Source organism: Pyrus communis, chromosome 17 (genome assembly GCF_963583255.1).
Source record: "Pyrus communis chromosome 17, drPyrComm1.1, whole genome shotgun sequence".
NCBI lineage: Eukaryota > Viridiplantae > Streptophyta > Magnoliopsida > Rosales > Rosaceae > Pyrus > Pyrus communis.
The window spans coordinates 2,007,080-2,079,168 of NC_084819.1; the positions used below are offsets into that span (position 1 = coordinate 2,007,080).

Sequence of the window (72,089 nt, forward strand, 5' to 3'; positions counted from 1 at the left end):
CATACCTTTTATTAAAGCTAGCTGACTACTCACAAGTCAGAGTGAATGGTAGTGGCAAACACACAGTAAACCAATAGGCTCCCCTTCCGGGCCTTACGCGTTTTACGTGCCAACTTTGTTGCTCGATTTCGTCTTCAGCAGAGCATCTAATGTAATCTGATCTCAACAAGAACTACTGTAGCATTTGAATGACGTACTTGCTGGTGCGTTAGATGAGGATCCGTTTCGGATTCTCTTTGTGGGAATCTAGATGATCAATCAATCGTGTCCGTTTATCATATATGGTATTCTAATTTTCTTTAGGTATTATTTGTGTTCAATTTTAAATAAAAAATTCAAAATAATTTATAACTGCACAATGTACGATGAACGGACAAAATTGATTGATCATCTGGATCCCCACAAAAATGATCCAGATAAGATCCTAATCCGTGCATTATTAGTCTAGGATGCCACGATGGATTGATGAAACATTGATGGACATCATATTATTCAATTTGTATTGAGAAATTATATAGCAGCTTCATGCTCCAACTTGTAACAATCACCAACATCACTGACAAGGTGGCCAGGATGCAACAAACAATCACCAAAACTTGCAACAAACCACAAAATTATTTTCGATACATCATACACACGACTTTCTTGTTTTCTCAGAAGTGATACATACGACTTTAATATCTCTACAAATTCAATAATCGCCAAAATGTGCCAATAGCCAGCAACAGATTTCATAGATCATGTGTTGATTTTTTTTTTTTTCTTCCAGAGATAGTATCTACATAGTGATGCATACTATATAGGATCTCGATAATAAGCATTGAATTTTGTGTATCATTCACGCACTGTTTGAAGAAGGGTGTTGGTTCATACTCATGCGTCCCGGGTTCGAATTTCTTCTCTTTTAAATTATTGTAATAATTTCAAACATACGATCTAATGATATTCATCTTGACTTGTAAGTGACAGGTCTTAGATTCGATTCTCGCTAAAGGCAAATTGAACCATATTATTGGTAACTCATTGTGAGGTTTGACCCATTCCTCTCCTTCTTTTTATGATAGATAATATTGTTTGTTAAAAAAAAGAAAAAAAATAATTACACTAACACCCCTTCAGGTTTATTATGTTTCAGAAAACCCCCTCACGTTTGAAACATAACACTAATACCCCTTAGGGTTTTAGTTCACTTTCACATAACTCCTTATGGTCAAATTTGCTCTCATTATAATTAAAAAATAAATAAAAAGAAAATTAATGAAATATAGTTATCTTTCTTCTTCTACCATGGGCTTGGATCTTCTCTAGAATTCAGCATAAAAAAATTCAAGGTTTCCAACGACAACTTGCATTTCGTGAGGAAGATTCTTGGGAATTTGGTGGTTTTCATATTTTTTTATGACGGAGAGTGAGGCCAAGCTTGTGAAGAGGCTGATTGATCCAAAAACCAAGACGAAGGAGTAGCTTCATGGGAGGACGGCTAGGGAGGAGGTGAAACATGTTAAGAGGTGAATGCGGAGGGGAGGCCCTAACCCCAATATTGATTTTTAAAAAAGTTGTTTTTATTTTTAAAGTAATTAAAAATCAAGGCAAATTTGTCTTTAAGAAAATGTTTTAAGGTGATGTCAGCCCTAAAGGGGTTATGTGAAAGCCAGCTAGAATCTCAATGGGTGTTAGTGTTATAATTCAAATATTAAGAGGTTTTGTGAAAACATGATAAACCTGAAAAGGTGTTAGTTTAATTAATTGACAGATGAAATGATTGTTAAGGCCGAACAACATTTTGACAAATTAATTGATGTACTAAGCACTAAGGATTATAAAATAATATTAATCATTTCTTTCATGACAAAAATAATAGTATCCAACTATTTATTGATGTAATCATGAATTTATGTTTTAGGTGACTTGTGGGGCATCTATCTATAGACTAGACGACGACTAGAGGCGAAGAAAATGCGGTGGAGTTGGTCTCTGGCTGGCTGTGGTCCGAAGTGGGGAGAAATTGCGTAAGAGCAGCTCCAGCGGGAGCTCCTGCTCGAGGGACGGGCTCCGGAACAGGGCTGGATTGCCCGAGGGAGGAAGTCCAGCGTTGGCTGGCGAGGGAGCCCGAGCAGGCTCGAGTGCCAGGCCCGTCGATTCGTGCCAGCCCGAGCGCCCGAAGGCAATCTGACGTCAGGACGACGTCTCCACGCTTTTTGAAGGCCACGGAGGTTGCTGCTGCTGTTATGGGTAGCCATGGCACTGGTGAGCCTGAGCTCGCTTCAAGGCGGCCATGAGAGCATTAGAGATGGGGGGCTCCATGCCGGGACTCATGTTTTGGGCAGTGAGCAACCGCTCCAGAGCCACACTGAAGCAGAGCTCCATAGCTCGGCACTGCAGAGGGTGGGAGGAATTGGGGTGAGATTGGATGCATGCTTGGCGGAGGAAGCCAGTGGGGGAGGACAAAAGGGTTCCGTCGACCCACTTCGGCAGAGACAAAGGCAGCAGCAGCAAATGAAATCAACGGTGGAGATGCAACTGTTAAGACAAGTTTTGTGAAAAAAAAATACTATTATTTTATAAATAAAAAAATACTATAATTTTTTAAATAAAAAAAATACTATTATTTTATTGCCTAGTGCCAGGGCTATTCAAGTGCAACGGTGGAGATACAAAAGGCAGTTACTGTTCATTAAGGGCAGTTACTGTTCACTAGGTGGATTAAATAGTGAATAGCCTGGGGGGAGGGCTCCCACGCTGGAGTTGCTCTAAAGGAAAAAATAGGGCCCAAGCGTGTTGCATAAAGTGACAGTGTTTAAATGCACCTTTAGCCCCATTGCTTACCTTGTGTTTTCGGCTTTTTGTTCTACTTGTAGGGACTTGTGTTTGTGGCTCGGATTTGTTGGCTATTCTTTGGTGTGGTGGTTTTTGCTGCACGTTGAACTGTTTTGCACCAGAATACCTTCATTGAATACAACGCGGAATTAATTTTTTTTTTTTTTGGGTGGCTACCCTTGTGGTCATTGGCGAGGTGAAGGAGGCAGAGGCGACAACGGTCAGCCTTTGTGGTTGAAGATTAGGATTTTTTTGTTTTTTTTTGCCTTTTTGTTGAATGGGCTTCAGTTATCCCCATCTTACTGGGCTAGTTTAATGTAATTGTATTCGGCTTTTCTCATCAATGAAATTTCTTGTTTTTCGACAAAAGAAAAAAAAAAAAAAGCTCGGCATATAAAAGAAATCATTCTTTATTCTTGATTTAGACACATATTTCTTTTATTTCGAGATAATTTGTATTGAACTTGTTATTTACGAGAGTAAAAATTAAGATCTTTCATTTACTACTAAAAAAAGCATCGCTACATCGTAATATTAAATGGCGGAGATATGTTAAATTGTGATTGACTGGTAAATAGCAATGAACAATGACTATTTTCAAAGGAAGGAGACAAATAAACTTCTCTTTCAGAAATAATCGGTTTTTTCTTCTAAAAGGAAAGGAAATAGTTGGTTGTTTGGCACTCATTTTCATTCTCTTTGAACACCACCAACCGTTGTTGGATCCAGTACTATCCGGGGGTCCTAATTTAAGGGATCTCGAGTGTTGCTGAGATATGCGATACAAGTATTTTATATAATACTTGTGAACACAAAAGAGTCTCGTACCATGCGTTCAAAAGATTCTTAGAAGACCTTCAATGGAATTTTTCGGACCTCTGGTGACACGCTTGACCCTGATATCCTCCAAACACCAAGATAGGTACGTGCTGGCCGACACCTGAATGTGACGAATCCATACTAACATGCATGAGAAGTAACGAACCTAATTAAAACTTATAAATTTAAATACAATGATTATGCACTTGAGGAATGTGTTCAGAGCATACAACTAATCCAAGACACTAAAAATAAATAATATCAAAATTGAATGAACAAATGAATAGGCCCTACACCGAGAAGACTCGAATATGCCGAGGCAAGAGTGTCTTGACACCGAGATTGTACGCCTCGATTCTAAGTCCTGAAAGGGGCACAAAACAAAACATGAGTGGACCAAGTTGATATATAAGTAGTACTAACATAGTTATTCAACAACGTACTAACCCCCAAGGTTTATTAAAAGTCATGTAGCATAATAAGTAATAGGTTTTCCGAAAACCCTAGCATGCCATAAAACCATCGTAAAACTTATATCATATATAGTGTGCTTAGTAGTGGTATCAAAATCGCCCGAAGGCCTTTATTCGCCTGTAGGCATATAGAACTCTTCATTCCCCCATAGGCCTTCATTCGACCCGTAGGCCCCTACATCACCTGGCGAAGCCACGTATAGATATCATTTGACCCGTAGACCCCTACATCACCCAACCGAAGCCACATATAAATATCATTTACCCGTAGTCAGGACCATTGTATAAGCACATAAAAACATTAACATACTATTTCTAATAAATAAATATATATATATATATATATCAATCTCAGATTGAAACTCAATAACTGAAACGTAATATCGTAAAACCACGTTCATAAGTGAGTATATAGTCATCTATCATATATACCACAAAGAATGTAGAATCGATAAAGCATAATAATTCATAAAGAGTGAAACCAATTTACTAAAAAACGTAGCCATAAAATCATGCTTTTCATGTATGCATTTCTAATAGTGAAATCATGCATTTTAAAAGGGGTTCATTCACCTTACACCTTTGGCGCAGAGTCGTGCAAGCAAGGGTGGATGGAAACGCCACTAACAAACGCACCTAAGCACATAATGGACCAATTAATAAAACTATACTATAACCATTGAATTTGGGAAAATGGACGTCGTAAACAGACTCGGGATGTCGAAATTAGTCTAGGAGGGGTCCCAATCGAAACCCGAGAAGTCAACGGTCAACAGTCAACGGGTTGGGTCATCAGTCAACGGGTCAGGTCAACAGTCAACGGGTCAGATCCAGTCCTAGGTTTATGGCCCGGGTTTGGTTTTTAGGTTGGGCTTGGGTAATTGGTTTATGGGTTTGGGCCTGGGCTTATGGGTCGGACCCTTGGGTCACGGGTCCGGTTTTAGGGTTATTGGGTCGGGTCGACCTAGTTTCAGGCCAAGGGTTGGCCGGTTTTTGGGTAGGGCTTCAAACGCTCATAACTTCTTCGATACTCAACCAAATCAAGTGATTCAAAACCAAAGTTGTAGCACTCAACAAAATGAAGAGAATGCCTTGCACGATAGCTAACTCACCGTGGTTTGGTTGGAAAAACGCCTCAAAAGTGACGGTGCTCGCCGGAAAACTGGGAAAACTTTAAACGTTCATAACTTCTTCAATACTCGACGAAATCAAGTGATTCGGAAAAAAAAAATCATACTTCTCGACAAGACGAAGAGAATGGTACTTTTCTCAACAGCTAATGACACGCCCCGACCCCGAGGTCCTAGGGACATCGAGATGGTCACGTGTTGGCCGACACCCGAGGGTGACGAAAGCCATTTAATTTAAACAAAAGCTAAGAAATAAACTAAAGTACGCAATAAAGGCTAAAAACACAAATAAAAGTTCAACTTCTAAATATTGAAATTAGGTAAACACACAGCACGTCCAGAGCATAAGTCTAATACAGAGTACAAGCAGAACTAAGATCAAGAAGTGCTATTACAATATATGGCGAAGCGGAGCGAATATGACACAAATCACTGGTAGGGGAACGCCTCGTAGCTCAAGTCGTAATCCTCGTTCCTAGGTCCTGAAGGGGGCACAAAACAAAGGTGAGTGGACCAAGTTTATATATACAATAATAGTAAAACAGTTATCAACGTACTAACCCCCAGGTTTTATGAAAACACAAGTATAATGAGAAACATAGGTTTTCCGAAATCTAGCATGTCGTGCAATGTCTCAAATCATAATTCGCATAAAATAGTAATCACTAGTGAATGTCCAATATAACACTTCAGACCCCATGCCGGCTCTCCGTCTCTGAGCAGACAATCAGAGGAAAATACACTTCAGGCCCCTTGCCGGCTCCCCGTCTCTGAGCAGACAGTCAGAGGAAAACACACTCCAGGCTTTATGCCAACACCAAACCGTCGCCCGGGACGGACCGGATCTATCCCTACGTCCCGTAGCGGAAAGGACCACTAGGTAAGTACAAAACCAGTGAACATACATATACTGAAAATCAACTTCATAGTATAAAGTCATCCATCATCTATACTATAAAGAGGTGTTCTAAACATGTTCTAAATATCATATCGTCATCCATCAGATATTCTATAAGAACATGGGTTATAGGAAAAATAGTAATAATTCAAACTAGCCTCAGTAAGCATGTTATCTCGTAAAACGTTTCATAAAACATAATCATCAAATCATGTTTTTCATGTATGCATTTCTACTATCAAAACATGCATTTTTAGAAGGGGTCCACTCACCGTACACCGAGGGTGCAAGCCATACCAAATAGGAATAACGGAATCGCTGCTAAGAATCGCACCTAAACACACAATTGATACATTCAGTCAAACTCTACTCAAACGATTGAATTTGAGAAAACGGACATCGGAAACGGGTTTAGAACGTCGAAATTAGCCTAGGAGGGTCCCCGCACGAAAACTCAAAAAGTCAACAGTCAAAGTCAACGTTGACCGTTGACTGGTCAAAGTCAAAAGTCAACGCTGACCGTTGACCCAGTCAACGTTCAAACGGGTCAACAGGTCAACGGGTCACGGGTCACAGGTCACAGGTCACGGGTTTGGGCTTTAGGGTTTTGGGTTTAGGTTTTAAGTGGGTTGGGTTTGGGTAAAAAGGAAAATGGGTTTGGGTTTTTGAACCTCACGGCCCAAGGCCTAATTAAAAAAGGGAAATGGGTTTGGGCTGCAACCAAGGCCCTAAGGCCTTTGGGTTTTTAAGTAAACAAAATAAAAATAAAAACAGAAAGGGTGAGGGTTTTGGGCCAGAAACCAAACAGGCCTAAGGCCCGTGTGAGGGTGGAGATCGGCCCGAAGGCCTGGGTGCGCCGGAGAAGAACACCGGAGCTTCCATAGCTCTGGCCAACTTCAAACACTCAAACGAGACCCCAATCTAGGTACCAAAATGAAGCACTAGCCGAGAGGAGTAGTTTTATACCTTGGGTTCCCCGTGAAACGGCCTGTGGTGGCCGGAAATTCCCTTAGAAAACACAACTCGCCAGAAATTTGGGTGAGCCTTCACCCGTGCCAAAAACACTACAAAACCTTGGAAATTCATGAACCCAACTCAGTAACCACACTTAACCAACATCTAACAAGACTAAAAAGGAAGAAACCATGCTTACCCAACCGGAAAACAACTAAATTCGCCGGAGGTGCTCGTGTCCTCCCGGCGCCGCGAGCAGGGGAGAGAGAGAGAGAGATGCAGTTGAGTGGCAACGATAATGACTCTCCTTGAGCTGGTGCAACTGTGGGTGTGTGTGTGTGTCTTTCACGAGGAAGAAGAAGAAGAAGGAGAGAAATGAGAGAGTTTTCGAAAGAGAGAGAGGAAAAGGTGCAGACAAAACAAGACAAAAGAAAGGAAAAGAAGAAAAAGAAAAAGAAGGAAGAAAGAAAGAAGGGTCACGGCAGGGGGGGACAAAAGAGAAAAAGGGAAGTGGGTTGGGGTGCTGCCACGTGGCAGCCTAGGGATAGGGTAGTAGACTAAATTTTCAGATCTTGATTGTGTGACAAAATGAGGACTAAAGTGATAATTCTATAAATTTTAGGGAGAATTACAGAATTATCCTTATAAGCAGGGGCGGGTGTAACAGTTAACTCCCTATGGTTTGGCCAAAAAATGGCCTACAAGCTTCGGGTTCCTCACCGGAAAACTGGGGAGTGTCTTCCTCAAGGGTTCTTCATCCATAAACCACAAACACTACTTAGAAACATCACAAACTCACTCCTAAACACGATCTAAGCGTGTGTGGGTGGGTGTTGCTCATGGTAGGGAAGGAGTGAAAGGAAATGAGAGAGAAGCGAGAGAGTTAATATATTTTGAGAGAGAGTGAGAGAGGAACCGGGTACATTGAGAGAAGAGAAGGAAAGTGGAATTGGGCCGGAGACAAAGTCAAAAAGTGTGGGCCCCTTGGCATACCAATTAAGACCAAAAAGCAACAAAACCAAATATCTAGCCCAACAAAATAAAGTTACCAAAATGCCCTTCCGTTCCTTAAATTCCGGAACGGGTTGTTACATCTGGTGAGCCATGGTACCACCCTAGTCCCTATGTGCATCCACCATTACCACCAAGTATAGTTGTATTCTGTTCCTCTTTTTATCACCACGAAAAATAAGGCAACAAAATAACGTGCCCAAAAAAGACAATTGTAGTGGATAAGAAACACACAAACTATAAATTCCTTTGAAAAAAAAAAAAAAAAAAAACTACTAAGTCCTTGGCACTAAAGTCAATTTTATCACCATGAAAAAATAAGTCAACAAAAGGACAATTGTAGTGGAACAAGAAACACACAAACTATAGAAAAAAAAAAAAATAAATAAAAGAAAAAAAAAAGCTACCAAGTTCATGGCACTATAGTCAATTTGTATTTCAGAGGATTTTAAAGGATTTTAATAGGCTTTACAATTCTATATGGATTTTGGCAGATTTGCAAGTAGGTTTATTAAAGATTTCTATGAATTTGTAAGGATTTCTTTCATAGATTTCTTAAGATTTCTTTCGGTGCACAATCTAAAAAGAATTTTTTCAGTGCATAATTTTTTAGTGACAACATAAAACGGATTTGTTTCGATGCACAATCTGGCATACCAATTGGCATCCTCAATGTTCCCATGCTTTTCGAAATAATCAGCAAAGGCCATTACAGTATTGTCCGATGGTCTCCAATGACAATCTTGCAACATACTAAACCCCTTTTTCATCGCTTCAATGGCCTTGTTATGTTATGGCTTGTCAACCTTCCTTCCATAAGGAACTCCCATGTGTTATAATCTGGTTGACAGTCTCTCTCCAATGTGTGCAGATGCAATGCCTCAGCTTTCTCAGTCAATTCCATTCTGCATATATGCACCAAGGACGTTGGAGACTCGAATATCATACCCACTGTATGCTCATTGTTTATTTGCTTGAGCATGCCTTTTCTTCTTCTTTCCATCTATGTTGGCCTTTCTTCTTACGGACTACTCAAAGGCTTGTTGGCATGTCCAAGCAACAAAATAATCTTGATCACAATCAGGTCAAGCTTTTTTCCATGGCTTGGATTGCAGCAAGCTGCATTCCATGACCTACAAACCCGAGAAACGGATATCAAATTCAGATAATTTATAAGTGATGAATATTCGCACGAGGATATCGTAGTCCATATTCGCACAGTTTCAAACTTTAGACCTCTGCCATTGTAGAAGAGATTGTTCCTGAATAATGACAACTTGTACATCCAAGTAGCTAAAATTTGGTGGCTCGAATTATGATCAACATAAATACATCTTATCACGGAGTGTTTCTTGGTGCTCTTTTGTTATGTCTCTTAAGATTATGTGATGACAGTGACGTGGAAGAAATGAGATAGGTTCTAAAAGAGGATGTCCTTAGACTTGAAATTACAGAGAACTCTCTTTGCTTTGTAACGGCAATTTAAAACTTTCAAATCGTTGGTTGGAGACTTGAAGCATCTTATGTTTCTCAGATTGAACCCTGCATGCAATCTGACATCTGTAGGAGGAATTGGAAAAGCTTAGCCTCATGGATGTTTATTATGACCCCCCAAGTATGTCATATGGGCACATTATTGGTAGGGATAAGCACCCAATTGTGTCCTCAATATTTGCTCATTGAGAGGAGTAATCACTCATGATGCTAGGTTCGTTCCATTTCCTCATACACATGTTAGACTGCATGCAGGTTTCAGTTTAAAAAACATAAGACACTTCAAGTCTCCAGCCAACATATTGAAAGTTTTAGATTGTCGTTACAAAGCAAAATGAGTTTTCTGCAATTTCAAGTTCTAGGATACCCTCTATAAGAACCCTTCTCATTTCTTCCATGTGTCATCACAAGTCTTATGAGCTACAAGTCTTAAGAGAGTATATCTTGGTGCTATTTTTTTTGTAGCTCTGAGGACTATGTGATGATACATGGAAGAAATGAGATAGGTTCTTATAGAGGGTGTTCCAGGCTTGAAATTATAGAAAACTCTCTTTGCTTTGTAACGGCAATCTAAAACTTCCTATGTGTTGGTGGAGACTTGAAGACTTGAAGTGTCTTATGTTTCTTAGATTGAACCCTACATGCAATCTGACTTCTGTATGAGGAACTAGAATTAACCTAGCGTCATGGTGCTTATTATTACTCCCAATTGTGTCATATGCGCACATTATTGGAAGGAATAAATACCCAATTGTGTCCTAAATATGTGCTCTTAGAACACAATTGAGAGGAGTCCCGCTAGTTTCATTATGTTTCCTCATACACATGTCAGACTGCATGTAAGGTTTAGTTTCATAAACATAAACACTTCAAGTATCCAATCAACAAATTGAAAGTTTAGATTGCCGTTACAAAGCAAAGGAGTTTTCTGTAATTTTAAGTCCTAAAATACCCTCGATAAGAACCTGTCTCATTTCTTTCATGCATGTGTCGTCACAAAGTCTTAAGAACCACAACAAAAGAGCACCAAGATACACTCTCTACGAGTCTACGACAAGATATATTTATGTTGAGAACCACCAATTTTAAGCTACTTGGATCGACAAGCTGTCATTGTAGAGGTACAATCTCTTTTGAAATGACAGAGATCCAGAGCTAAAAATTGTGCAAACATGGACTATGATATGCTGTTAAAAATATTCATCACTTTATATTTTCTAGATTTCATACTTCTAACTCGGGTCTGAAGCTCCTTGGAATGCAGCTTGACCTGACTCTGCCAAAGTTCAACTTCTCCGATGCTCCTCGAAGATTGTGGACTTGGTCCGATGATCAATCAAGCGAAACACTGAAAGGAATATTGAAGAGTGCTTCACGTCTCGGCTGGGGAATTAATCTTCCTTGGTTTTCCATTTCTGTGTGTTTGTAATCGATGACCATTTGATCTACGCAGCCGCAAAAACCCCTTGCCTCAGACAACTTGTTCTACCAACCTAGAACCCGATTGCAGTGATTGGATTTGAACAAGCCTCATGGCTCAAGGAGCTCAAGCCAATTTGGCAAGATGTCGAGAATGGCACAAAGGTCGAACATAAAAGCAAAGAACAAGAGTGATTACAAAGCAATATGAATTGCAATGCATAGTGATTTGAGGAAGACTGAATGTGCGTGGATTGGCAATAACATCGAATAGATTTATATAGAATTACCATCAAATACGTTTAAGGCACACGTGTTATATGCGGATTGGCAGTAACACGTCAATATCTCTTATAGTATTTGTCCATGTGGAGTATGCAGATTGGTAGTAACATGTCAATATCTCTTATAGTATTTGTCCATGTGGTGTATGTAGACTGGCAATAACATGTGATATTCCTCAAAATATTTGTCCATGTGGCACATTTAGACAACGGTCATATTTAAATTGGGACCAGCGCACAATGTCAGTAATTTTTGTTTTAAGTGACGTTGTAGGATTTTATTACTTACTTAAAATTCAAATGAATTTGCATTTAAAATGTATCCTAAATTCATTTTGGCTGGGTTTATATCTTTTTATTTATATTATTTGTTGTTTTACACATAATCCACTTGGCATTACGTAATTGGCTTTGTGGGCCTCATATGGGTGCCCCATCATACACTCCTGGATTTCATTAACAAGGTAAGATGGAATGACAACATTGACGACCAAAGCAAGAGATGAAGAACGAAATTGATGAGTTTAGAACATAAAGGACCAAACTAATAAGTTGACATAATATAATGGACCATTTGGGATAAAAACACTAGCATTTGAAAATTCCAACTTTTTTGTTTGTCAAAACTAGAATGCCTTATGATTGGCTTTACAAGTGGATACAGGGAGTGAGAGTGGTTGTTTATTGTTTCAGAATTTTAAATTATTTTTAAAAAAGAAGGATTAGTCACTTAGTATTACAGTTTAGTGGTATTCAACTTCATTTGTAATTGAGAAGTCTTATGTTTGATTCTTGCCAACGGTGAATTTGAACAACATTATTATGGCTAGCCCACTTCCCCACCCCTTTAGTATAGAGAATATCATTTGTTCAAAAAAAAAAAAAACACGAAGGATTAGTCCATATGGCATCATTATGATTGGCTTTATAGGCCCCTATGGGTCCCACACATCACACTGATGAAATGGAGTAACAGATAAATGACGAAATTGATGAGTTTGAAATATAAGGGACCAAATTGATGCATTGACAAAACATAAAGTATCATTTGTGATAAAACTCAAAAATAAAAAAATATATAATAAAAGAATGAGGTTGCTAATGATATTCTAATCTTTGCTATGTCTTAATCTGATCTGATTCGATACTAAATGGGACATGGATTAACAAGTTAGATCTAATGATTTGAATCCATTAATTTGATTATACATGGATCTGGATATGAATTAAGTTTGATCCGATCCGACTTTGGTCTGTTGATAGTTTTATTTTGTAGTTTTAAGTTCAAATCTCATTGAAGACATTTTGAAATCATGTTTTCTTTCAAAATGGTTTAGGATTGATCTACTGGTCACCAGTCACTGGATAGTTGACCAATCGATCACCGAAAAAGTCGAAGGTTGCCATAAAAGTCACCTGAAAGTTGATTGGCCGGCCACTAGTTACCAAAAAATTTAGTGAGATTGAGTAGCAATTATTCCATTATTTTGAAGTACAGTGATATTTATAAGATGATTGGATTGATTTTTCAATTGGTACCTAAACTAAAAATATCCTTTTTTTTTTGAAGTTTTTCTTAGAAATGCTAATGACACTACAAAGCTCCTAAAAATACTATAAAATGTGTGGAGTCAGTTGGAGTAAAATTGTGAATGAACAAATTTTAGTTGTCAAACTGCAACATAGTTCAACAAACTTATATTTGAAGAGTTACATTTTAAATAAAACACTTGAAGAGCTTATTTAGATGTGTTTTTAAAATGTCTGAAAATATTTTTTGAAACAATTCTTAGTAAAATGCTAATAAATCTTGAAAAAAAAACTTAAATATTTCTTGGAAGAAGCATCAGAAATTTCTCTAAAACCGATTTCAGTCAATTTTAAAGACACACAGTGTTTTGCTTCCAAATACAGGTAAAAGCGCTTTTTAGTCTTTTTCAAAACGAGTTTTAAACCCGGCCTGAAAACAAAACCCCAGCATAAACCCTGAAAACAATCCCCTGCTCCAAGCTTCTCGCAGCTCAAAAATGAGCAGAAGGCGGTTGAAAACTCTCCTCTGGCAATCAATTTCCGCCATATCTCCGTCCCCTCTGAAGTCCAACCCATTTTTCTCCACAAACCCATCACAACCATTCCCTTCTCCATTCAAATCCTCCCACCAAAGTCTAAAGCTTTGCTTTCCCAGATTACTTTGCACTTCTTGGCAGGACAATCTCGATGGTCTGTTCGATCCCAACTATTTGTTCAAGCCGGAGAGTTCTGGAGTTGAGTCTATTTCAGCAGAGGAATTCGCCTCTCTGCGCGATTCGGTGTTGGATACCAGTGCTGGTGGTGGGTCTTCGATACCAAAATTTGAATCAGCTAAGTTTTCTAACAATGCCATTTTGATTTCGAATGCTATCAGGAATAATAATGATGAGTTTGATGAACCCAGAAGTTTCTTAGGTAGTTTAGGGATAATCTGAATGAAACTCTGGTGGTGGTGTTGAAGCTTATACAAAATCCTGAATTGGGTGTGAAATTTTTCATATGTGCAGGTAAACAAATTGGGTATAGTCACACTGCTCCTGTGTACAACGTGTTGTTAGAGTTATTGGAGTGTGGTAATAAGAGGGTAGCGGAACATTTTCTGCAAGAAATTAAGGGTGATGATAGAGAGGTGCTTAGGAAGTTGCTTAATGTGTTGATTCGGAAGTACTGCCAAAATGGGTTGTGGAATGTAGCTTTGGAAGAGCTGGGGAGGCTTAAGGATATCGGATACAAGCCAACTCAAGCAACTTACAATGCTTTAGTTCAAGTGGTTCTAGAAGCAGATAAGTTGGACACAGCACACTTGGTCCATGTGGAGATGTTGGATTCAGGGTTTAAGATGGATGAGTATACATTTGGTTCATTTGTTCACACCCTTTGCAAAGCTGGGAGGTGGAAGGAAGCTCTCGCATTGGTTGAGAAGGAAGAGTTTGTGCCCAATACTATTCTTTAGACGAACATGATATCTGGGTTGTGTGAAGCTTCACTTTTTGAGGAAGCTAAGGATTTTTTGAACAGAATGCGATGCGATTCTTGCATTCCTAATGTTGTGACCTATAGGACTTTGCTTTGTGGGTGTTTGAAGAAAAGACAGCTCGGTAGGTGCAAGAGAATTCTTAGTATGATGATCACAGAAGGTCGTATTCCAAGCCCTCAGATATTTAGTTCTCTTGTACATGCTTATTGTAGGTCCGGAGATCACTCTTATGCTCATAAGTTACTTAAGAAAATGGTAAGATGTGAGTGCCAGACAGGCTACGTGGTTTACAATATCTTGATTGATGGTATATGTGGAAACAAGGAATTACCAAGCCCAAATATGTTAGATTTGTCTGAAAAAGCTTATGGTGAGATGCTTGATGCAGGGGTTATGCTAAGTAAGGTCAATGTGAGCAATTTTGCATGGTGTCTTTGCGGTGCCGGAAAATTTGAGAAAGCCTATAAGGTTGTCAGCGAAATGATGAACAGGGGTTTTGTTCCTGACACTAATACGTATGCTAATGTTATTGGCTTTTTGTGTAATGCCTCCAAGGTAGAACAAGCATTTTTGTTGTTTAAAGAAATGAAAAGGAATAGTATTGTTCCTGATGTCTATACCTATACTATTTTAATTGATAGTTTTTGTAAAGCTGGTCTTATTGAACAATCTCGGAGCTGGTTTAATGAAATGATACGAAATGGTTGTGCTCCAAACGTGGTGACATATACTGCTCTTATACATGCATACCTTAAAGCAAAGAAGGTGTCTGATGCTGATCAACTCTTTGAGATGATGTTGACTGAAGGTTGCAGTCCTAATGTTATTACTTATACTGCTTTAATTGATGGTCATTGTAAAGCTGGTAGAATTGAAAAGGCTTGCCAGATATATGAGAGAATGAGAGGTAATGTGGACGTCCCTGATGTTGATGTGGGGCTTTGGTGGATGGTTTATGCAAAGCACACAAGGTGAAAGAGGCCCGTGATTTATTGCATGCTATGTCAGAAGAAGGTTGTGAACCTAACCATATTATTTATCATGCTCTTATAGATGGATTTTGCAAGTATGGGAAGCTAGATGAAGCACAAGAGGTGTTTGCTAAGATGTCAGAGCAAGGGTACAGTCCAAATGTGTATACGTACAGTTCTTTGATTGATAGGTTGTTTAAGGATAAAAGACTGGATCTCGCTTCAAAAGTCTTGTCCAAAATGTTAGAACACTCTTGTGCACCAAATGTTGTTATCTACACAGAGATGATTGATGCCCTGTGTAAAGTTGGAAAAACAGATGAAGCCTATAAGCTTATGCTGATGATGGAAGAAAAAGGGTGTTATCCGAATGTTGTGACTTATACCGCAATGATAGATGGCTTTGGGAAAGCAGGTAATATCAAAAAGTGTGTTGAGCTTTTTAAACAAATGAGCTCTGAGGGTTGTGCTCCAAATTTTATCTCCTACGGGGTTTTGATAAATCATTGCTGTTCAACTGGACTACTGGATGAAGCTCATAAGCTTTTGGATGAAATGAAACAAACACATTGGCCTAAGCATATGGTAGGCTACTGTAATGTTATTGAAGGTTACAATAGAGAGTTCATGACCTCTCTTGGGCTTTTAAATGAGATGAGTGAATGTGACACAGTGCCAATTACTCACATATACGAAGTTCTGATTGATAATTTTGTAAAGGCTGGAATGTTGGAAGTGGCTCTTGAGCTGCTTAAAGAGATTTCGTCATCTTCACCGTTTACATCTGTGAACAAGAATATGTACACTTCATTGATTGAGAGTCTTTCACATGCAAATAAGGTCGGTAAGGCACTGGAGATGTTTGCAGACATGATGAGGCATGGTGGTTTTCCAGAGCTGGATACATTCTTTCATCTTATTAAAGGGCTTATTAAAGCTAACAATTGGGACGAAGCTCTTCAACTACAGATAGCATATGCCACATGGTTTGTCTCTCTAATTCGTCTTTTCTTCCATACTGTAGTTTTCAACTATTTCTATTACATGAAAATGTCTTTTTCCTCTTTATGTATATTTTCAATCATTTCTTTTCTTTATTTGGTTCTATCTTTTAGGTGGGAATATGATACATTTAATGCCCTAGAAAATGACAAAAAAAAAAAAAAAAAAAATTCCTATGGCTTTTATTTCTTAGGCCTTTACCTTTATATCCCTAAGCCCCACAATCAAACCCTAACCAAATAAACCTCAATCCAGTGCTCATAAAGAATTGTGCATAGAGAACATCTAATTTGCATTTAAGAAATATTGCATCGATAAAACATTGAACTACTTCTTCTATACTGGTTTTAATTTTGAGAAGTGTTGAATTTAATGTGACATTTTGTGTTGTGTGAGCACATGCACAATTAAGGAAGCACGGTAACAAGTCTATTTGTTTCTGTATCAGCATGTAAATTTTATGAGTGGCCATGCATTTTACATCTGTGCATGGACCTTTAAGCCATTATTGACTATTTAAAGGAATGAATTAAGAAAATGTGACAATATTGGAACTCATGGACAACTACTTGAATGAATTGTTTGTTTGTGTATCTTATGTTGAATGGTTTGGCCGACTTGTCTGTTCAGGAGCAGTTTTGTTCTTATCTCTCAACTTTGCCTTACTGTCTCGGTAGCATTTCGCATAAGTGCCTTCTGATTTGTTGTGGATGACCTATCTTACTTTGCTGCAGTATGTCATTGAGTGCCTCAAGCTGTAAATTTACAGTATCTACCTATAAGTTGTCTTTTGTGCTTTTTTAAGGTTTGTAAAGACCCTTTCTGTAGCATTTAGAGGTTAGTCCAGAATTTTAGATTCATTTTGGAAAGATCTTTGAAACATAATGATCACACAGATCTTTGATACCACAGTAGTAACCAGTAGGATTGCTTCTGCTCTCTAGTTCTTACGTTGGCTTCTTTTTTTCCTTTTTTTTTTTTTTATCCCAAAATTTCTATTTAATGAATTTAGATAATATGCTTTATTTATTTTGTTTTATCAATTTTTAAAACTATTATCAAGAGGTAATCTATGCTTGTTTGGTGCAAACTTCAATAGTATGGGAAGCTGTAATCTGAAACAGTTGGTGCTGCGGATATTTATTTATTTAATGAATTTAGATAATTGTCACTGTAAATTATTTGTTTTTGTTTTTTATTGTTCTTATATATCTCAATTATTTGCACAGGATATCCATTGGCATATGCAAGAAGAGACATCTGACAGAAATTAGTGTGTTTTCTAGACCATCATTGTTTGTTACTCATGCACCATCTGATGACTCACTGGACCTGGTGACCTGGTTGACGGTTCTGTTGAGGAGTGGAGTGCATTTCTATCAGAGTCCGTGTGCAAGTATATGCAACATGAGGATGTGAATGACTGTTGCTTGCTTAATGAAGTGACTACATTTTTACTCCACTTTGTGAAGCGGCTAGAAATTCAAGAAAACTAGAACTTTTATCTCCTACCTATTCAAAGGAGGTATGTCATCTTATATAATTTCATAGCATGGTTACCCCAAAAATCTTGAGAATGCAGGATCCAATACCAATACATCTCCATGATGCCTTGATGGATATCAGATATTCCAAATCTGTATCTTGTTAATTTCATGGAAATTTTGATTTTTGGGTATGGGATGGATATGTGTGAGGCATATACGATGGATACACAAGGGATACAAGCAAGAGTAGAAGGGGTTATTTGTAAAATTTCTATAGAAGAAATGGGGGGTTGGATTGAAAAAGGGCATCTTGGTGGGCATTTTAAGATGTTAAATAAGTTAATATGAAAACAAAACAATTCGTTAGAATCTTATTTGATTGTAATATTCCTTGTGGTCTTCATATCTAGTTTTTGGAAAATTGTGATTTTGCAGTATCAACTCACATTTCCTAAATTGTATCCATACGACACAGTTTCGATGTTCTGCACCAAGGCTTTCAGATGATGCTGCTTAATGAGAATATGCAGCAGGTCTCTGCTGCTAGAATTTATTTACTGCTCCAAAGCCATTTTCATGGTGAATCATCAGAAGGTCAGAAATTCAGGTTTTTATTATTCATATCTCTGCACTTGTTTAAATGCATCGTTGTTCACATACTTATGTACTAGGTACAGATAATTCACTATGTTATTTGCTACTTCAACATGGCAAGAATGATATTGCGCAGCTCTATTACTTACTGCTGTTGTTGCTCGTTGAGTGAGCAGGTTGGTGACGTGGAATTGAGTTCACGGGAAGTTGTATTTGATTTCCAATCAATCATGTCAAGGTAGTAGTGTTATTAAAATATCCATTTCACAGTTTTGTTGGTATCTAGGATATGCATGAAAACAAAACAGTATTGTTCGAAAAACAGTTTACAGGATGAAATTTCTGTATGAGCTTGAACTTATTTTGCCTAGTTACTCTTACAGCAATTACTTATGAGTTATGAATTGAGTGTAATAAGGATTATGTGATCAGAGCTGCGTTTGGAAATTCTCCGCAAGATCTCATAGGGTGTCTAATTTCAAATTGCAGGCATTATACAGATGCGAGAAGCTCCAGTCAAACTTCCTCATAATGACAAAGATGCCAGAAAAGTATGTCTGGGTGTGTTCGGTGATTATTAAGTGTGCTGGAATTGTATCGAAGATGTTGAAATTGTGAACTTGAATGCAGATAGAGCATGTCTTACCAGCAGGGCTATCAGTTCGATTATATGGCGGATGAAGGGGGGACATGTCTGATTTTGTCAAGGATGTGGAGGAAGAAAATCAAGGTGGAGATATGGGTCTTGATGAGTATGACATGGTTTGTTTCCATCAACTCTTGGCTCCCATTGTTCAATCCTTTTTTTTTCCTGTTGTACTAAATGGACTTGAAATCCCTTGTTCTTGAATTTGAGCAGCTTACCAAAGTGTCAGATACGTCATCTGCACAAGCGAGAAAGGGAAAGGACATTCAAGGTATTCCATGGGACAGATTGAACATAACAAGGGAAAAATACAGATTGACGAGGCTAGAACAGTACAGGAATTATGAGAACATCCCTTTATCTGGGGAAGCTGTGGACAAGGTTTTCTTCTTGTTCTCGAGCATTTTCTTCATTTCATTTCATTTCCCCAATTAGCAAGTCACTATTGAAGTTAGCAGACGTCACTGATAATATGTGTTAACTTTGACCAGGAGTGCAAACAAATGCAGAAAGGTGGAAACTACTATGACTTATTCCATAATACAAGACTGGTTAAACCTACAATCCTTTATTTCCAGGTTTGGAATTTGTCTGAGGTTCTCAATTTTGCAGGACATGTTGCCCCAACAGAGGTAGTACAACCTCCTGTACATAATTTGTATGATCTAGTTTCTTTGAAAGAAAATAAAGTAATCAAATGGATTGTTTTTCATTTTTTTTCAGCTTTTGTTGGTTTATGCTCTCTCCTTCCCCCTCCCAATTATGTTACATACGTTGAAGTGTTCCTTATAATTGCTATTTGTCCTCTACTTATGTCCATAGTTTAAGATTGCCAAGTTCTATGGTCTTGCAGAAACATGCAGGAAGTTTATTGGAGGGTTTTATGCAGACTCAGATAAGCACACTGGCAGTCAAGGACAATTTTCTTGTTGCTGGTGGCTTTTAAGGAGAGCTTACTTGTAAAGTGAGTTTCTAATGTTTACATCTCAATAGCGTGTTGACAGTGCATGGCTGTTTGATGAGAGTTAAGTATTTCCACATTAGACGTATTGTTTGGTAAATCTGACAATTAGACTTGTCTGGGATCCTGCCATTCTGATGATTTTGCTTTGCCATTTACTTGTCAAGAAAAGAGCTAATGCCATTAGCTGGCTCAAAATTTGGTTACTGTATTTGATCTTGGAAAATTACTTCTTTTTGGGGTAGAGATATGACCTCGCTACCAGAGTTTTAACTCCAGTTTCGTTTGTCCTTTACCAATCAGAACAACTGGCAATAGCGGCTTTCAGGGGAGTCAGACATGAATAGCTTGGTTTTTATATTATGAGCTATGTTGTGTGGTGCTTGTAATTTCTGTCTTGAAATTAATACTTTCTACCTAGGAAAACAAAAATGAATTTTGTAATAATATTATTAACTTTTGTGAAAGGGGTGGTTAATATTTATTTTTTACACGTTGTATTGAGTGTGAGTACCATTTTGTACACAGGATTGTTGCATGTAGAAGCTGAGATTCTAGTATGGACAGGGAATTTTCTAAATATCTTGTAAAATGTTTGACTGAATTTAAGTTAAATGAAATGTAAGAACCGACTAATATTGGATATCAGTGACAGTGTGCCAGTAAGTGTTTGTTGAAGTATGTGAAAACTTTTTGGAATAGTCTTGAGGTTGAGGGTAATGGAAGCTGTTCTTGGATAGGCAACTTAAGAGACACCTTCTGGACTTGAACCTGGAACAAATGCTGGTTAGGAATTAGATTAGGAAAGTGCATAACTAATCCGGTGTACTAGGATCCGCACTGAGCTCAGTTTTTGGATAAGGAAAGTGGTTTTGTTGCTCTTTTGTTGTACTACTAGTAAGAATGGTTTGACCTAGTCCGTGCATTCATATCTTTGGTTTCCGCAATGGTTTGTTAATGAAATGATTAAATTCAACCGATGTGGTAGCTACTGATGGCATTTTAGGCGCTCATTTCTTGTTGGATGTAATTTGTTTCTTGTAATTCTATATTTGTCATTATCAGATGCAAAATAGCGCTTTAGTCTGTTGAAGGATTATTTTTCTGGTTAATGTTGAGTTAAGTATGGTTAATGTTCAGTTAAGTATTAAATCATATTTTTCTGTCTTTATCTGCAGTCTCTTGATAAACAAGGAGTAAGCCATCATAAATATACGATAGATTGGGGTATTTTAGCTAGTTCTGAAAATCTGTTCGTCTGAATTTTTTCTTTTAATAAAACACAACTTGATATAGAAACGCTTTTTCAGGGGTGGAATGCATTTCATGGCATCCAATAATGACTGCGGCATAAGAGAATATGACATGGAGAAGTTTCAGCTTTTGAATCACTTTCGTTTCCCTTGGCCAGTGAATGTGAGTCATCCGAAGAACTTAATTCGTATTGATGGTTTTGGTCAGATAAACTTACCCGCCTTTTTCTATTTCTATACTAAGAATCTACATATTTGTCTTTACACTTTCACTTTCTGTGATTTTCATTGACTCCAACCTCCCTAGATATTAATATTAGAAGGCTAAGTTGTGCGTTGGAGAGTATTATTTCTGATATATTTGGAAATTGTTGAGATGTCAACTAGGAAGCCAAGCTTTCAAATCAGTTTTATTTTGTTCAATTGGTTGTGCTGAGGACAAGGACAATTTTTAAAATAAAAGGAAATTGGTGACTGGTGTAGGTCGCAGACTAATTTCATATTTTGGTTTAGCTTGATGGACATTTCGTTCTTTTATAGATAAATTGAAGCAATTTTCCTTTTCAGCTAATGACATAGGAACAATTTTCCTCTCCAACTAAGGTCGATACCACTTGCCAAATTTTTCTTCATTGACCCTCTCCTTAAAAGCACAAAATGTTGATTGAGCCAGTCCTAGTATTAAAAATATTTTGCAGACTTCATACAAATTACCTCTTTGAAATAGAAGAGTGCAATATACGTAAGTGCTTGTAAACTGGAAGTGATCCGCAATTGCTTAACGTGTTGGTTTCTGTGGTTATTCCTCCCATAACTCTTTTTTTTAACGTGGAGCTGACCTTATTTGCAGCATACATCAATAAGCCCAGATCATAGGCTTGTTGCGGTTGTTGGTGATCATGTAGATGCATTGCTGATGGATTCGCAGAATGGGAAGGTACCAAGATCTTTTTCCTTATCATGATACTCTTGTCTGCAACTTATTTTGTTGCATTTCTTTCCATAGAAATATTATTGCTAATAAGATGAGGTAAACTGTTTGAAAATTGAACACGAGACATGTAGACTTTGAGGAAATGGTTAATGATGGAAAAATACCAATACAAGTGCTATCTTTAATACGATTAACAGATTTTTGCTTACACAGTTGCTTTTATAATTGTTCAGCATAATCTACTTTTTGTTTATTTTTTAGTACACCTTAACTTCGTGTTAGCAGAGCAGTTGTGCTTCTAAATTCCCAATTTACATCTAAAAACATTTTCCAGGTTTTATTTTCAAAGATGGGAACCATTTTCTAACTATATACAACTCTGTTTTTTGTTTTTTTTTTGTCATTCCAGACTATTGCTAAGGTCGTTGGTCATCTGGATTACTCTTTTGCGTCAGCATGGCATCCTGATGGTCGCATATTTGCCACCGGAAACCAGGACAAGACTTCCCGAGTCTGGGACATAAGAAATCTTTCATTGCCAGTTGCCGTTCTGAAGAATAACTTGGGTGCTGCTAGGTCAATTCGCTTTTCATCAGATGGTCAGTTCATGGTGGTGGCGGAACCTGCAGATTTTGTGCATATATATAGCACAAAGGCAGATTACGAAGTGCGGCAAGAGATTGATTTCTTTGGGGAGATATCCGGTGTATCAATGAGTCCCGATGACGAGTCTCTGTATATAGGAATCTGGGACCGAACATACGCCAGCTTGCTACAGTATAACAGAAGGCATACGTACGGATATCTGGATTCCTATTTTTGATCCTTTTGGCGAAGGGCTGTCCATCAGTGTTGGCAATGTGATTTTCTCAGAAGTTAAAAGCAGAAAGAGTGCACTGAAGTTGCGGTTTACTTTTTCTGAACTCTTTGTTTTAACTTTTTTTTTCTTTTTTTGTGTGTAGGTTAGTTTGATAAACCAAGTTTAAAGTTGGAATAAGCCAATGATTGATTAGAATTTAGAATTTGTACAGTGATGTGAAACCCTTCTTTGTTAAACCATTTCCTGATAAACCCATTTTTTGCTTTTTCCTAATCTTTTCTTTTCTTTTCACTGTTCCTTGTGCCTTTTTCTCTCCTATAGCAGAGTGAAATACAACAATTTTGTTCAAGGGTTCCGGACCGCTTAGTGGTCTGGAAAATAATCGTGAAATACAACAATTTTTCATGTTTGTCGTTCATTTTCCGAACTACTGAGTAGTCTCGAATTATTGAAGATAAACCCGAAATACAATATGTGATATTGTAAAATTTGTTTGTTAACTGTTTTTATTTTTATTTTTTATTTTTTGTACTATACATATGAAACGTTTTTTGTACTTTTAAGCGTTTTTTTTAAAAATGTTTTAAGTTATTTTAAAAGCGCTTCCAAACGAGCTCTTAATCTCAATGCTACATGCTCTTAATTTTATACTCTCTTTTTTTATCATTTGTAATAACTAATCATGAATGATTAGAGTTCTACAGTACAATTCTTGGATTGCATTGTTTAAGAGCATATCCAAGAGAAGCTCTAAATTTTCGTTAAACAAGATAATAAACAGTGTTAAAAAATTAATTTAGCTACTCAACTCAACTTTTCATTTATAGCAACACTCTATATTTTAACGAACTTTAAATATTTTACTATTAACAATTCAAACTCAACCCACTTATTTTCTAAAACAATCTTCTTTCTCTTTTTTTCTCCTAACTCAAGGCTAGTCTTATTATTTTTTTAATATTTAGCTGATGAACAGTTACTCTATAAATTTAAAAAGTGACTATTCAGTTTGCCATAAGAGATATTCTTTTATGAAGGTACGTGTTTTATTTATTTATTTATTTATTTTTATTTTTAATTTGACTCTTTAATTTAAACCACATTACTTGACACACCCCGTCCCAAAGGAGGGCATGCTGGCCATCACGTGAGAGTGACGTAACCATTTGCACAGTTCGGAAGCTTTAAAATATACAACTTCTAAAATGAAACACCCGAAGGTGAGTCCTTATTTGGTCCATTCTGTCAGAACACCGTTGAATTTCCTCGTAGTCACCACACCTTTTCCATTCTTGAACCTGGAGGGGCGCAAAACAAAGTTGAGTGGGTCAGTAAAACAATTCTTTTCCAATTCCAAACACTTCTCAAAACTTTGTAACCCCTCTCCGTAAAACCTGTATACTTTCTCAGAAAATAAACATATATACGTATGTATAAATATGCCAACATGCTCAAGGGTATATCATTCATGCTCAAGAATATGCCATTCATGCTTGAGAATATGCCACATTAGAATCTCATAATAAATGTAAATGCTCAAGCATAATTCACATCAATAACATATAATCTGGCAGCCGGGAGTCACCTAACGTGACATGTACCGCTGCATATAGAGCTCCAATCTCAACTCAATATCTGAATCTGCACACGAGTCGGAGCCACCTAACGTGGTCTGCACGACAGGACTGGGTGTAATATATACGCTCTAGTGCTACGATCACGTGAAGACTGTGCGAATAATCGCGGGTCACCTACGAGTCGGAACCACCTAATGTGGTCTGCACGACAAGGCTTGCACCTAACTTGGATCCAAGGCGAGCGTGTGGTGCTGGTGAACATCACGTGAAGGACTATGCCCTGGCCCTGGGCGGGAGCACTAACACCGGGGTGCAGATTATGAGCTCTCTAAGCATCTCAAACTACTACTGAATACAAACATGAATACCACTTACCTGGCACTTACCTGGGCCTCCTCAGCACCATGCAACAGTATGCATAAATATGGTAATGCACATATTAAAATATGATGCATATATGACAAGATATATAATTCGTATTTCTTTTAAAATACGTCAAGCATACGTATATATATATATACTGAAAAATAACTGCCCACTCACTGATCACATCGACGTCTCGTAGGTCCCTGAACCTCCCCTAGCTTGGTTACATTCTTCCTCTGTATAATTTTCACCTATACAAAAAGTAACCAAATTGACGTTATTTAATGCGCATACACCAAACATTCGTCTATAACTTTCTCATACATTGCTCAATTTGGGTGTATGAATATACCACGGTGATCTACACGACGTCACGAACGCGTGACAATTTTCAGAACTCAATTTGGAGCTCTCACGCGCCCCCACGCGCACTGTTCACGCGCTGCCCACGCGCGCGTCTTCTTCCTCGCGTCGCCGGACTGGTTTCGCCGGAGATGGTGTTTTGCCGGAATTTCTGGGTAAATTTCAAAGTGTCATAACTTCTTCATTTCTTAACCATTTTCGACGTACTATATATCAAATTGAAGGTATTGATGAGACGAACACATCCATACCTGCCTTGACCTCTAACTCGCCATGGATTCGCCGGAAAAAGCCCCGACAGCTCCGGCCAAACTTTGAACTTGTCGTTCTCCGTGTTCCTACGTCCAAACTTCTCCAACGAAGTACTCCGAGCTTCCTTAGGACCTCACTAAGACATCTACAAGCTTCAAAAGTCCAAAAACACGCTAGTTTAAGTTTGCATGAACAGTACCTAAATCGGATTACCTCGAATCGACATGAAAACGAAGGATTTCTCACCTGAAAATGGTATGGTTGCACTCGTACGAGCTTCACGAGTCCGAAAATGCCCTTGGTTCCTTCGATCCATCAAGGTTTGGGTGATTTGTGTGTTGTCCGTACGTTTTTGAAGGAAGAAGAAGAATGAATGGAGTTTGGGAGAGAGAGAGAAGTGACAGAAAAGAGACAGAGGAAGAGGAAAACACGGGAGAGAAAGAGAGTGTGTGAGTGTGTGTGTGGTCCTACAACACCACACAACACAACACTACACGTAAATGTAACGAACTAGGGGTAAAATTGTAATTTCAAATGTACGCTTCGATATTTCCGGGACGGGATGTCACATTACTCCTCCACCCTTCTTAGTGTAGATACTATATCGTTTTTCCAAAAAATAGAATTTTGGTTATTTTGCAGCATCTCTTCAAGATGCTCTGACACCAAATTTGGACTCGTCTAATTATCATGGTGCATTCATCATATTTAATTTTAAAATGGTTCATATTTTCATTTAAGTTCATGATTAGTCTTACATTAAGTTTATGCTTAGTAACCTCTTCATGGAAGGTAGAAGGTTGTTCCATGCCTAACTATTTAAAACCACTACTTACGTATGGAAATACAATTATTCAGAAATTAAGAATTACTTTTAAACTTGGTTTAGTGAAGAGTGTTTTTCTTCCTATCCATAAACTCTTATCTCTTTGGTGGATTCCTTAGAGTGGCGAGTTGTTTATCTTCGAGTATTCACTTGTGGGTTCTCTTTGATCTCCGTTATCCGGTGTCATGCTCTAATTCATCTGTGGTGCCAATGAAATGTAAAAAGGGTAAGGTTATGAAATTGATGAAACTGCAAATCTATCTGTAAGGGTAAGACTAGTGTGAGTCATCTCTGCACTGTCACAATGGAACTGGAAGCCAAGGTTCTCTTGTAGTAAAAATACAGAGGAACCCCACTGCTCCTGACACACCCCGACCGAAATCAAGGCGTGTCGCCCAGCATAGCTCGATTCGGGATCCTAGTGGACATTTCGGGTCGGGCCTGGGATGTGGTGGACCCCGGGTCGGGATGTGACAGCTCCAATATCTAGTTAAGACTGTCGATGGAACAAAAATTCTTGGATGTTACTCCGAATGTTTTAACCATTAGATCTTGATTTACTCCTTCCCTCGACCGTGACACTGACAGCGATGCAAAGTGAGGAGGCGAGTGGGCTGGTAGTATCTCTATAAATATATGATGGGCCTAATTTGCCTTTCAATCCAAGAACTGGTAGTATCTCTGTAAATAAGTACATGAGGGGCTATGGAATGATACGTTCCCGTGCCACAAACAAGTACTTACGACAGGATCTTGTTGCACATCTTTGGGCCAGAAAAAGCATGGAGTAGGCGTTTAAGTTTTATGTTGTTAAATGTTTTAAAAAATGTTGTTTAAGTTTCATGTTGTTAAATGTTTTTTTTTATGTTGGTTAATGTTATTTAATGTTTTTTCATATTGTTTAATGTTGTTACATGTTACTTAATTTAATTTAATGTTGTACAATGGCTTAAGAAGTTATAGGAAAAAAAAAATAGAATTTAAAAAAAATATGAAACAAATTTTGTAAAATAGAAGTTATAGGAAAAAAATGGAATTTAAAAAAAATATGAAACAAATTTTGTAAAATAGAGGTTATAAAAAAAAAAAAATTTAAAAATAAAAGTTATAGGAAAAAAAATTTGTAAATAAAAAAAAAACTGTAAAAAAAAAAAATTCAAAAATAACAGCTAGTTGACGTCAGCTAGCCGTTGGATTAAAAAATTTGTTTAAGAATTCCTATCGGATATAACCGACAAGATTAATAACAATGTTGTCGGATACTATCGGATATAACCGACAAGAATAATAACAATGTTGTCGGTTATATCCGACAACAATTCTTAAATTTCTGGCTAGCCCCGAGCAAGCTGCCTAGCTGGATTGGGTCATCCCTTGGGACCTTTTAGATTCTATAGGGCCCACGAGCCCTCCCGCCTAGCCCTCGGTTGGAGGCGGTTTTCAGGCTATTTTCGGTCCTTTGGACCATTTGGTTGGAGATGGCCTTAATAGAGGAGAAATGAAATCTTATGGGTGGTGCTTGGATTATTTAAGGTGTTTGGTATCTATACCACCCACTCTCAAATCCATCAAAATCCATCATTCACTAAAATCCTTGCAAATCCTTGATATAATTTTTCATTGCACCTGGACTCTTGTGGACTTTTTAAAATCATAATCGACTACCTATGAATTTGGATGTATTATTTAAAATCATTTAAAATCTTAATTTGACTATACACGGATTTCAAAATCTTTTAAAATCTAATTGACTAAACCCGGATTTTAAAGTCTTATTAAAATACTATCAAGTCTTATCAAATCCAAATTTGACTACACCTTTCTAAGAGTATCTTCAAAGGAGATGTCAAATATAATATGTCAAAATTTTATTTGATAACTGATGTGGCAAATTGAATACAAGTACTAAATCCTCTTTTTTTCGAATGCATGTGTCAAATATTTATTTTATTATTTTATTGGGCCTAGTGTTATATTAACTATTAAAAAAATAATCAAAATTAGTTTTAGTTTTTATTCTATTGGTTGTTAACATGACTTTGCATTAAAAAATTAAATTAAATTATTTGACTCTTTCTTTGTTTGATGTAAAAAAAGGCAGCTAGAAAGTAAGGAGTCAAATGACTCATATGCCACATCATATATGACATATCTATTGGAAAACACTTGAATGTCTTTTTATCCTATTTGACATATTTGACATCTCCTTTGAAGATGGTCTAACGTTCTTTTTGATACAATGTCATGTCCCGATTTCAAGATAGGTCTAGGATTGACACATAATTTTAAGACGTAACTGTATAACTTATACAACCAAAACACTTAAAAACATAATTTACATATTGGTAAGGTCTATCCCACTTACATACAATACAAAAAGTCTGCAAAATATGACAGTAAGGTAAAAGGTTAACCTAACCACTCCAAGCGCTCAATTTCTCAGGGAGTAGGATTCTCTCTCCTCTTTTTTTCTCTCTCCTTCTCTCCCCTCCTATTTGAACGGTAACGGTTAAACCACGTCAACATCTTATATTAATTTTTTATAGAATGAGAAAGACAAAATAGATAATGTGAGAGGAGGAGATGAAAGGGGTTGGGAAGAGGATGAGAGAGAATCCTAATTCATTTCCTAGCATTGCTACTCAAGACACCTCGTACATATCAACATTTATGAACCTTCAAAATGGCTCTCTACACAGTGGTAATAGTACATCGCAAAAAGCAAAAACCCAAATAAGCTATAAAGATGGTGTGAATGACAGTAAACGCATGTGATTGAAAAGTCAATTGATCTCATTTATAAAACATGGACAATCCCTTACATATATAAAATATCTTAACTCACAAAATTAATTGAAGGATCCTTACAGACAATCAACCAGCTTTCCTTTCATACATACATTAAAATAATAGGAGCAACACACTCACAAACATTCTACATTCGAGATCTCATGAAATCAAATAGATCAAATACACAAGAACTAACATAAATCATAATGTTTCGCCTTCCAGACGCACTCATGGAATCAGATAGAATTGACATACAAGATAAGAAGTAGGATTCCAAACTCACTCTATAGAATCCATAAGATGAACGTTCTAGACGCATCCAATGGAATCGCAGAATGCATCTAAACACACTCGGAACCTAACAAAATGTAAGGTTCCAGATGAACCCGATGGAATTGTCCAGAATGCAGGGATCTAGACACACTCAGACCTAACAAAATGTAAAGATCCAGACGCACTCAGTGGCATCCATACATGGAGTATTAGTAGGATTTCAGACGCACTCATGAAATTAGAGTGAAAGATAATATGCTAGGGATTTAATATCCATCTATGAAATCAAGGGCTGAGCTTGTTGCAACTTTTCCCAAAGCGATGTTGTTTAGGTGCCTCCTTAGCCCCATCTGTTTCCCATTTGTTTTGGTTTTTTTGTTCTCCTTGCATGGGCTTGTGTTGGCGGTCGACATCTGTTGGCTTTTCTTTGGTGTGACGGTTTTGTTGCATGTTCAATTGTTTTGCGCTGTTATACCTTCATCGAATTTAATGCATAGTTGATTTTATTCGGGTGGCTACCTTTGTGGTTGTGAACAAGGTGATGGCGACGCCAATGGTCGGCTTTTGCGAGTTGAAGATTAGGATTTTTTTTTTCAACCTTTTTGTTGAATGGGCTTTAGTTATCCCCACCTTATTGGGCTTGTTTAATGTAATTGTATTAGACATATTTCATTCAATAAAATTTCTTATTTTTCGACAAAAAAAGAAGAAAAAGCTTGGCTTATAGCAGAAGTCACTCTTTATTCTAGATTTAGACACATTTCTTCCTTTTCTCTTTTTTTTTTTTTTTTTTTTTTTTTTGAGATAATTTGTTTCAAACTTGTTATTTATGAGAGCGAAAGTTAAGATCATTTAACTATTAATAAGAAAAATATCATTAAACTGTAATACTAAATGACAAAGATATGTTTAACTGTGAGTAGGTAAATAAAAATGACTATTTACAAAGCGAGACATATATATTTTTTCTTTGAGAAATAGTTGGTTTTTCTTTTAAAAGAAAAATAAATAGTTGGTTGTTGGGCATCAAATTTTCATGGGTAAAGTACAAAAAATTACCTCAACTATTAGTGTCACAACACTTTCATATCTCATCTTTTAAAATTGACAATGTCATACCTCATCTTACGAATTTGTGCCAATGTCAGACCTCCGTCAGTTTTTCTGTTAAATGCTGACGTGGCCAGATACGAGACCCATTTTTTATTAAAAAAATAAATTAAATATTAAAAATTAAAAAAAAAAACAAAAAAAACCCATCAACCCGTGTCCCCTCTCCCCAAAAACCCAGATCCCCTTATCTGAGTTCTCTCCCACCCAACCCTTTCTCTCTCCTCTCTCTCTCTCTTGCCTCTCTCTGTTCTCTCTCCCTTCTGTTCTCTCTCCCTGCAACCTGCATCCCTAAAATCCCAAAACCCAGAAATCTTTCCCACCCGCCCCCCCAACCTTTCTCTCCGATCCCACCGACGACAACCCTACCTCTGTCGTTGACTCCAGCAATGACAGCCACGACCCCCAAACCCTAACTCTAGCCACAACCTCCACAACAACATTCTCTTCTTCTCCTCGCCCCCGGAGTTTTCCCTCCGGCGATTTGCGAGAGAAAAACAAAACAATAATAACAACAACAACAATCCCAATAGAAAAACTCTCCGTTTTTCCCAGAAAATTCCGAGATTTTTCGAGAAAATCAGAGGAGGTGCGAGAAATAGAGAGAGAGAGAGAGTTGTGATCTGAGAGTGGCTCTCTTTGGTATGAGTTTCCGATAAATGGTGTATATAGTCGGGTCGGATGAGGAAAAGAGAATGGAGGTGAAGTCCATCGCGATGGGTTCTGAGAGGGCAAAGCCTCTGCACAATTTCAACTTGACTTGGTATTTGAAGTGGGGGAACCAGAAGCACCTGTGGTGCCAGAAGGAGAGCTTTGACGCTAGCGGGAGTGGAGGGGAAAGGTTTGGGGTTAATCGGCGATCGTTGGCTCAAAGGATTGAGAGCTCGCCAACGGTGATGACTCAGGTGGGAATGATTTCTGGGTTTTGGGATTTTAGGGATGCAGGTTGCAGGGAGAGAGAAGAGAGAGAGAGGCGAAAGATGAGACAGAGGGTTGGGTGGGGGAGAACTCAGAGAAAGGGATCCGGGTTTTTGGGGAGGGGGCACACGGGTTGATTGGTTTTTTTTTGGTTTATTGTTTATTGTTTATTTTTTTATTTTTTTATTTTTTTAATATTTAATTATTTTTTTTAATAAAATTGGGTCTCGTTTCTAGCCACGTCAGCATTTAACAGAAAAAGTAATAGAAAAACTGACATTGACACAAATTCGTAAGATGAGATATGACATTATCAATTTTAAAAAATAAGGTATAAAAATATCGTGACACCATGGTAGATTTTTTGAACTTTACCCAATTTTCATTTTCTTTGAACACCACCATGGCACCATCCATTGGTGTATCCAGAATTATCCAGGGGTCCTGATGTAAGGGATCCAAGGATTTTTAAATGCGTCGCAAATGGTGTCGCTGATAATAATATAGCGCCTAAATGTTGTTTTAAGTTTTCAATTAGGCGCTTTATTTTTCAGACGAAAAAGAACGGGCGCGCCCTTCATTCTTCTCTCCCTCCACCTTCTCATCTTTCATATTCGACTGAAAAATGAGAGCCCTAATCCATCCAATCAGAGATTTTGGGAGAATCATCGGAAATTATGGACCACAATCGGAGATCCTGAAGCGCAATCGAAAATTTCGTAAGGCACTAGAATCGTCTTCTCTCTTTTCTTATTCCATAACAACATAAGTGATTTCTAGGATTTTCTTTTTGAATTGATTTTTCTGCACTTCCCTAGCGATTAAAGCTTAAAGTTTTACGCTAGCAGCAGATAGATGTTGGCGGAGAATGGCAGCGGCGGTGCCAACAATATTGGTGGCGATAAGGAAGAGGAGCAGGAGCTCTCGTTTTTAACCGTGCCCAGTTGTTAGTTTTGCTATTTGTGCCATATTTTTTGATTAATTTTGGCAAACTTCGTCTAAATTTGAATTGTGTAATTCCTGAAAAGTTTAATATACTCGGATAGACTTGTGAAAATTAGCACTTTGATCAAGTCGTTGATACGAGTATTTGAAATGTATCAGTTGCACATGCACATAATTTTAGTAATTAGTTCATGGGAATGGAATTGCCTAATAGGTTAAGACATGGGTTTCTCATGGATTGCCTATTAGATGCTGTTTGAAAACTGAATTGTCGAAACTTGAAAGTTTTGAATCAACTTGAAAGTTGAACTCTAAGTTCTTGATCATGTGATCCTTTATGTTCGGTTGATGAAACGAGCTCGCAAGAATTTGAGGCCAGTTACCGGCCAAAGCCTGATTTGCTAAAAGCTATTGCAGTATTTGCAGCAGCTGGAACTGGGTGGTGGCAATTAACCAATCCTGGGTTGCTGCCAATTCGATAACATTTTATTTCCAGCATGGTTGTTGAAAAGTGCCTTTCCCATGATTTCGTAAGTACTTCTTCAGCATATAATTGTACACATTTAAAAAGGATGCTTTGTTACAACGCTAAGTTGATGAGACAAACTCATGATACGGGAGTTGCCTTGGCACTGCGGTTTGGAATAGGATGCGTGGGCATCATTTTTGAAGAATCACTGGCCATGAACAAAAGTGGAGTAGGTTTGTTAATGGTTGTCTACATTTGTTTGTGGTGCAGGGTGGATGAGCTTAAAATCTTGACCGAGGAATATTTAGTCGATATGGCTATCAAGGAAGCATTTAAGGTGCACTTGTACTCTCCCACTTGTGCATAGTTCTTTCTTTGTGATTTGAAGAAGCTTTGATAACTCATACATTGTGTTTATGGGTATCAAAATGATTCTTAAACATTAGATATGAAACTAAATTAACATGTATAAAAGTTATGGAATACCCGAGCATTGTTGGGTTTGTTGGGTCACCAGCAACTCTAAATATATGTTATGGAATGCAACTTCACATGGTAGTTTATACAATTAGTTTTTAGAGTAAGACCAATGATAAATTGAAGAAAGATATACAAACATTACTTAAATATTACACGTCTCGCTTTTTATGACGCAAATGTACTAATTAAGTTTACACAATCTAATCAACCAATTCTTTTTGTAATTCATAAAATAGCTAACTCATTCAATAGTTCTTGTGACATAGTTGATCGAAGAAAAGATTTGATCAACGTTAATTTTGAAAAACTTCTTTTTGCAGAGGCAATGGTAACTGGTATGGTTAACAAAATTCTATAAGCAAATAATCAATGGCTCAAAGTCGGTAAACTTCTTATTTGAATGGACAAAGTTTGTAATATTAGTTTATATATAAGGTAATGCTAGGGAAACCAAAATATTAAACCAATTTGCAAACCAAATATGTGGTTGTTGATGATTGGATTATCACTTAAGTGTTGATTAACATGCGTATTTTATATTGGTGATACATCATTTGATTTTCAAATTTGGTTTAAAATTTTGGACAACTAATTTGGATTATCACTTTAAGTGTTGATTAACTTCACTTGCTTGCGCATGCCTTTTCTTCTTCCTCCCATCTATGTTGGCGTTTTTTCATAAGGGCTACTCAAAGGCTTGTTGGCATGTGCAAGCAAGGAAACTACTCAAAGGTTTTTTCATATGGACTGCTCTCTTTACTTTGTAACGGCAATCTAAAACTTTCAAACAGTTGGTTGGTGACTTGAAGGCATCTTATGTTTCTCAGATTGAACTCAGCATGCTATCTGACATCTGTAGGAGGAACTGGAATAAGCCTAGCCTAAAATCTGTCATACGGTCACATTATTGGTAGGAATAAACACCCCCAGTTGTGTCCTAGGAACAAGCACTCAATGATGCTAATTTCCTCATACGCATGTCAGATTGCATACTGGTTTTGGTTTTAGAAGCATAAGACATTTAACATATTGAAAGTTTAGGGTTTAGAGCTACCAAATCCCTGTTGTACGTCGTCGTTTTCTAAGGCATCGAAACCTTTGTCCTTCGAATTCGTGGTTTTCTGATTCTTCCAGGCGCTACTCACGTGTACGGCAGCCTGAGCGAGTGGAGGTCTCGATTGATTCCATGGTCTAATTTTCCGCCAATCGCAATCCGACGGTGGCGATTGCGTCGGCGTAGAACCAATCGACAAAAGTGGATCTCTTCAATGCGTATTTTCGACGAGCCAGTTTGGAACGCAATGGCCAGATTAGTGGCAATGAAGCAGTCGCTGTCTTGCGCAGTTACTCTCTCTCCACATGTATATGCTTGTGTGTATATATATTATATATATTTATATGTATAAGTGGATGTATATTGTAGTGTGTATGATTATATTTGTGTAATTATAGTGGTTGATCGGGATTTATGCTGGTGGAAATGTGTTCCAAATCAGATTGATTTTGAATTTTTAGTCTAATTGTAGTTGAAGTGGTTAATGTGAGCTTGGGATGTTGTAATTCGCTGATCTAAGCTGAGATTTTTATTTTGTGTCGGGGCTGTTCTTATTTTACCCAAGGGGTTTGAATTAGCCACTCCTGATCGTAGTATAATACGGAATTGATGTTCAAATGGTAGAAAATAAGAAGATGAAGGACTTAATACTACAGTTAGTGAATTTGAGATAGTTGTGTTATTAGGTCATTAATTTACTTTTTGGTGTATTCTTTCGACCTTAGGTGGTAAGCAGACTTTAAAAATGTGTTATAAACTTATATGACCCAAGAATTGTTTATTACATTACAATTGTGTAGTAGTGAAAACCTGCAGCATAAGATGACTACGGAATAGTTAGGATTGTAGCATACAAGGGAAATGTTCTTGGGTCATGACCACATTGACAAATAGGTTCTTGGAGCTTTATATTTGTTTTGCTGAAGGAATTTCCAAATCAAATGATAACCGGGGGCATAATACGTTAAAGATTGATTATATGAGTGCACTTTCTCATTATCTTTTTGTAACAGAAGTTTGGATATGTTCTAGTTTTTGTTTTGGACGAGGATATGTTTTAGTTTAATTTTGGTTGCTTATATTTATTGGCAGATTTGGGCACGTGCAGACCCGGGGCAGACTAGTTTCCTTGGTCAGGCAGAGTTTTACAATGCCCTTAGAATTGTCACTGTGGCACAAGTAAGAGAACTTACGCAAGAAATGGTGAAGTCAGCATGATATGGCCCGGCTGAAGCTAGAATACCTGCACCCAAGATAAATCTTGCAGCAACACCCGACTCATCGTTTGGAGATGATGTGTTTTCTGCAACCCCATCTTAACCAAAGCAGAATTTTCCTCCTGGCAACGTACTTATCTCATCAGCCATTGTGCCAGTATTTGTTGGGACCCAGTCTTCAGCTAGCCCAAGTACCCAGGTTGGTAGCCAGCCTCTGCAGGCCCAGTCATTTGCAAAAGCAAACCAGCAGGTCTCAGACTAGTGCTACTAGAGTTTCATCCAGTGCTGGGAACTCTGCTTCTAGTCAGTCTCATATATCATGGCTTAGTTTGACGCAAACTGATGTTCAGAAGTACACCAATATTTTTGTGAAAGTTGACGCATACAGATGGGAAGATCACTGGTGCACAAACCCGCGACCTATTTCTGAAATAGGGACGACCAAGAGGTAGTTCTATTTTCTTTTTATTCATCTTTTGGCTTGTGTTTTACAGGCACAGGTGCCATATATGTGCTTATTGAAGCTCTTTTCTTCAGTTTGTTTCTCTTCATGTTAGCTATTAACTGAACTGATGCATCTTTGCAAAACTTGTACCATCCCTATCCCGGAGTTAAAGTTGTTTATTTTTCCTCTTCTGGGTGGTGGATGATTGACAATGTTTTAGTTGTTGGAGTTTAGCTTGAATTCCTGAACATAACAGGCTAGATCAAGCATATTTTTCTGCGAGATGCTTTGCTGCTGGATGTTCGTCCTTTGCATAATGTGTTCGTATTTAGATGTAAAAACTTACGCATGCCATGGGTACTTTGTAGATATAAAATTTTATTTGTAATTGGGAGTAATTTTTTGCTGGCCAATTGACATACAAACATCCATAAATACAATTAAATTGAGTCATGTGTGAATGTGCAATCTTGATTGATAGAATGAGTACCCATCCATCATGCCACATTATCTTGAAAGAGAACATGTCGTTATTGCATATGACATTTCGAGCTGATAGTGCAGGCATGAACACTGTCCATGGTTACAGTTATGAGGCTATATGGTATGACCATGAACATGACTTTTGGAAGCTATAAGTTGCCCTACCCTTTAACTTTATGATCTTGTTTACATCTGTCAGTGGTTTTAAAAAGGGATTTTTGACAGCTGTTCAACCAATGTTGTACTTACCGAAATTTTTTCCTTCGCTGGAAGAACATCAAATATATTGGAGCACGGGGAGAAACGCGTTTCGCGCTGGAGCAGTGACCGCTGTTCCCCATAAAATTAAAAACTTCAAATGTTCCATTGACTCCAAGATCTCTGGGAAGTTTTCAAGTTTGGGGCACCAGGAGAGATCGAGTATCTCGAGATATTTCAACTTACAAATGCTCTTTAGAATACTTGAAAGCCTTTTGCAACCATTTAGATCAAGTATTTTGAGAGCATGGAGAAACTCGATTGATGAGTGTAGCTCTTGAACCGTTGTTCCACTTAAATTTAAAGACTTCAAATGTTCCATTGGCTCCAAGATCTTTGGGAAGTTTTCAAGTTTGCGGCACCAAGAGAGATTGAGTTCCTCGAGATATTTCAACTTACAAATGCTCTTTGGAATACTTGAAAGCCTTATACAAACACGTAGATCAAGTATTTTGAGAGCATGGAGAAACTCGATTGATGAGTGTAGCTCTTGAATCGTTGTCCCACTTAAATTTAAAGACTTCAAATGTTCCATTGGCTCCAAGATCTCTGGGAAGTTTTCAAGTTTGGGGCACCGAGAGAGATCGAGTTTCTCGAGATATTTCAACTTACAAATGCTCTTTGGAATACTTGAAAGCCTTTCGCAACCATGTAGATCAAGTATTTTGAGAGCATGGAGAAACTCGATTGATGAGTGCAGCTTTTGAGCAATTGTTCCACTTAAATTTAAAGACTCCAAATGTTCCATTGGCTCCAAGATCTTTGGAAAGTTTTCAAGTTTAAATACGCTGGAGAGATTGAGTTCCTTGAGATATTTCAACTTACAAATGTTGGTTGGTAGACTCACAAGTCTTTGGCAATGAATCAATGATAATTTAGTTATATCCCTTGGAAGCTCAGAAAACTCGGCAAGAGATGTGCAGCCATCTAGATTAAAAGAACCAGAGACTTTCAGCTTACACATGTTGCTTGGAAGTTTCTCAAGGTCTCTGCAATGACTTATATTCAAGTAAGAAATATTTTCGTGAGACCAAACTGATTGGGGCAACTCCTTTATACCACTGTAAGATAAATCCAAGTATTTAATATTTCCTGGCATCTCTGGAATTTCAACCAAACTTACACAGCGAGAGAGATTTATGTCCACAATTTTTAGACTCCCAGAGAGATTTGGAACTTCAGTTAGATCTAGAGAGCCATGTAGATCGAGCACTTGTAAGTTGACAAGTCCCTATAACAAGAGTAGAGAGAAATATCAAGAATTAATATAATTTCTACACTTAATTTTATACAAGAGTTAGAATAGGCATATAATATACCTGGTCTTCTTTCCAGAGCTTCTTAACTCGGCTCCATGGCATATGAAGCTCAACTAGATTTTTCAACGAGAATTTTGACGGCAAAGATTCCCGTGGATATTCTAACCAGTCAAGGTAGCGAAGAGAATCGGGAAGGTCTACAGAAGCAGGAAGTTCTATAGAAGCGGCGGATTTGAAGCCAAATATATGAAAATTATGCACAAATAACATTCTTAGGTTTGACATCAGTTTCAAGTTCCATGGTCGTCGCTCTTCACTCTCATGCCATTTAAGGAATATGGCTTCAACAATTGGACTTTCCTGACAATAAGAACAAAGTTTAAATGTATATATTTTCAACATGTTAAAATGTAATGCTTATTTGGAAAAAGAATTCAACAAAGTTATAGAATAATCTAGAGTATTTGCGATGGTAATGATGTATAAGTTTCTAGTAAAATATCCAAGATAATTTTAATAAAATAACAAAGACTACATAGACTTCCTATCACAATTAAAAAATAGTAGAGTTATTCTTATCACTTAGTTGTACCATCACTTGTACTATCTTTCTAATAGAGGTAGGACCCGTCATTGCATGGGGGTCTCATCTCTACTAGAGAGATGATACAAATAATGGTATAAATAAATATTAAGATTAGCATTTTTGCAATAAAATTCAATCAAATTAATATTTTAAGAATCTGACTTCTTTTTATAAATGAGTTTTATTTTGTTGTGTTATCTTCTCAGGTTTGCTATATATTTATTTTTTTTAAAAAAGAAAAGAAAAGAAAGCATTGAATGCATTTGGCTCTTACCATATTACCATTCAGTACACGATAGATTTCCTCATTCGTGAACAACCTACTCCGTTTACTAGGATCTTCAATACATTGTTCCCGAACAATTGTCCTTCCCATTTCTTGTAGCGAATCGTGCATCTCTATGACTTTCCTTTCCCATTTGTCTGAACAAATTGATATGAGAGACCTATCACAGAGATTTCTAATTCCCGATATCGCAAAGAATCCATGAATACGTAACATTCGTTCTACCTCCTTCACTTCCTTCCCATTATGAAAACATGCTATATCCAGAAATATCTGCTTCTCATTTTCTTCCAATCTATTGTAACTTATTCTCAACACTTTCTGGATATCTTGTCTAGGAAATCGTTTCAATTTGTTGAATTCATCTTCCCAGTCTTCTTTGCTCTGGCAATTGAAGAACAAGGACCCCAGAACTATAAGATCTAAGGGAACGCCTCTGGCATAATCCACGATCTTTTTTGACAACTCCTTATAATCTGTTCTACGAGTAGTATTATTCTTGAAAGCATGCAAACAGAAGAGCTGAAGAGCGTCATCTGATTTTAATACCTTAACTTCGTAGATATTCTCCTCTTCAACAATTTGTCTAAGTGTGTCCTTATCTCTACTTGTGATAATGATTCTACTTCCAGTGCCATACCATTGAAGATCACCAGCTAAACGTTGCATTTGCAGTGGACTACTCACATCATCAATAACAATGAGGACATTTGTGCTTCTAAGCCTCCTTCGAACAATAGCTGATTCTACGGATAGACTTTCTCCCTTCAAAATGTCACTTAGAAGTTTCTTTTGCAGGCAATCTAGTCCATCTGGTTGTTCTAATTTCTCCCTGACATTTTTAAGAAAACAAGAAGCTTCGAATTTAGAAGAGAGTTTGTGAAATACATTTTCAGCAAGGGTGGTCTTGCCAATACCACCCATGCCCCAAATACCTATAGTGATGCAGGCGTCCTTTGAGTCAATGCCCAGCCGCGATTCAATTTGCTGAATGCGGCTTTCAATTCCAACCAGGTCCTCTAAATCACATGATGATTCACAATTCAAGTTTGTCCAAATATGATCGACAACATTCTTAATTAGATCTGCCTCCGTCCTGGCATATATACATGTATGATTATGTAGAAAAAAACAATAGTTAGCCCTAAAGGCTAGTCGCAAAAGTTGTCACGTAAATAAAGAAATATACTAAAAGTTTTAACACCGTATATTTGTGCAAGAAAAGAAATCTTGTGTATTCTCTCCTCAAAATAAAATTAAAGCAATATTAAAATAGAAATACATTTGTTTTTAGGTAAACAACAATACAACTAAGTAAGCTTGCATATTATAGCATTCAACCCACTATCTCTTTGAAGAAAATGAACTTGTCCCCCTAATGAAATCGTTAACCCTAAAGAGAAATCGGATACGTTTAAATGAACTACAACTAATTACATGCTTGGCCAAGGAACAGGGCCACCCCTCCCCAAACCCACTAAAAATGGGAATTTCGTAATTACCCTAGCCTAAAGTTGGGAGGGGTGGCCTTGTAGCTAAGCTATAGGGCAATTTCAATTGGGGAGTTTGATTTATTTACGGAATTTCTATCCTTTGAAAAAAAAAATTCCTATACGCGGGGGTATGATTGGTGTGTTTGGGCCTAAAGTGGGCTTTGTTATGGGTGGCTAACGAGGAAGGCCTGATTCGATGTGCAAATGACCGTAATGCCCATCCAGATTTTAGATCCAATGGTCTGAGGTAAAAGGTGGGTAGGCAATTATCATTTTAGAATAGGTAGAGGTGCGGTTGCAGTCGGTGAGATTGAAAAAAGTGTTACAGAGAGAGAAGGAGAGATGGAGCCGTCAACATGGGCAAGTATGACCTGTTCGTACGAGACTTGCGATTCGGTAAGTGGAAGGGTTACATAGAGAGAAAGAGAGGGAGCTGCTTTATTGAATGTTTGAAGGGGTTATAGGTCGCAACACTATTCATTTGTATAAGATTGAACGTTTTGGGTGTTCAATTAAACGACCCTAAATTTCACCAAACATGCTGCTTTATTGTATATGTGAAATTCCGTTCCTAGAATTTCATTATTAATTATGCATTTTATTATTTAATTCCGTATTTCGTATTTACATTATTTTTATTTCATTCTAATTCCGTCAATTTTAGAATTTGAATTGTATAGTTACAAGGTATGACTTTTTGTAATTAATCTTTCAAAATTTGTAGACCTTTCGAGGTCACAATTAGTGTTTTAGAATCAAACTCAATTCCATGAGCGCGTGGACGAAAGCCGTTCGCAAATTGGAGTGATAACGAAGATGTTACGGATATTTGAAGTTCGATTAAGAAAATAAAATAAAAATGTTTAATATATAACTAGAAGCTCCCATTAATTTAGGGGAATGGCTAATTGGAGAGAGAGCGAGTGATAGTGAGGTGACCAATCAGAGAGGAGAGGAGGGAACCTAGCATGATCCATTCCCCCTTCGTGACCCGACTTCTGACTCGAACCCTCTGCAATTTTCGGCGTGATTTCTGTCAATTTTGTTTGGCTTTTCTCGACCTTCCACCACAAGCTCGACGAGATTTTTGCCTTGGTTTCACGAAAAACTCCACTAACGGGTCCGTGAATATTCGATGGCGATTGGCCGTTTCTGAAGCTTGTTCTTTCGACCAGCGCCACCAATAGACCGTCCTTGAACCTAGAAACAAGGCCCAAGCATTGGTTGGAGTTTCGGGGTTCGAAGAACACTCATCTTAGGATTCCGATGGTCTTGGGTGATTTCAGGCCACTTCTCGGCCAAATTGGACCTCGACCTAGGCGACGATAGTACGTGACATCTTGATATTCATGCTAGGGTGCGCTAACGTGGACTTTAGCACTGATTGTACATGTGACAGGCTTGAGTAGATTATGAGGAACCGATGGGGTAGAAGTGCAAAGATCAGAGACTTGGAGCGATTAGGTTACTCCTTTATCCCTCCTTGTATTATTTCTTTTGTGATTTATATTTTAAGTGTCTATAGGCATGTCTTGGCCCTAGTGAGGGTTGTGTATTTTGAGAGTACAAATTTGTATATATTTTGAGGGGGAGAGCCCACTATCATGTTTATTTTGAGGTATTAGTTCTAGTATTTCATTTTGTATCTTGTAAGTAGTTAAGACGTCCCCTACGTACCTGTGTCATGTGTCAATCCTGGACGTACGTCGGGATCGGGGTGTGACAACTTTTGGTGGTATCAAAGCTTAGGTTTAGGTTCCCATACCTTAACCTTAGAGTGAGGAAGCCTTGGGTAGGTTGGGTACTAGACCTTAATTAGGTCGTGTGGATTCGTTTCTCTAATTTCGTGTATATGCTTATGTTGAATTCTTCTATGCACTAGATATATTATGACGACCCCACATGGTGTTGTTCGGCCGCTTGGGGATGATGTCCTCGACACTTCTGCTATTGATTAAAAAGGCTAGCCACGATTATGATGGACCCGATGGTGCTTTTTAGGCCATTGATGATTTGACACAGTTGATGCAGGCTCACGTACGTGCGACTTCTAGTAGGGAGAAGTCTCTATATGGAGAGTTTCGTACTTATAAACTGCTTTCATTCGATGGTAGTACTGATATATGAACGACTGAGTCCTGGACCAATTGGATCGCCAGAGTTTTCACCGTTTTGCGATGCTCACCTGAGGAGTAGGTAGACCTTGCAGCGTATATGTTAACAGGTAGGCTTACGAGTGGCAGCATATCACTCGTTCTTTATTGGTAGTCGGAGGACCCTTAACTTGGGAGTGATTTCAGACTGCATCTTTGGGCAATATTTTTCAGAGTCATTTTGGGATGAGCTGGAGGTAGATTTCGCCATTATTGAGCAGGGCACCACCACAGTTGCTGATCATGTGGCCCGTTTTACTTAACTTTACTGTTTCTCTCAACACCTCTATGAGGAAAAGAAAACGAAGAAACTTATTATGGCATTCAAGCCTAGTATAAGGAATCTGTTATCTGTTTAGGGATTGCCTTTATTCGCTCAGGCGATTGATCGTGCATGCACAACAGAGCTTAATGAGGAATGGAGGCACGAGCGAGTGGAAAACAAAGGAAGAGGGCCTGGTCAGAGGGCCAGTCATCTGATGCGTTTTCGGGTATATCCAAAAAATGCCAGAGATTCTCGTTTAGTGGTTCTCATGGATTGTCACATAGAGAAAATCAGGGTACTTTTCATGGAGATTTCCAAGCTAAGTTAGAGAAGGCTCTCAACATTCTGTTGAGGTGAGTCTTCAGAGTCGTTTTCGAGGAGGTACTCATAGCGCATACATGAGCGGACCCCAAACTTTTTCTGAAAGGCATTCAAAAATTTATTTTAGAGGATCTCGATACCAGCCACAGAAGACACTTCCATGGATTTGTACTCACTGAGGACGCCGACACTATGACGCATGTAGAGATGGTTCTAAGACTTGTACCAGTGCGGCAAGACTGGTCACTATTTTAAGATTGCCCACAGACTACTGCTAACAGAGCTGGTAGACCTGCTACTAGTGTTGGGGGCTCAGTAGCATATTCGGCGTAGAGTAGGCCTTCTAGAGCACCTTCTGTCACATCCCTGCCCGGGACGGACCACTTCCCGAGCTCGCTCCATCACCGTAGCACGATATTGTCCGCTTTGAGCCCCGACCACGCCCTCACGGTTTTGTTTTTGGGAACTCACACGAGAACTTCCTGATAGGTCACCCATCCTGGGAATGCTCTCGTGCGCTACTCGCTTAACTTCGGAGTTCCCATGGAACCCGAAGCCAGTAAGCTCTCAAAAGGCCTCGTGCTAGGTAGGGATGAGAATATACATTTAAGGATCACTCCCCTGGGCGATGTGGGATGTCACAATCCACCCCCCTTAGGGGCCCGACGTCCTCGTCGACACACACGCGGTCAGGGTTAGGCTCTGATACCAAATTGTCACATCCCGGCCCGAGGTGGACCACTTCCCGGGCCTGCTCCACCACCGTAGCACGATATTGTCCGCTTTGGGCCCCGACCACGCCCTCACGATTTTGTTTTTGGGAACTCACACGAGAACTTCCCGATGGGTCACCCATCTTGGGAATGCTCTTGTGCGCTACTCGCTTAACTTCGGAGTTCTCATGGAACTCGAAGCCAGTGAGCTCCCAAAAGGCCTTGTGCTAGGTAGGGATAGGAATATACATTTAAGGATCACTCCCTTGGGCGATATGGGATGTTACACCTTCTGACTTGGTTCAGTAGAGGATTGTACAGCAAATGACCAGACAATAAAGCGACAGACAACTTGGAAGAAGTTCTCAGCGAGTTAGGGCCTAGAGCAATGGAGTTGGGACGTCTCAAATGGGTTCTCAGCGAGTTGGCAAGGTTTGTGCATTATCCACTTTGGAGGCCGAGGCTGAGCTTAACATAGTCACAAGTACTATCATCTTGATTCGCTCCCTGCTAGGCCATTGTTTGATCTTGGAGCTGAGAATTCTTTTACATCAAGTACTTTTGTTAAGTCTTTGGGTAAACCTATTGAGACGATGGATGTGACATACTCCATTTCCTCTCATTTTTCGAGGCCTCATATTGTTGACCAAGTAGTTTGATCTTGTGAGGCTTAGGTGGATCAGGGTGAGATGTCAGCAGATTTGATGATTATTGTGATGCGAGATCTAGATGTCATTATAGGCATGGATTACCTATCGATATATCGCGCGAATTTCAATTGTTTTTAGAAAGTGATAACCGTTCGACCACTTGATAAGCCTCCGTTTTAGTTTGCTAAAGTTCATAAACCTGTTCCACCACCAGTAATGGTATTAGTTGCCAAGGCTAGACGACTCATGAGATACGGATGTCAGGGTTATTTGGCTCATGTCATACCCGTTGAGCAAGGAAATAGTGAAATTAATGCCGTTCCAGTAGTTAGAGAATTCCCTAACGTATTTCTTGCAGAGTTACATGGCTTGCCTCCAATAAGGGAGATTGAGTTCACTATTGACCTTATGCCAGAGACAACACCTATTTCTAAGGCTCCATATCGTATGGCGCCTTTGAAACTCAGAGAGCTCAAAGCGCAGTTACAGAAGTTAATGGATAAAGGTTTAATTCGACCTAATGTTTCACCTTAGGGTGCTGCCATTCTCTTTGTGAAGAAAAAAGACAGATCATGTGTTTGCGCATCAATTATCGTGAGCTTAATATGGATATAGAGTGAGTGCGAAATAAGTACCCGCAATCGAGGATTGATGACTTGTTTGACCAACTTCAAGGTGCTCAATATTTTAGTAAGCTCGATTTGCGGATTGGTTATCATCAATTGAGGATCCAAGATGATGACATAGAAAAGATAGCTTTTCTGACTCGCTATGGTGCGTTAACGCAAACTCTAGGCACTGATTATACATGTGACAAGCCTGAGGAAATTTACAAGGAGCCGATGGGGGTAGCAGTGCAAAGATCAAAGATTTAGAGTGATTAGGTTGCCCCTTTATCTTTCTTTGTATTATTTCTTTTGGAACTTATATTTTGACCGCCTATGGTCATGTCTTGGCCCTAATGAGGGTTGTGTATTTTGAATGTACAGATTTGTATATATTTTGTGGGGGAGAGTTCACTATCGTGTTTATTTTGTGGTATTAGTTCTAGTATTTCATTTGGTATCTTGTACGTATGTTAAGATGTTCGCTACGTCTCTATGTCACGTGTCGATCCTAGACGTATGTCAGGATCGAGGCGTGACAATTATATGTTCATATTCTTTAGGAAGTACATACTGCAGAGTTGTAATTAGTTTCAGGTCAGGGATTGTGATGGGTGGATCGAAATTGGAATTATTATATGCTATTTGGTTGCTTGCTTCAAATATGATAAGAGCAGTGACACAAAAAATGAAAACCCAGTCATTGGTTTACTTTTTCCTCCTTCTCGTTTACCAGTTGAGTTGCTACTCATTTTCTACATTTTTAAGATCTTACAAATCTTTTTCAACATTTATGCATATTTTTCTCCCAGTTTACAATTCAGCAAAATGAAAGTTATATTACCATTTACAATAGGATGAAAATAATCACATTAGTTAACCTTTATTCATACTTGGATGCAGATAATTGTGATAGAAAAGTCTATTGTGGTTAGCTTAATAGAAAATGTGATATGAACAATTTGAAAAGTCCACTTTCTTTCATATGTACGCTTTAACATATGTCAGTTTTAATTATTCATGAGCAAAAGAAATTTTATTTTTCTTCTCCCGGTACACTTAAATTCGTACATCAACATATATTTGTGTTTAACTTATATTAAATAGGGAATTGTTATTAGTACTCCAAAAATCTCATTCTACACTCCAAACTTTCTATATTTGGAAAGAAAATACACTTTGAAGAATGTAGAATAAGATGAGTGTCAATAACACTTCCCTATTAATTATTAAATGCACTTGAGTATTCAATTGTTTTTAGCAATTAAGAGTCTCTCTTCAATAATTACACTTTTATTCCGTCATCTTCACTAAAATGTCTTAGATTTACATTAACTTCTATTTTTTAAATTGTAACATAGAAGCATACATACGAGGGCAAAACAAACTGTGTGTGTTGACCAAGGAAGTTTGAAAAAGCTGATTAGTATTTGTGTAAAAATAATACTAATATGATTGTACATATAAGTGCAGATAGAGTTGCTGTAAATATGTGTAAATAGAGTTGTTGTAATAAGTTTGAAAAGCTAATTGAACTGCATTCTACATATGTTTTTTATGCAAAGACATTATATTTTGTGATTGCACCGTCTATTAAAATGTTCTATTTTATTCCATTCTTTACATGTTACTTTGATGTGATGTTGTTTTCTAAATTACAAGAAAAATTCCACTCTTCTTTATGATTTGATTTAATTACTTGACAAATTTTTCGACCCGTAGCAACGGACGGGCATGAAGTCTTGTTAAAACCAAAATCTCCCCTCAATTGCATTGCAGCAAAACTACAGTGCCCCACCCCTCCCCAAGTTTAAAATAGAGTAATGCTTTGCCAAATCCAATCAAATTCTCACAAGTTTAAAGAAAATTTATAATTTTATACAAGTTAAATAATGAGTTACTTACCCGTGATTGTTTGAATAATCAAACCCAGACAGATCGGCTGCAGCCTTCAAAGCAACCCTCCACTTGTGCACCTTATCAATACTGTCCTTGAAACGTTTTTCAAGTTGAGCAAATGCATCCGCATAACTCCCGTGTTGTTTTCGTACATCAGATGGATTGATGTCATAGAATACGGGTATAACCTTCTGGCCATATCTTTCCTTGCATTCGAGTATATGCACAAGCTCATCCAAACACCATCTGGACGAAGCATAGTTTTGTGAGAAAATGATCACCGAATGCGTGGATTTCTCGATTGCCTCTACAAGGGCAGGTCCGATTTCTTCTCCTTTCTGAAGTCTGTAATCTATGTAGGTTTCAATTTTCTTCTGAAGTAAGGCAGCATGAAGATGGCTGGTAATACCACGGCGGGTGTCCTCACCTCTGAAACTGACAAACACATCATACTTTTCCTGACCAGGGGGGATATTAGCTTCAATACCATCCATCTGTTTGTGTCTCTCTCAAGGAACTAACAATAGACTTGTAACTTGTGAGTAAAAAAGAAGAGAAAGAGGCGAGCGCTTGATAATATGTCAAAGAAAGAGAACGGAATATTTGAGATGAATGAGATCTATTAAGTTATTGAAAATTTTATGGTGCTCAGGCTTTCCTAGAAAATCATCGAAGAGAGGAAAAAGAAGAAGCTGAAGCACCTTTACCTTCCGCGTAGAAAGCTTCAACGCGTTCACACATGAAGAAAGACAAATTAAGGGGAACATCATCATCAGTTCATACCTTTTAGTAAAGCTAGCTGACTACTCACAAATCACAATGCATAATAGTGGCAAACACACAGTAAGCCAATAGGCCCCGGCGCCGCCACCGCCCACCACCCCACCCCGGGGGGCCTTACGCGTTTTATGTACAGACTTTCGAACCCCCCGGGGGGCCTTACGCGTTTTATGTACAAACTTTGTTGCTCGATTTCATCTTTTGATCAGCAGAGCATCCAATGTAATCTGATCTCAACAAGGACTACTGTAGCATTTGGGTGAAGTTGGTGCGCTATTAGTCCAGGATGCCACGATGGGTTGATGTAACGTGGATGGACATCATATCGTTCAATTTGTATTGAGAAATTATATAGCAGTTTCATGCTCCAATTTGCAACAAACAATCATCAACACCAGTGACAAGATGCCAGGACGCAACAATCAATCACCAAAACTTGCAACAACCCGCGAAATTATTTTCCATGCATCATACACACGGCTTTTTCCCCCCCCCCCCCCTTCAGAATCGATATATGCGGCTTTAGTATCTTTGCAAATTCAATAATCACCAAAATGGGCCAGTAGCCAGCAACAGAATTCATAGCTTACGTTGATTTTTTTTTTGAGAAATAATATTTACAAAGTAATTTATAATATTCATGATTTCAATAATAAGCACTTTGTATGTTGTGTATCATTCACGCAGTGTTTGAAGAAAGTGCTGGTTTAACCCATGGATCCCGGGTTCGAATTCCTCCTCTCTTAAATTATTGTAATAATTTTGAATAATTTTGTACCCTTCCCCCTCCTCTTAATAAATTATTGGGTTTTTTAATACAACTGCACTATGGTGAGGAAATTTGAGCAAATCGCTCAATCAGTTGGTTACAATAAATTAGTATCAAATTCACTATATCTGAAAGTCGGTCATAAAATTACGCACTTAATCACCTACAAGTAAAGAAGAATATTACGCCATTTAGTACTACGATTTAGTGGTATTCCTCTTCACTTGTAAGTGAGAGATCTTAGATTTGATTCTTGCCAAAAGAGAATTTGAATCATATTATTGCTAGCCCATTGTGAGGCTTAGTCCACCCCGACCCTCTTAGTGTAGATAATATCGTTTGCTAAAAATAAAAAACTACTATTTTTTATAGTGATTAAATGAGGGATAAAATAATTGTTAAGGAAAAACAACATTTTGACAAATTAATTGATGTGGACTACGCACTAAGGAGTATATAATAATATTAATCAAACCACATTATTGCTTAGGCGTGGGTACGGTGTGGTTCCAATCTCAATTAGGAACTTGAACTGGAAAATATCAAAGTTTGGTTTGGTATGGTTCCGCTTAAATTTATTATTAAAACCATACGATTTGGTTTACACTGTTCGGTTCATGTCGGTTTACGGTTCCAAATATTTGAATATCAAGTCAAAATGGTATTCAAAGTTGATTTGTTTTCTTTTTGTGGTTTTTGCATGCTTGCATTTAAATACGACTTTTAAAATGGTTATACAAAAGTTACAAACAAACATATCATTTTCAAATACTAAATCAAAATGCAAATGTCCTTGACACCAAGCCAAAAAAAAAAAAAAAAAAAAAGAACATATAAATTCATAATACAAATACATCCACTATGCAGTAAGAATGTTTAGTACGAATACAATAATTTAAGCCTAAAAGGAACTTATCAAGCGATTTAAAAAATGCCCAGGAAAAAGGGAAAAAAAAAAAACAGGATGCAAATCACCTTAAGATAATTCTATCCAAGAAAAATATGAAATTGAAATCTGAATTTCAAATTTGGAGACCTAGGATAGAAAATGACCCCTTTTTTATTTATTTATTTTTTATATTTTTCTTTTTTACCAATTATGTGCCTTATCTCAATATGTGAACATGCAAGTGAAAAACCTAATTGAGAAATGCTCCCATGCAGCCGCACTAGTTGAAACCAGTTTGCTTTCCACTTTTCACCACTCATTTAGTGATATCTGTATGCAACTATTAAATTTAATTAATTATTTCTATTCATGGTTCAGTTCATTAATTAATTATTTCTATTCATGGTTCAGTTCGGTTCTAAGCAGTTCTATCAACATGAAAACTAGAATCAAAATTGGTATGAATGGTTCAGTTCCGTTATTGAACCTACGTTGACTTTTTTTTTGTCAACCCGATTTTTTAGGGTTTATTTTGTCGCGGTTCAATTTGGTTTCGCGGTTCTACGGTTTTTATGCCTATTGTGAGATTTAACCCACTTTCTCATCTTTTAGTATAGATAATATAGTTTCTTCAAGATAGTCATGATACACTTCATCTGTTTGTGTTTCTCTTAAGGAATTAACAATAGATAACTTGCAAATAAAAAAGAAGAGAAAGAAGCGAGCGCTTTAACCCACTTTCTCATCCTTTAGTATAGATAATATAATTTCTTCAAGATAGTCATGATACAATCCATCTGTTTGTGTTTCTCTTAAGGAACTAACAATAGATAACTTGCGAATAAAAAAAAAGAGAAAGAAGCAAACGCTTGATAATGTATCAAAAGAAAGAGAACGGGATATTTGAGATGAATGAGATTGATTTAAGTTATTAAAAAATTTATGGTGCTCAGACTTTCTTAGAAAATCATCACAGAGAAGAAAGAAAAATGCCCCGACTAAAGCACCTTTACCTTCCGCGGAGAAAAATTCAACGGGTTCACACATGAAGAAAGACAAATTAAGGGAACAACTGTTGGAACTTTACAATTAGCAAGATCCCTAAATCACAATCCACATACATGTATCTGAACAAGAGTTTGGTTATCAATTCAACCCAAATGCATTTGATGGTAAGAAATAAATAACTTCTCACCTTTGGTTGTTGTATGTCTGATAAAGCCGTGAAACGGTGAATAAGGAAGAATCTTATACTCAATGGGGACCTTATGTTCTCGCTAGAATAGGGCTAGTTTCTGTATAGAACCATTTCCTCTTGAGCAGGGACCATTCCATATATAGATGCTGATCCAAACTGCATTCCACCTATTATGGACAGCAGTTGGTAACTGAGAGCACTACTCAATCCCTAGAGACGTGGGGCTTTCCATCACTTCAACATGTTTGCCTTAAGGTCCTACTTTAAAGGAAGTTAACCTAATAATTAACTCTAACTGATTATAATTATAATGTGACAATTCCTTATTATGATTTGTAGAGTCCAAATAAGATTCCAACAACAACATCATCAGTTCATACCTTTTATTAAAGCTAGCTGACTACTCACAAGTCACAGTGAATGGTAGTGGCAAACACACAGTAAGCCAATAGGCTCCCCTTCCGGGCCTTGCGCGTTTTATGTGCCAACTTTGTTGCTCGATTTCATCTTCAGCAGAGCATATAATGTAATCTGATCTCAACAAGAACTACTGTAGCATTTGGATGACGTACTTGCTGGTGCGTTAGATGAGGATCCGCTTTGGATTCTCTTTGTGGAAATCTAGATATTGATCAATCGTGTCCGTTTATCGTACATTGTATTCTTGTTTTCTTTAGGTATTATTTGTGTTCAATTTTAAATAAAAAATTCAAAATAATTTCTAACTGCACGATGTACAATGAACGGACAAAATTGATTGATCATCTGGATCCTCACAAAAATGATCCAGATAAGATCCTAATCTGTGCATTATTAGTCTAGGATGCCACGATGGATTGATGAAACATTGATGGACATCATATTATTCAATTTGTATTGAGAAATTATATAGCAGCTTCATGCTCCAACTTGTAACAAACAATCACCAACACCACTGACAAGGTGGCCAGGACGCAACAAACAATCACCAAAACTTGCAACAAACCACAAAATTATTTTCGATACATCATACACACGACTTTCTTGTTTTCTCAGAAGCGATACATACGGCTTTAATATCTCTACAAATTCAATAATCGTCAAAATGTGCCAGTAGCCAGCAACAGATTTCATAGATCATGTGTTGATTTTTTTTTTTTTTTTCCATAGATAATATCTACATAGTGATGCATAGTATATAGGATCTCGATAATAAGCATTGAATTTTGTGTATCATTCACGCACTGTTTGAAGAAGGGTGTTGGTTTATACTCATGCATCCCAAGTTCGAATTTATTCTCTTTTAAATTATTGTAATAATTTCAAACATACGATCTAGTGATATTCTTCTTGACTTGTAAGTGAGAGATCTTAGATTCGATTCTTGCCAAAGGCAAATTGAACCATATTATTGGTAACTCATTGTGAGGTTTGACCTATTCCCTTCCTTTTTATGATAGATAATATTGTTTGTTAAAAAAAAAAAAAAAAAAAAATTAATTACACTAACACCCCTTCAGGTTTATTATGTTTCACAAAACCCCCCTCACGTTTGAAACATAACACTAATACCCCTTAAGGTTTTAGTTCACTTTCACATAACTCCTCCTGGTCAAATTTTCTCTCATTATAATTAAAAAATAAATAAAAAGAAAATTAATGAAATATAGTTATCTTTCTTCTTCTACTATGGACTTGGATCTTCTCTAGAATTCGGCATAAAAAAATTCAAGGTTTCCAACGACAACTTGCATTTCGTGAGGAAGATTCATGGGAATTCGGTGGTTTTCATATTTTTTATGGTGGAGAGTGAGGCCAAGCTTGTGGAGAGGCTGATTGATCGAAAAACCAAGACGAAGGAGTAGCTTCATGGGAGGACGGCTAGGGAGGAGGTGAAACATGTTAAGAATTTTTATTATATTGTGGTGAATGCGGAGGGGAGGCCCTAACCCCAATATTGATTTTTAAAAAAGTTGTTTTTATTTTTAAAACAATTAAAAATCAGGGCAAATTTGTCTTTAAGAAAATGTTTTAAGGTGATGTCAGCCCTAAACGGGTTATGTGAAAGCCAGTTAGAATCTCAAGGGGTGTTAGTGTTATGATTCAAACGTTAGGGGGTTTTGTGAAAATATGATAAACCTGAAAGGATGTTAGTTTAATTAATTGACAGATGAAATGATTGTTAAGGCCGAACAACATTTTGACAAATTAATTGATGTACTAAGCACTAAGGATTATAAAATAATATTAAGCATTTCTTTCATGACAAAAATAATAGTATGCAACTATTTATTGATGTAATCATGAATTTATATAGACTAGACGACGACTAGAGGCGAAGAAAATGCAGTGGAGTTGGTCTCTGGCTGGCTGTGGTCCGAAGTGGGGAGAAATTGCGTAAAGGGAAAAATAGGGCCCAAGCGTGTTGCATAAAGTGACGGTGTTTAAATGCACCTTTAGCCCCATTGCTTACCGTGTGTTTTCGGCTTTTTGTTCTACTTGTAGGGACTTATGTTTGTGGCCCGGATTTGTTGGCTATTTTTCGCTGTGGTGGTTTTTGCTGCACGTTGAATTGTTTTGCACCAGAATACCTTCATTGAATACAACGCGGAATTAAATTTTTTTTTTTTTTTTGGGTGGCTACCCTCGTGGTCACTGGCGAGGTGAAGGAGGCGACAACGGTCAGCCTTTGTGGTTGAAGATTAGGATTTTTTTTTTTTTTTGCCTTTTTGTTGAATGGGCTTCAGTTATCCCCACCTTACTGGGTTAGTTTAATGTAATTGTATTCGGCTTTTCTCATCAATGAAATTTCTTGTTTTTCGACAAAAGAAAAAAAAAAAAAAGCTCAGCATATAAAAGAAATCATTCTTTATTCTTGATTTAGACACATATTTCCTTTATTTTGAGATAATTTGTATCGAACTTATTATTTACGAGAGTAAAAATTATGATCTTTCATTTACTAGTAAAAAAAGCATCGCTACATCGTAATATTAAATGATGGAGATACGTTAAATTGTGATTGACTGGTAAATAGCAATGAACAATGACTATTTTCAAGGGAAGGAGACAAATAAACTTCTCTTTTAGAAATAGTTGGTTTTTTCTTCGAAAAGGAAAGGAAATAGTTGGTTGTTTGGCACTCATTCTCTTTGAACACCACCAACCGTTGTTGGATCCAGTACTATTCGGGGGTCCTAATTTAAGGGATCTCGAGTGTTGCTGAGATATGCGATACAAGTATTTTATAGAATACTTGTGAACACAAAAGAGTCTCGTACCATGCGTTCAAAAGATTCTTAGAGGACCTTCAATGGAATTTTTTGGACCTCTGGTGACATGCCTAACCCTGATATCCTCCAGACACCAGGGTAGGTACGTGCTGGCCGACACCTGAAGGTGACGAATCCATACTAACATGCATGAGAAGTAACGAACCTAATTAAAACTTATAAATTTAAATACAATGATTATGCACTTGAGGAACGTGTTCAGAGCATACAACTAATCCAAGACACTAAAAATAAATAATATAAAATTTAATGAACAAATGAATAGGCCCTACACCGAGAAGACTCAAAGATGCTGATGCAGGAGTGTCTTGACAACGAGATTGTACGCCTTGATTTTAAGTCCTGAAGAGGGTACAAAACAAAACATGAGTGGACCAAGTTGATATATAAGTAGTACTAACATAGTTATTCAACAATGTACTAACCCCAAGATTTATGAAAACTCATATAGCGTAATAAGTAATAGGTTTTCCGAAAACCCTAGCATGCCATAAAACCTTCGTAAAACATATATCATATATAGTGTGCTTTGTAGTGGTATCAAAATCGCCCGAAGGCCTTCATTCGCCTGTAGGCATATAGAACTCTTCATTCGATCCGTAGGCCCCTATATCACCGGACTGAAGCCATGTATAGATATCATTTGACCCGTAGACCCCTACATCATCCAACCGAAGCCACATATAGATATCATTTGCCCATAGGTAGGACCATTGTATAAGCACATAAAAACATTAACATACTACTTCTAATATATATATATATATATATATATATATATATCAATCTTAGATCGGAGCTCAATAACTAAAACGTAATATCATAAAACCACGTTCATAAGTGGGTATATATTTATCCATCATATATACCACAAAGAACGTAGAATCGATAAAGCATAATAATTCATAAAGAGTGAAACCAATTTACTAAAAAACGTAGCCATAAAATCATGCTTTTCATGTATGCATTTCTAATAGTGAAATCATGCATTTTAAAAGGGGTTCACTCACCTTACACCTTTGGCACAGAGCCGTGCAAGCAAGGGTGGATGAAAACACCACTAACAAACGCACCTAAGCACATAAATGGACCAATTAATAAAAATATACTATAACCATTGAAATTGGGAAAATAGATGTTGTAAACGGACTCGGGACGTCGAAATTAGTCTAGGAGGGGTCCTAGTCGAAACCATAAAAAAGTCAACAAAAAATCAACATTGACCGAGAAGTCAACGGTCAACAGTCAACGGGTTAGATCATCGGTCAACGGGTTGGGTCAACAGTCAACGGGTCAGATCCGGTCTTGGGTTTATGGCCTAGGTTTGGTTTATGGGTTGGGCTTGGTTTATGGACTTGGGTTTGGGCTTGGGTAATTGGTTTATGGGTTTGGGCTTGGGCTTATGGGTCGGACCCTTGGGTCACATGTCGTGTTTTAGGGTTATTGGGTCGGGTCGACCTAGTTTCAGGCCAAGGGTTGGCTGGTTTCTAGGTAAGGCTTCAAACACTCATAACTTCTTCAATACTCAATCAAATCAAATGATTCAAAAATCAAAGTTGTAGTACTCAACGAAATGAAGAGAATGCCTTGCACGACGGCTAACTCACCATGGTTTGGTTGGAGAACACCTCGAAAGTGACGGTGCTCGCCGGAAAACTGAGAAAACTTTAAATGTTCATATCTTCTTCAATACTCGATGAAATCAAGTGATTCGAAAAAAAAATTCATACTTCTCGACGAGACAAAGAGAATGATACTTTTCTCAACAACTAACTCACCATGGTTTGGCCAAAAAATGGCCTGCAAGCATCGGGTTTCTCACTGGAAAACTGGGGAGTGTCTTCCCCGAGGGTTCTTCATCCATAAACCACAAACACTACTTAGAAACATCACAAACTCACTCCTAAACACGATCTAAGCATGTGTGGGTGGGTGTTGCTCATGGGTAGGGAGGGAGTGAAAGGAAATGAGAGAGAAGGGAGAGTTGAGATATTTTGAGAGAGAGTTAGAGAGAGAATCGGGTACATAGAGAGAAGAGAGGGAAAGTGGAATTGGGCCGGAGACAAAGTCAAAAAGTGTGGGCCGTTTAGCATACCAATTAAGACCAAAAAGCAACAAAACCAAATATCTATCCCAACAAAATAAAGTTACCAAAATGCCCTTCCGTTCCGTAAATTCTGGAACGGGTTGTTACATCTGGTGAGTCATGGTACCACCCTAGTCCCTATGTGCATCCACCATTACCACCAAGTATAATTGTATTGTGTTCCTCTTTTTATCACCACGAAAAATAAGGCAACAAAATAATGTGCCCAAAAAAGACAATTGTTGTGGATAAGAAACACACAAACTATAAATTCATTTGAAGAAAAAGAAAAAAAAAACTATTGAGTCCTTGGCACTAAAGTCAATTTTATCACCACGAAAAAATAAGGCAACAAAATAACGTGCCCAAAAGGACAATTGTAGTGGAACAAGAAACACACAAACTATAGATTCATTGGAAAAAAAATAAAAAATAAAAAATTAATAATAAAAAAAAAGAGCTACCAAGTTCATGGCACTAAAGTCAAATTGTATTTCGGAGGATTTTAAAGGACTTTCTTCAAAAGACAGATTTTAAAGGATTTTAATAGATTTTACAATTCTATATGGATTTTGGCAGGTTTGCAAGTATGTTTATTATAGATTTCTATGAATTTGTAAGGATTTCTTTCATGGATTTCTTAGGATTTCTTTCGTTGCACAATCTAAAAAGAATTTTTTCAGTGCATAATTTTTTAGTGACAACATAAAACGGATTTGTTTCGATGCACAATCTGGTATACCAATTGGCATCCTCAATGTTCCCATGCTTTTCGAAATAATCAGCAAAGGCCATTACAGTATTGTCCGATGGTCTCCAATGACAATATTGCAACATACTAAACCCCTTTTTCATCGCTTCAATGGCCTTGTTATGTTATGGCTTGTCAACCTTCCTTCCATAAGGAACTCCCATGTGTTATAATCTGGTTGACAGTCTTTCTCCAATGTGTGCAGATGCAATGCCTCAGCTTTCTCAGTCAATTCCATTCTGCATATATGCACCAAGGACATTGGAGACTCGAATATCATACCCACTGTATGCTCATTGTTTATTTGCTTGATCATGCCTTTTCTTCTTCTTTCCATCTATGTTGGCCTTTCTTCTTACGGACTACTCAAAGGCTTGTTGGCATGTCCAAGCAACAAAATAATCTTGATCACAATCAGGTCAAGCTTTTTTCCATGGGTTGGATTGCAGCAAGCTGCATTCCATGACCTACAAACCCGAGAAACGGATATCAAATTCAGATAATTTAGAAGCGATGAATATTCGCACGAGGATAGCGTAGTCCATATTCGCACAGTTTCAAACTTTAGACCTCTGCCATTGTAGAAGAGATTGTTCCTGAATAATGACAACTTGTACATCCAAGTAGCTAAAATTTGGTGGCTCGAATTATGATCAACATAAATACATCTTATCACGGAGTGTTTCTTGGTGCTCTTTTGTTATGTCTCTTAAGATTATGTGATGACAGTGACGTGGAAGAAATGAGATAGGTTCTAAAAGAGGATGTCCTTAGACTTGAAATTACAGAGAACTCTCTTTGCTTTGTAACGGCAATTTCAAACTTTCAAATCGTTGGTTGGAGACTTGAAGCATCTTATGTTTCTCAGATTGAACCCTGCATGCAATCTGACATCTGTAGGAGGAATTGGAAAAGCTTAGCCTCATGGATGTTTATTACGACCCCCCAAGTATGTCATATGGGCACATTATTGGTAGGGATAAGCACCCAATTGTGTCCTCAATATTTGCTCATTGAGAGGAGTAATCACTCATGATGCTAGGTTCGTTCCATTTCCTCATACACATGTTAGACTGCATGCAGGTTTCAGTTTAAAAAACATAAGACACTTCAAGTCTCCAGCCAACATATTGAAAGTTTTAGATTGTCGTTACAAAGCAAAATGAGTTTTCTGCAATTTCAAGTCCTAGGATACACCCTCTATAAGAACCTTTCTCATTTCTTCCATGTGTCATCACAAGTCTTATGAGCTACAAGTCTTAAGAGAGTATATCTTGGTGCTATTTTTTTGTAGCTCTGAGGACTATGTGATGATACATGGAAGAAATGAGATAGGTTCTTATAGAGGGTGTTCCAGGCTTGAAATTATAGAAAACTCTCTTTGCTTTGTAACGGCAATCTAAAACTTCCTATGTGTTGGTGGAGACTTGAAGACTTGAAGTGTCTTCTGTTTCTTAGATTGAACCCTACATGCAATCTGACTTCTGTATGAGGAACTAGAATTAACCTAGCGTCATGGTGCTTATTATTACTCCCAATTGTGTCATATGCGCACATTATTGGAAGGAATAAATACCCAATTGTGTCCTAAATATGTGCTCTTAGAACACAATTGAGAGGAGTCCTGCTAGTTTCAGTATGTTTCCTCATACACATGTCAGACTGCATGCAAGGTTTAGTTTCATAAACATAAATACTTCAAGTATCCAATCAACAAATTGAAAGTTTAGATTGCCGTTACAAAGCAAAGGAGTTTTCTGTAATTTTAAGTCCTAAAATACCCTCTATAAGAACCTGTCTCATTTCTTTCATGCATGTGTCGTCAGAAAGTCTTAAGAACCACAACGAAAGAGCACCAAGATACGCTCTCTACGAGTCTACGACAAGATATATTTATGTTGAGAGCCACCAATTTTTAGCTACTTGGATCGACAAGCTGTCATTGTAGAGGTACAATCTCTTTCGAAATGACAGAGATCCAGAGCTAAAAATTGTGCAAACATGGACTATGATATGCTGTTAAAAATATTCATCAGTTTATATTTTCTAGATTTCATACCTCTTACTCGGGTCTGAAGCTCCTTGGAATGCAGCTTGCTGCAAGACAATCCATTGGAAAAAGCTTGACCTGACTCTACCAAAGTTCAACTTCTCCAAGGCTCCTCGAAGATTGTGTACTTGGTCCGATGATCAATCAAGCCAAACACTGAAAGGAATATTGAAGAGTGCTTCACGTCTCGGCTGGGGAATTTATCTTCCTTGGTTTTCCATTTCTCTGTGTTTGTAATCGATGACCATTTGATCTACGCAGCCGCAAAAACCCCTTGCCTCAGACAACTTGTTCTACCAACCTAGAACCCGATTGCAGTGATTGGATTTGAACAAGCCTCATGGCTCAAGGAGCTCAAGCCAATTTGGCAAGATGTCGAGAATGGCACAAAGGTCGAACATAAAAGCAAAGAACAAGAGTGATTACAAAGCAATATGAATTGCAATGCATAGTGATTTGATGAAGACTGAATGTGCGTGGATTGGCAATAACATCGAATAGATTTATATAGAATTACCATCAAATACGTTTAAGGCACACGTGTTATATGCGGATTGGCAGTAACACGTCAATATCTCTTATAGTATTTGTCCATGTGGTGTATGCAGATTGGCAATAACACGTTAATATCTCTTATAGTATTTGTCCATGTGGTGTATGCAGATTGGCAATAACACGTGATATTCCTCAAAATATTTGTCCATGTGGCACATTTAGACAACGATCATATTTAAATTGGGACTAGTGCACAATGTCAGTAATTTTTGTTTTAAGCGACGTTGTCGGATTTTATTACTTATTTAAAATTCAAATGAATTTGCATTTAAAAAGTATCCTAAATTCATTTTGGCCGGGTTTATATCTTTTTTTATTTATATTATTTGTTGTTTTACACATAATCCACTTGACATTACGTAATTGGCTTTGTGGGCCTTATATGGTTGCCCCATCATACACTACCGGATTTCATTAACAAGGTAAGATGGAATGACAACATTGACGACCAAAGCAGGAGATGAAGAACGAAATTGATGAGTTTAGAACATAAAGGACCAAACTAATAAGTTGACATAATATAATGGACCATTTGGGATAAAAACACTAGCATTTGAAAATTCCAACTTTTTTGTTTGTCAAAACTAGAATGCCTTATGATTGGCTTTACAAGTGGATACACGGAGTGAGAGTGGTTGTTTATTATTTCAGAATTTTAAATTATTTTAAAAAAAAAGAAGGATTAGTCACTTAGTATTACAGTTTGGTGGTATTCAACTTCATTTGTAATTGAGAAGTTTTAGGTTTGATTCTTGCCAATGGTGAATTCGAACAACATTATTATGGCTAGCCTACTCCCCCACCCCTTTAGTATAGAGAATAGTGTTTGTTCAGAAAAAAAAAGAAAAAAAAAAACGAAGGATTAGTCCATATGGCATCATTATGATTGGCTTTATAGGCCCCTATGGGTCCCACACATCACACTGATGAATTGGAGTAACAGATAAATGACGAAATTGATGAGTTTGAAATATAAGGGACCAAATTGATGCATTGACAAAACATAAAGTACCATTTGTGATAAAACTCAAAAATAAAAAAATATATAATAAAAGAATGATGTTGCTAATGATATTCTAACTTTGCTAGGTCTTAATTTGATCTGATTCGATGCTAAATGGGACATGGATTGACAAGTTAGATCTAATGATTTAAATCCATTATTTTGATTATAAATGGATCTGGATATGAATTATGTTTGATCCGATCCGAATTCGGTTTGTTAATAGTTTTATTTTGTAGTTTTGAGTTCAAATCCCATTAAAGACATTTTGAAATCATGTTTTCTTTCAAAATGGTTTAGGATTGATCTACTGGTCATCAGTCACTAGATAGTTGTCCAATCAATCATCGAAAAAGTCAAGAATTGCCATAAAAGTCACCTGAAAGTTGGTTGGCCGGCCACTAGTTACCAAAAAATTTAGTGAGATTGAGTAGCAATCCTTCCATTATTCTGAAGTACAGTGATATTTGTAAGATGATTGGATTGATTTTTCAATTGGTAAGCAAACTAAAAATATCCTTTTTTTTTTTTGAAGTTTTTCTTAGAAATGGTAATTACACTACAAAGCTCCTAAAAATACTATAAAATGTGTGGAGTCAGTTGGAATAAAATTGTGAATGAACAAATTTTAGTTGTCAACTGCGACATAGTTCAACAAACTTATATTTGAAGAGTTACATTTTTAAATAAAACACTTGAAGAGCTTATTTGAATGTGCTTTTAAAATGACTGAAAATATTTTTTAAAACAATTCTTAGTAAAATGCTAGTAAATCTTGAAAAAAAAAAACTTAAATATTTCTTGGAAGAAGCATCAGAAATTTCTCTAAAACCGATTTCAGTCAATTTTAAAGACACACAGTGTTTTGCTTAAAAATACGGCTAAAAGCGCTTTTTAGTCTTTTTCAAAACGAGTTTTAAACCCGGCCTGAAAACAAAACCCCAGCATAAACCCTGAAAACAATCCCCTGCTCCAAGCTTCTCGCAGCTCAAAAATGAGCAGAAGGCGGTTGAAAACTCTCCTCTGGCAATCAATTTCCGCCATATCTCCGTCCCCTCTGAAGTCCAACCCATTTTTCTCCACAAACCCATCACAACCATTCCCTTCTCCATTCAAATCCTCCCACCAAAGTGTAAAGCTTTGCTTTCCCAGATTACTTTGCACTTCTTGGCAGGACAATCTTGATGGTCTGTTCGATCCCAACTATTTGTTCAAGCCGGAGAGTTCTGGAGTTGAGTCTATTTCAGCAGAGGAATTCGCCTCTCTGCGCCATTCGGTGTTGGATACCAGTGCTGGTGGTGGGTCTTCGATACCAAAATTTGAATCAGCTAAGTTTTCTAACAATGCCATTTTGATTTCGAATGCTATCAGGAATAATAATGATGAGTTTGATGAACCCAGAAGTTTCTTAGGCAGTTTAGGGATAATCTGAATGAAACTCTGGTGGTGGAGGTGTTGAAGCTTATACAAAATCCTGAATTGGGTGTGAAATTTTTCATATGTGCAGGTAAACAAATTGGGTATAGTCACACTGCTCCTGTGTACAACGCGTTGTTAGAGTTACTGGAGTGTGGTAATAAGAGGGTAGCGGAACATTTTCTGCAAGAAATTAAGGGTGATGATAGAGAGGTGCTTAGGAAGTTGCTTAATGTGTTGATTCGGAAGTACTGCCAAAATGGGTTGTGGAATGTAGCTTTGGAAGAGCTGGAGAGGCTTAAGGGTATCGGATACAAGCCAACTCAAGCAACTTACAATGCTTTAGTTCTAGTGGTTCTAGAAGCAGATAAGTTGGACACAGCACACTTGGTCCATGTGGAGATGTGGAGATGTTGGATTCAGGGTTTAAGATGGATGAGTATACATTTGGTTCATTTGTTCACACCCTTTGCAAAGCTGGGAGGTGGAAGGAAGCTCTCGCATTGGTTGAGAAGGAAGAGTTTGTGCCCAATACTATTCTTTACACGAACATGATATCTGGGTTGTGTGAAGCTTCACTTTTTGAGGAAGCTAAGGATTTTTTGAACAGAATGCGATGCGATTCTTGCATTCCTAATGTTGTGACCTATAGGACTTTGCTTTGTGGGTGTTTGAAGAAAAGACAGCTCGGTAGGTGCAAGAGAATTCTTAGTATGATGATCACAGAAGGTCGTATTCCAAGCCCTCAGATATTTAGTTCTCTTGTACATGCTTATTGTAGGTCCGGAGATCACTCTTATGCTCATAAGTTACTTAAGAAAATGGTAAGATGTGAGTGCCAGACAGGCTACGTGGTTTACAATATCTTGATTGATGGTATATGTGGAAACAAGGAATTACCAAGCCCAAATATGTTAGATTTGTCTGAAAAAGCTTATGGTGAGATGCTTGATGCAGGGGTTATGCTAAGTAAGGTCAATGTGAGCAATTTTGCATGGTGTCTTTGCGGTGCCGGAAAATTTGAAAAAGCCTATAAGGTTGTCAGCGAAATGATGAACAGGGGTTTTGTTCCTGACACTAATACGTATGCTAATGTTATTGGCTTTTTGTATAATGCCTCCAAGGTAGAACAAGCATTTTTGTTGTTTAAAGAAATGAAAAGGAATAGTATTGTTCCTGATGTCTATACCTATACTATTTTAATTGATAGTTTTTGTAAAGCTGGTCTTATTGAACAATCTCGGAGCTGGTTTAATGAAATGATATGAAATGGTTGTGCTCCAAACGTGGTGACATATACTGCTCTTATACATGCATACCTTAAAGCAAAGAAGGTGTCTGATGCTGATCAACTCTTTGAGATGATGTTGACTGAAGGTTGCAGTCCTAATGTTATTACTTATACTGCTCTAATTGATGGTCATTGTAAAGCTGGTAGAATTGAAAAGGCTTGCCAGATATATGAGAGAATGAGAGGTAATGTGGACGTCCCTGATGTTGATGTGGGGCTTTTAAATGAGATGAGTGAATGTGACACAGTGCCAATTACTCACATATAAGAAGTTCTGATTGATAATTTTGTAAAGGCTGGAATGTTGGAAGTGGCTCTTGAGCTGCTTAAAGAGATTTCGTCATCTTCACCGTTTACATCTGTGAACAAGAATATGTACACTTCATTGATTGAGAGTCTTTCACATGCAAATAAGGTCGGTAAGGCACTGGAGATGTTTGCAGACATGATGAGGCATGGTGGTTTTCCAGAGCTGGATACATTCTTTCATCTTATTAAAGGGCTTATTAAAGCTAACAATTGGGACGAAGCTCTTCAACTACAGATAGCATATGCCACATGGTTTGTCTCTCTAATTCGTCTTTTCTTCCATACTGTAGTTTTCAACTATTTCTTTTACATGAAAATGTCTTTTTCCTCTTTATGTATATTTTCAATCATTTCTTTTCTTTATTTGGTTCTATCTTTTAGGTGGGAATATGATACATTTAATGCCCTAGAAAATGAAAAAAAAAAAAAAATAAAAAACCCTATGGCTTTTATTTTTTAGGCCTTTACCTTTATATCCCTAAGCCCCACAATCAAACCCTAACCAAATAAACCTCAATCCAGTGCTCATAAAGAATTGTGCATAGAGAACATCTAATTTGCATTTAAGAAATATTGCATCGATGAAACATTGAACTACTTCTTCTATACTGGTTTTAATTTTGAGAAGTGTTGAATTTAATGTGACATTTTGTGTTGTGTGAGCACATGCACAATTAAGGAAGCACGGTAACAAGTCTATTTGTTTCTGTATCAGCATGTAAATTTTATGAGTGGCCATGCATTTTACATCTGTGCATGGACCTTTAAGCCATTATTGACTATTTAAAGGAATGAATTAAGAAAATGTGACAATATTGGAACTCATGGACAACTACTTGAATGAATTGTTTGTTTATGTATCTTATGTTGAATGGTTTGGCCGACTTGTCTGTTCAGGAGCAGTTTTGTTCTTATCTCTCAACTTTGCCTTACTGTCTCGGTAGCATTTCACATAAGTGCCTTCTGATTTGTTGTGGATGACCTATCTTACTTTGCTGCAGTATGTGATTCAGCTGCCTCAAGCTGTAAATTTACAGTATCTACCTATAAGTTGTCTTTTGTGCTTTTTTTAAGGTTTGTAAAGACCCTTTCTGTAGCATTTAGAGGTTAGTCCAGAATTTTAGATTCATTTTGGAAAGATCTTTGAAACATAATGATCACACAGATCTTTGATACCACAGTAGTAACCAGTAGGATTGCTTCTGCTCTCTAGTTCTTACGTTGGCTTCTTTTTTTCCTTTTTTTTAAAAAAAAAAAAACAGAACAATTTTTTTTTTATCCCAAAATTTCTATTTAATGACTTTAGATAATATGCTTTATTTATTTTGTTTTATCAAATTTTAAAACTATTATCAAGAGGTAATCTATGCTTGTTTGGTGCAAACTTCAATAGTATGGGAAGCTGTAATCTGAAACAGTTGGTGCTGCGGATATCTAATTGCCTCTGCTTGTCACTGTAAATTATTTGTTTTTGTTTTTTATTGTTCTTATATATCTCAATTATTTGCACAGGATATCCATTGGCATATGCAAGAAGAGACATCTGACAGAAATTAGTGTGTTTTCTAGACCATCATTGTTTGTTACTCATGCACCATCTGATGACTCACTGGACCTGGTGACCTGGTTGACGGTTCTGTTGAGGAGTGGAGTGCATTTCTATCAGAGTCCGTGTGCAAGTATATGCAACATGAGGATGTGAATGACTGTTGCTTGCTTAATGAAGTGACTACATTTTTACTCCACTTTGTGAAGCGGCTAGAAATTCAAGAAAACTAGAACTTTTATCTCCTACCTATTCAAAGGAGGTATGTCATCTTATATAATTTCATAGCATGGTTACCCCAAAAATCTTGAGAATGCAGGATCCAATACCAATACATCTCCATGATGCCTTGATGGATATCAGATATTCCAAATCTGTATCTTGTTAATTTCTTGGAAATTTTGATTTTTGGGTATGGGATGGATATGTGTGAGGCATATACGATGGATACACAAGGGATACAAGCAAGAGTAGAAGGGGTTATTTGTAAAATTTCTATAGAAGAAATGGGGGGTAGGATTGAAAAAGAGCATCTTGGTGGGCATTTTAAGATGTTAAATAAGTTAATATGAAAACAAAACAATTCGTTAGAATCTTATTTGATTGTAATATTCCTTGTGGTCTTCATATCTAGTTTTTGGAAAATTGTGATTTAGCAGTATCAACTCACATTTCCTAAATTGTATCCATACGACACAGTTTCGATGTTCTGCACCAAGGCTTTCAGATGATGCTGCTTAATGAGAATATGCAGCAGGTCTCTGCTGCTAGAATTTATTTACTGCTCCAAAGCCATTTTCATGGTGAATCATCAGAAGGTCAGAAATTCAGGTTTTTATTATTCATATCTCTGCACTTGTTTAAATGCATCGTTGTTCACATACTTATGTACTAGGTACAGATAATTCACTATGTTATTTGCTACTTCAACATGGCAAGAATGATATTGCGCAGCTCTATTACTTACTGCTGTTGTTGCTCGTTGAGTGAGCAGGTTGGTGACGTGGAATTGAGTTCACGGGAAGTTGTATTTGATTTCCAATCAATCATGTCAAGGTAGTTGTGTTATTAAAATATCCATTTCACAGTTTTGTTGGTATCTAGGATATGCATGAAAACAAAACAGTATTGTTCGAAAAACAGTTTACAGGATGAAATTTCTGTATGAGCTTGAACTTATTTTGCCTAGTTACTCTTACAGCAATTACTTATGAGTTATGAATTGAGTGTAATAAGGATTATGTGATCAGAGCTGCGTTTGGAAATTCTCCGCAAGATCTCATAGGGTGTCTAATTTCAAATTGCAGGCATTATACAGATGCGAGAAGCTCCAGTCAAACTTCCTCATAATGACAAAGATGCCAGAAAAGTATGTCTGGGTGTGTTCGGTGATTATTAAGTGTGCTGGAATTGTATTGAAGATGTTGAAATTGTGAACTTGAATGCAGATAGAGCATGTCTTACCAGCAGGGCTATCAGTTCGATTATATGGCGGATGAAGGGGACATGTCTGATTGTGTCGAGGATGTGGAGGAAGAAAATCAAGGTGGAGATATGGGTCTTGATGAGTATGACATGGTTTGTTTCCATCAACTCTTGGCTCCCATTGTTCAATCCTTTTTTTTTTCCTGTTGTACTAAATGGACTTGAAATCCCTTGTTCTTGAGTTTGAGCAGCTTACCAAAGTGTCAGATACGTCATCTGCACAAGCGAGAAAGGGAAAGGACATTCAAGGTATTCCATGGGACAGATTGAACATAACAAGGGAAAAATACAGATTGACGAGGCTAGAACAGTACAGGAATTATGAGAACGTCCCTTTATCTGGGGAAGCTGTGGACAAGGTTTTCTTCTTGTTCTCGAGCATTTTCTTCATTTCATTTCATTTCCCCAATTAGCAAGTCACTATTGAAGTTAGCAGACGTCACTGATAATATGTGTTAACTTTGACCAGGAGTACAAACAAATGCAGAAAGGTGGAAACTACTATGACTTATTCCATAATACAAGACTGGTTAAACCTACAATCCTTTATTTCCAGGTTTGTGGACTTGCAATGCCATAACTGTTTATTAGTTTTACATTTTTTGAAGGTATACTTCACCACTAATCCCGCTCTCTCTCTCTCTCTCTCTCTCTCTCTCTCTCTCATGGGTTTTGTGTGTATGAACTTATTGCCTTAGATAATTTTGCCTTAGTTAAATGATACTTTTTTTTATTCTAACAAGATAAAGTTATCCACTCCTTTTAGCTGTTTTCGCAAGCTAATGTTCATAAAACTTTTGCACGATAATGTTCATGAAGTTTGCCTTTATATCCTACTTGACATTCTTTATTGATTTTTACATGCAGCTGAGAAATTTGGTTTGGGCCACTTCAAAGCATGATGTCTACCGCATGTCCAACTTTTCAGTCATGCATTGGTCTTCTCTATCTGGGAATTTGTCTGAGGTTCTCAATTTTGCAGGACGTGTTGCCCCAACAGAGGTAGTACAACCTCCTGTACATAATTTGTATGATCTAGTTTCTTTGAAAGAAAATAAAGTAATCAAATGGATTGTTTTTCATTTTTTTTCAGCTTTTGTTGGTTTATGCTCTCTCCTTCCCACTCCCAATTATGTTACATACGTTGAAGTGTTCCTTATAATTGCTATTTGTCCTCTACTTATGTCCATAGTTTAAGATTGCCAAGTTCTATGGTCTTGCAGAAACATGCAGGAAGTTTATTGGAGGGTTTTATGCAGACTCAGATAAGCACACTGGCAGTCAAGGACAATTTTCTTGTTGCTGGTGGCTTTTAAGGAGAGCTTACTTGTAAAGTGAGTTTCTAATGTTTACATCTCAATAGCGTGTTGACAGTGCATGGCTGTTTGATGAGAGTTAAGTATTTCCACATTAGACGTATTGTTTGGTAAATCTGACAATTAGACTTGTCTGGGATCCTGCCATTCTGATGATTTTGCTTTGCCATTGACTTGTGAAGAAAAGAGCTAATGCCATTAGCTGGCTGGAAATTTGGTTACCGTATTTGATCTTGGAAAATTACTTCTTTTTGGGGTAGAGATATGACCTCGCTACCAGAGTTTTAACTCCAGTTTTGTTTGTCCTTTACCAATCAGAACAACTGGCAATAGCGGCTTTCAGGGGAGTCAGACATGAATAGCTTGGTTTTTATATTATGAGCTATGTTGTGTAGTGCTTGTAATTTCTGTCTTGAAATTAATACTTTCTACCTAGGAAAACAAAAATGAATTTTGTAATAATATTATTAACTTTTGTGAAAGGGGTGGTTAATATTTATTTTTTACACGTTGTATTGAGTGTGAGTACCATTTTGTACACAAGATTGTTGCATGTAGAAGCTGAGATTCTAGTATGGACAGGGAATTTTCTAAATATCTTGTAAAATGTTTGACTGAATTTAAGTTAAATGAAATGTAAGAACCGACTAATATTGGATATCAGTGACAGTGTGCCAGTAAGTGTTTGTTGAAGTATGTGAAAACTTTTTGGAATAGTCTTGAGGTTGAGGGTAATGGAAGCTGTTCTTGGATAGGCAACTTAAGAGACACCTTCTGGACTTGAACCTGGAACAAATGCTGGTTAGGAATTAGATTAGGAAAGTGCATAACTAATCCGGTGTACTAGGATCCGCACTGAGCTCAGTTTTTGGATAAGGAAAGTGGTTTTGTTGCTCTTTTGTTGTACTACTAGTAAGAATGGTTTGACCTAGTCCGTGCATTCATATCTTTGGTTTCCGCAATGGTTTGTTAATGAAATGATTAAATTCAACCGATGCGGTAGCTACTGATGGCATTTTAGGCGCTCATTTCTTGTTGGATGTAATTTGTTTCTTGTAATTCTATATTTGTCATTATCAGATGCAAACTAGCGCTTTAGTCTGTTGAAGGATTATTTTTCTGGTTAATGTTCAGTTAAGTATGGTTAATGTTCAGTTAAGAATTAAATCATATTTTTCTGTCTTTATCTGCAGTCTCTTGATAAACAAGGAGTAAGCCATCACAAATATACGATAGATTGGGGTATTTTAGCTAGTTCTGAAAATCTGTTCGTCTGAATTTTTTCTTTTAATAAAACACAACTTGATATAGAAACGCTTTTTCAGGGGTGGAATGCATTTCATGGCATCCAATAATGACTGCGGCATAACAGAATATGACATGGAGAAGTTTCAGCTTTTGAATCACTTTCGTTTCCCTTGGCCAGTGAATGTGAGTCATCCTAAGAACTTAATTCATATTGATGGTTTCGGTCAGATAAACTTACCCACCTTTTTCTATTTCTATACTAAGAATCTACATATTTGTCTTTACACTTTCACTTTCTGTGAGTTTCATTGACTCCAACCTCCCTAGATATTAATATTAGAAGGCTAAGTTGTGCATTGAAGAGTATTATTTCTGATATATTTGGAAATTGTTGAGATGTCAACTAGGAAGTCAAGCTTTCAAATCAGTGTTATTTTGTTCAATTGGTTGTGCTGAGGACAAGGACAATTTTTAAAATAAAAGGAAATTGGTGACTGGTGTAGGTCGCAGACTAATTTCATATTTTGGTTTAGCTTGATGGACATTTCGTTCTTTTATAGATAAATTGAAGCAATTTTCCTTTTCAGCTAATGACATAGGAACAATTTTCCTCTCCAACTAAGGTCGATACCACTCGCCAAATTTTTCTTCGTTGACCGTCTCCTTAAAAGCACAAAATGTTGATTGAGCCAATCCTAGTATTGAAAATATTTTGCAGACTTCAAACAAATTACCTCTTTGAAATAGAAGAGTGCAATATACTTAAGTGCTTGTAAACTGGAAGTGATCTGCAATTGCTTAAACTGGAATTAATGTGTTGGTTTCTGTGGTTATTCCTCCCATAACTCCTTTTCTTAACGTGGAGCTGACCTTATTTGCAGCATACATCAATAAGCCCAGATTGTAGGCTTGTTGCGGTTGTTGGTGATCATGTAGATGCATTGCTCATGGATTCGCAGAATGGGAAGGTACCAAGATCTTTTTTCTGATCATGATGCTCTTGTCTGCAACTTATTTTGTTGCGTTTCTTTCCATAGAAATATTTTTGCTAATAAGATGAGGTAAACTGTTTGAAAATTGAACGCGAGACATGTAGACTTTGAGGAAATGGTTAATGGTGGAAAAATACCAATACAAGTGTAATCTTTAATACGATAACAGATTTTTGCTTACACAGTTGTTTTTATAATTGTTCAGCGTGGAGATGTCTACTTTTTGTTTATTTTTTAGTATACCTTAACTTCGTGTTAGCAGAGCAGTTGTGCTTCTAAATTCCAAATTTGCACCTAAAAGCATTTTCCAGGTTTTATTTTCAAAGATGGGAACAGTTTACTAACTATATACAACTTTGCTTTTTTTTTTTTTTTTTTTTTTTTTTTGTCATTTCAGACTATTGCTAAGGTCGTTGGTCATCTGGATTACTCTTTTGCGTCAGCATGGCATCCTGATGGTCGCATATTTGCCACCGGAAACCAGGACAAAACTTCCCGAGTCTGGGACATAAGAAATCTTTCATTGCCAGTTGCCGTTCTGAAGAATAACTTGGGTGCTGCTAGGTCAATTCGCTTTTCATCAGATGGTCAGTTCATGGTGGTCGCGGAACCTGCATATTTTGTGCATATATATAGCACAAAGGCAGATTACAAAGTGCGGCAAGAGATTGATTTCTTTGGGGAGATATCCGGTGCATCAATGAGTCCCGATGATGAGTCTCTGTATATAGGAATCTGGGACCGAACATACGCCAGCTTGCTACAGTATAACAGAAGGCATACGTACGGATATCTGGATTCCTATTTTTGATCCTTTTGGCGAAGGGCTGTCCATCAGTGTTGGCAATGTGATTTTCTCAGAAGTTAAAAGCAGAAAGAGTGCTCTGAGGTTGCAGTTTACGAACTATTTTTGATCCTTTTTTAGTGTAGGTTAGTTTGATAAACCAAGTTTAAAGTTGGAATAAGCCACTGATGGATTAGAACTTAGAATTTGTACAGTGATGTGAAACCCTTGTTTGATAAACCCATTTTTAGCTTTTTCCTAATCTTTTCTTTTCTTTTCACTGTTCCTTGTGCCTTTTTTTCTCCTGTAGCAGAGTGAAATACAACAATTTTGTTCAATAGTTCCGGACCGCTTAGTGGTCTGGGAAATAAGCGTGAAGGGTTACTTTAAGAAATCTTTTTCATCTTTGTCGTTCATTTTCCGGACTACTCAGTAATCTTGAATTATTGAAGACAAGCCCGAAATACTTAATGTGATATCGTAAAGTTTGTTAACTGTTTTTGGTTTTATTTTTTATTTTCTGTACTATATAAATGAAACATTTTTTGTACTTTTAAGTGTCTTCAGTTATTTTAAAAACACTTCCAAACGAGCTCTTAATCTCAATGCTTCATGCTCTTAATTTTGTACTTTTTTTTATTTATTTATCATTTGTAATAACTAATCATGAATGATTAGAGTTCTACGGTATAATTCTTGGATTGATTAAGAGCATTTCCAAGAGAAGCTCTAAATTTTTGTTAAACAAGCTAATGAACAATGTTAAAAAATTAATTTAGCTACTCTACTCAACTTTTCACTTATAGCAACACTCTATATTTTAACAAACTTTGAATATTTTACTATTAACAATTCAAACTCAACCCACTTATTTTCTAAAACAGTCTTCTTTCTCTTTCTTTTCTCCTAACTCAAGGCTAGAGTCTTATTAATTTTTTAATATTTAGCTGATGAACAGTTACTCTATAAATTTAAAGAGTGACTGTTCAGTTGCCATAAGAGAGATTCTTTTATGAAGTTATGTGTTTTTTTTTTAATTTTGACTCTTTAATTTAAACCACATAACTCCTCCACCCTTCTTAGTGTAGATGCTATATCGTTTGTTCCAAAAAATAGAATTTTGGTTATTTTGCAGCATCTCTTCAAGATGCACTGACACTGAATTTGGACTCGTCTAATTATCATGGTGCAGTCATCATATTTAATTTAAAGATGGTTCATATTTTCATTTAAGTTCATGATTAGTCTTACATTAAGTTTATGCTTAGTAACCTCTTCATGGAAGGTAGAAGGTTGTTCCATGCCTAACTATTTAAAAC

General features: G+C 37.3%; 1 protein-coding gene, 1 long non-coding RNA gene and 4 pseudogenes across 2 annotated transcripts; 5 read left to right on the top strand and 1 right to left on the bottom strand.

Moving 5' to 3' along the window:
• The first annotated feature begins 13,326 nt into the window (after positions 1 to 13,326).
• LOC137723213 (pentatricopeptide repeat-containing protein At1g06710, mitochondrial-like) lies at positions 13,327 to 18,358 on the top strand (annotated as a pseudogene).
• A 632-nt stretch (positions 18,359 to 18,990) lies between these two features.
• Positions 18,991 to 23,247, top strand: LOC137722812 (uncharacterized WD repeat-containing protein C2A9.03-like; annotated as a pseudogene).
• A 9,455-nt stretch (positions 23,248 to 32,702) lies between these two features.
• Positions 32,703 to 33,414, top strand: LOC137723585 (uncharacterized). The gene is made up of 2 exons (XR_011066942.1): positions 32,703 to 32,924; positions 33,134 to 33,414. It is a non-coding gene; the product is annotated as an uncharacterized lncRNA (long non-coding RNA).
• Positions 33,415 to 36,516: 3,102 nt separating this feature from the next.
• LOC137722578 (disease resistance protein RPV1-like) lies at positions 36,517 to 47,729 on the bottom strand. Its single transcript, XM_068461615.1, has 4 exons — positions 47,037 to 47,729; positions 38,920 to 40,027; positions 38,120 to 38,419; positions 36,517 to 38,031 (listed from the first exon to the last, which is right to left on the bottom strand). The coding sequence occupies exons 1-4, from the start codon at positions 47,522 to 47,524 to the stop codon at positions 36,820 to 36,822; spliced, it is 3,108 nt and encodes a 1,035-aa protein (XP_068317716.1). The 5' UTR covers positions 47,525 to 47,729; the 3' UTR covers positions 36,517 to 36,819.
• Positions 47,730 to 61,377: 13,648 nt separating this feature from the next.
• LOC137723216 (pentatricopeptide repeat-containing protein At1g06710, mitochondrial-like) lies at positions 61,378 to 64,946 on the top strand (annotated as a pseudogene).
• Positions 63,388 to 70,891, top strand: LOC137721656 (uncharacterized WD repeat-containing protein C2A9.03-like; annotated as a pseudogene).
• The last annotated feature ends 1,198 nt before the right edge of the window (positions 70,892 to 72,089 follow it).

Excerpts from the sequence above, each read along its gene's own strand:
- LOC137722578 (XM_068461615.1), bottom strand. The coding sequence starts at position 47,524 with ATGGATGGTATTGAAGCTAATATCCCCCCTGGTCAGGAAAAGTATGAT. Across the intron at positions 38,420-38,919 it reads GTGTACTGAATGGTAATATG|GAAAGTCCAATTGTTGAAGC; the intron begins GTAAGAGCCAAA and ends TCTTATTGTCAG. Across the intron at positions 38,032-38,119 it reads AGCTCTGGAAAGAAGACCAG|GGACTTGTCAACTTACAAGT; the intron begins GTATATTATATG and ends CTCTTGTTATAG.